We start from the raw sequence: 72,089 nt of genomic DNA on the forward strand, positions 1-72,089 counted from the left end.
ACGCCTCACGACGGGTCGAGCTCGGGTGGGTCTCGCACGCTGAGCCGTCTCGACGAGGTCCGTGCAGTTGTCCGGCTCAGGGCCCGGCTCACCGATCCGGCCGATGAAGACGTCAATTCCGCCAAAGGGGACCCGGTACCCGTACTCAATTGAGCCGGCTTCGGGGCCCCAGCCTTCATCGTCGATGTAGATCTTGCCACGACGACTCTTGGTCATCCGGCCAACCGCGTATCCCTTGAGCCCTTCAAAGCTTCAAGAACTCAAATCCAACGTGCGCTGGCCCCATGGTGGGCGCCAACTGTCGTGGAATTGTCACGGCAGATGTCCTCTTGCAAGGACTTAGTCATGGAGCCATCACAACTAGGAAGCTTAAAGGGGTTAATCGGGACAAAGGACACGAGAGGTTTATACTAGTTCAGCCCCTTACGGTGAAGGAAGGCCTACGTCTAGTTGGGTTGGTATTGCTTGAGGTTTCGATGACCAGGGAGGAGATACGCTATGCCTGGCTCTCGATGTGTTGTTTCTTGCCCTAAGCCACCGGCGAGTCGTCCCCTTATATACACGGGTTGACGCCCTGCGGCTTACAGAGTCCCGACCGGCTTGTAAACAGTGTCCGGCTTGGTGACTAGTTAATTCTACCTTATAATACAAGTCATGCCGTCATGGCGGTTTAACCACTATGGGCCTTAAATCGCCTATGGCCCTTAGACCCTTTATTGAACCACCATCCTCATGCTGGGTCTTGGGCTTCCTTCATGATGAGTACTCTTTGCGTAACCCGGCCCCTCCTGGGCTGGCTTACTCAAATAGTTATATCCCCGACAGTCTATCTTGTTGCAAGGGATAAAATGTGCCATTTTTGAGAAACAGTCCACAACGACAAATACGGAATCCTTCCCATTTCGAGTCCTAGGCAAACCAAGTACAAAGTCCATGCTAATGTCTTCCCATGGTTGATATGGAACGGGTAGGGGCATATAAAGGCCGTGGGATTGAGCTTTGGACTTAGCTTTGCGACATGTAGAGCATCAGTTTGTGAGGCGGTTGGCGTCGCGAAACATCTTTGGCCAAAAGTAGTTCTTCGAGAGCGTGGCGAACGTCTTGTCTCGTCCAACATGTCCCATTAAGCCTCCTCCATGAGATTCCTGCAAAGGTAATGAACGAAGAGAAGGCTCGGGGATGCAAAGTTTGTTAGCTCTCATAAGATACCCATCTTTGATGTAATATCGTTCCCAAAAGCTGTGCGACAAACACTTGGCATAAGGAGTAGCAAAAGTAGGATCATGCTCATACAAGTCTTTGATATGCTCAAAACCAATGACATCCAATTCAAGTTGAGTGACAAGCATGCATATGCGAGAAAGGGCATCCGCTACAATGTTTTCCTTACCCTTAATGTACTTGATGACATAAGGAAAATACTCAATAAATTCACTCCACTTAGCATGATGCTTGTTCAACTTGGTTTGGCCCTTAAGATACTTGAGAGTCTCATGATCGGTATGAATGATAAACTCATGGGGACGAAGGTAATGTTCCCATTCATGCAAGACGCGGACTAAAGCATAGAGCTCTTTGTCATAGATGGGGTAATTGAGTTGCGCGCCAGAGAGTTTCTCACTAAAGTAAGCTATGGGGCGCTTCTCTTGCATCAACACACCTCCTATGCCATTACCACTAGCATCGCAATGAATCTCAAAGGGTTTGTCAAAGTTGGGTAAAGCAAGCACGAGAGCATGAGTAAGCAAGTTCTTGAGCTCATTGAAAGCGGTATCTTGGGATGGTCCCCAAACAAAAGGCACATTCTTCTTGCTCAAAGCATGTAAAGGCGAAGCAATGGTGCTAAAATCCTTGACAAAGCGACGATAGAAGCCTGCAAGGCCAAGAAAGCTACGCACTTGTTGCGAATTGGTTGGTTGTGGCCAAGTCTTAAGAGCATTGATCTTGGACTCATCAACATGAACACCCTTAGAGGAAACAACAAAACCCCAGAAAACGAGCTTATCAACGCCAAAAAGGCATTTCTCCATATTAGCATAGAGTTGCTCTTTTCGAAGAGTTTGCAAAATGGTTCGAACATGGCTGACATGATATTTAAGATATTTGATAAAAACAAGGATATCATCAAAGTAAACCACAACAAATATACCAATGTAAGGGCAAAAGACATGATTCATAAGACGCATAAAAGTACCTGGTGCTTCGGAGAGACCCATAAGCATGACTAACCATTCACAAGCCAAACTTGGTTTTGAAAGCGGTTTTCCATTCATCACCCTCTTGTATGCGGATTTGATAGTAACCACTCTTGAGATCAATTTTAGAAAATATAGTGGCACCACTAAGCTCATCAAGCATATCATCTAGGCGTGGAATGGGATACCTATAGAGAACGGTGATAGCATTGATAGGTCTACAGTCGGAGCACATGCGAAAGCTGCCGTCTCGTTTTGGCACAAGAATGACCGGGACGGCACAAGGGCTCAAAGTTTCACGCACATGTCCATGGTCTATGAGATGCTTTACTTGCCTTTGTATTTCTTTGGTTTCTTCGGGGTTGACGCGGTAGGGAGCTTTATTCGGAAGCAGTGCTCCGGGGATGAGGTCGATGCGGTGCTCAATGCCTCGTAGTGGAGGTAGTCCCGGAGGTAGCTCGTCGGGGAAAACGTCGTGAAATTCCTGCAAAAGAGAAGACAACACTAGAGGAAGAGTGTGAGAAGTGTTAGTTTGTGGGGCATTGTCCTTACACACAATGAAGGACACTAGATGGGTTCTCACACACTACTCTTATCTCACTTTTGGTAGCAAATAGGACTAAGTTCTTCTTTTCGCTCATCGTGGAGGTGTTCGATTTGGGCTTGTGGCGCTCATGCTCTTTTTGGTGGCTCGCTCTCTCACTATGATCTCCATGATGGGTGGCTTGCTTGTCAGCGATCACTTGACTTGGCGACATTGAACGGAGGACGTACTCCTTGCCCTTCATCTTGAAGATGTAGTGGTTCGTTCGGCCGTTGTGGATGACTCCTCTATCAAATTGCCATGGGCGTCAAAGGAGAAGATGGCAAACGGTCATTGGAACAACGTCACACTCCAAGGTGTCTTCGTAGGCGCCAATTTTGAAGGAGACTTGTACTCGGTGCTCGACTTGGATGGTGCCAGAGTCGCTAAGCCATTGCACTTTGTATGGATGTGGGTGCTTCGTCTTGGGAAATTGTAGCTTGGAGCAAAGTTCTTCATTTGCGAGATTATGACAACTCCCTCCATCGATGATGACCTTGACGGATCATCCATTGATGCCGGCCTTGGTGTGGAATATGTGGCATCTTTGGTCTTCTTCTTGGTGATGTTGGAGAGTCAAGACCTTGGAGACAACAAGGGCGGGACTTGAATCTTCATCGCAAAAGACTTGTTTCTCTTCATCGTTCACTTGCCGGTGCATGGCGACTTGCTCGATGGCGTCCATTTCTTCTTCACTCATTGAGTCGTAAGTGCCATTGTTGTTGAGGATCATGGCCCGCTTTTTGGTGCACTCGTAGGACTTGTGGCCTCGGCCTCCCCAAGTGAAACACTTGAAGGAACTCGTCTTGACGGTCTCATAGGTTGGGGTTGATGATGATGAAGCTCTCGGCTTGAAGTTGCTCATAGTAGGATGACTTGGAGTTGACGAAGCTTTCTTGGAACTCGACTTGTCGACGTTGCTTGTAGAAGGCTTGGTAGACGTTGTTGGAGTCGTTGAAGCTTGGGTGTTGTAGAAGCCGAATGACTTGGATGAGAACTTGGCATACTTGAAATCATCTTGCACTTGGCGTTCCACTTTGGTAGCTTGATGCACTAGCTCGATGAGGTTCGAGTATGGTTGGAAGTCGGCGATCTTCTTGATGGGATGGTTGAGTCCATTCAAGAAACGTGCCATAGTTTGCTCATCATCTTCCGTGACATTGGCTCGTATCATTGCAATCTCCATCTCCTTGTAGTACTCTCCAATGCTCTTGGTTCCTTGCTTGAGTAGTTGTAGTTTCTTGAAGAGGTCGCGGTTGTAGTATGTAGGCACAAAGCGTGCTCTCATGACATCCTTCATTTGCGCCCAAGTAGTGATGGGTGGTTCACCTCTTGCCTCTCGGCGCTCTATGGCTTGTTCCCACCAAATGAGGACATAGTCTTGGAATTCAAGGGATGCCATCACGATCTTCTTCTCTTCTTCATAGTTGTGCAAAAGGAAAATCTTGTCAACCTTCAATGCCCATGAAAGGTATTCTTCGGCATCTTTGCTTCCGTTGAACTTGGGCATGGTGAACTTCAGTTTTCCGTAGCGTTGCTCTTCATTGTGTTGGGGTCGGGGATGATGACGCCCGTGTTGTAGATGATTGTCAAGCTCGTGTCGCTCTTGATGAGGAGGATTGTCAACCTCATGTTGCTCTTGTCGTGGAGGATTTCCATTGTCTTCATGCTCTTGATGTTCTTGGCGAGCGTGTGGGGGGTGCTGTCGAGCTCGAGGAGGAACTTGAGGAATGTGACAGTGCACGCGAGCTTGATGTCATCGTTCATGTAGTTCTTCGTGAAGTGCTTCCTCTTGTTCACATGCTTGTCGGCCTCGGTTGGCTACGGCTCGAGTTGAATCTTGGAGGGCTTGTTGCGCCGCAAGTGCTTGAGCTTCACGGAGTTCTTCTTCTTGGCGTTGTGCCTTCGCATCTTGTGCAACTTGGTGTAGGCGTGCTCGCTCTTCCTCTTCATGTTGGCGTTGGCGTTGGCGTTGCCGTTCTCGTGCTAGCGCAAAAGCTTCTTGAGTTTTACGTCATCGGCGCTCTTGAGAGTTGGTGTCACGTAGAGGATTGAGTCTTGCTTGACGATCTTTGCGCGCGACACGGCATAGAGTGTTCGATGTCGGTGTACTTGAGCCGGAGAGGCGGAAGTCGGAGTGTCGGCTTGAGCAAGTCCTTCTTGATGAAGACGAAGTGGAAGAAGAGCAGTTGAGCAACAAAGCGCGAATTTCGTCCATCCTCGCGTCATTCTCTTGCTTGTGATCATCGAGCTTGTGGTCAAAGTAGTCCCTTGTACGTTGCTCGGAAAGTCGCAAGTCGGCGGCAAGGCTGTCGATGCGTTCACTCATAGCTTGTTGCTCTTGATGCAAAGCACGTTGTGCACCAAAGAGGTGGCTCTTGGTGACGTAGGAGTTCATGTCGTCGTCGTGCTCAATGAAGAGGGGGTTGGTAGAAGTACTTGGCCTATCCATCATTCCAAGATAAACAATGTGAGTGGTAGAAAGAGAAGAACGAATACCAAATGTACCTTGACCGAAGTTGAAAGTGGATCGATGATCACTCCAATGTAGGACAAGGAAATAGCACAACTGGTACTAGCTCTTGTCGGTTTCTCACATCTACACAAGTAAAAGCTTTTGGTGGAGCTTGGTTAGGATGGTGGCACAAAATTTGATGCAATTGTAAGTGAGCTTCAATAATGTTGGAAAAGATTCGCAAGATGCAATGTAACAAGTAGACCAAGCATATAAGGTACATGAAACACACACGCAAAAGATAAGTGGGGTTGGGCAACCAAGGATGAGCCAAAATGTGGAATCCACAAAAATGCCCTTGTTGCACAACACTAGAGAGACGCTAGCATGATTGCACAATAGGCGGATACAAGAACTTGTGCACAACCTACTTAGCAAAAATGCAACGACTTCTATCCCAAGTATGCTTTATGCAAGGTGTTTCTATGAGATGATCCAAGATGATCGAGTATGACAATCTTAATGTTGTATGATGTTATGGTTCTTGCTTAAAAGATCTTTTCTTATCTTTCCTTTTTCTTAAAAGCTTGTTTGGCTCTTTGATGTTTGAGCTCTTTTCTCATGCAATGCTTGACGAACCAAGATAGCAGTTGTGTATGCGATGACAACTTTGTGACACAAGAGATGATACCAATATATGCAACAATGATGTATGTATGCTATGGGAAGTATGGTCACTATGGTGCACAAGTCTCGTTGCCGGTAATACTCAATGGCTAGTCTCGATGGGTAAGCAATGCAAAGGAGTAAGGCGATGATGGCTATCAATGTAATGGAAAGAGTGATATGTCCAATACCAAGATGAGGTTACAGTTCTTCGGTTCCTCGTCCGTAAGCAAGAACGGATGACGGTGATCGCATGGGTGACACGAATACCAAGATGTAGTCGAGGTGGTCGTTGTTGATGACAGAAAACGGGCGGTGGAGAGGAAGTGGTGTTGCCAGGGGCCGGACGTCCGGGGTCGTGGCTGGATGTCCGGGGCGCCGGATGTCCGGTCTATCGGGCCGGATGTCCGGGCTCTGGATCCATGGATGGATTCGAAGATCGTCGCGAGGAGAGGTCAACTCCGGGCAAAATTCGGAGAAATTTGTGGATGGAAATTAGGGAAAAGTGGATGGAAAGCTAGATCTACCTGCAACACACGAAATCTGCGGATCAAATCCAACAAAACTTCATCACACCAACAAATCACAAAAAATAATTAGGGCTATTTTTGGTGGGGATTTTCGAAATTGGGGAAGAACACAACAAAATTAGGCTAGAAAACAAAGAGGGGGTTCCAAAATCATGATCAACATGGCTCATGATACCAAGATGATGTAGGGTAGAACCCTAATCGGCCGATCTTTCACGATAGGAGCTAATCCCGAGACGAACACGAAGAACACGAGGAGGGAAACGAGGGAAAACAGAAGGGAAACACAATAGGAACACTCAAACTAACAAGAACAAGTTACACATGTGCTAGATCCTCGATTACAAAGGGGAAGATACACGATCCAAAATCAACAACGGACGATACACGGTAACCAGTCTTCTCTGTGAGGAGGTCTTGATGGTCTTCTCCGTGAGGAGGTCTTGAATCCAAGTGGATCTTCTCCGAAGAGGGGACATGGTCTTGATAACCCACAAGTATAGGGGATCGCAACAGTTTTCGAGGGTAGAGTATTCAACCCAAATTTATTGATTCGACACAAGGGGAGCCAAAGAATATTCTCAAGTATTAGCAAATGAGTTGTCAATTCAACCACACCTGGAAACTTAATATCTGCAGCAAAGTATTTAGTAGCAAAGTAGTATGATAGCAGTGGTAACGATAGCAATAGTAACGGTAGCAAAAGTAATGTTTTTGGTATTTTGTAGTGATTGTAACAGTAGCAACGGAAAAGTAAATAAGCGAAGAACAATATATGGAAAGCTCGTAGGCAATGGATCGGTGACAGAGAATTATGCTAGATGCGGTTCATCATGCAACAGTCATAACCTAGGGTGACACAGAACTAGCTCCAATTCATCAATGTAATGTAGGCATGTATTCCGAATATAGTCATACGTGCTGAGGAGGCCGGATGTCTGGGCTGGAGCGGTGGGCTTTGTTGCTCTCGAGTTCGGAGGGGTCCAGATTTCCGGGCTGGGGGCCGGATATCCGGGGGCTCGGGAAGGGCCGGATGTTCGGGCTGGCGAGGCCGGATGTCCGGGCCTGTAGCTTCTGGCGGCTAAGCGGCTGTGGTGGGAGGAGCTCCAGGGGCCGGACGTCTGGGGCCATGGCCGGATGTCCGGGGCCTGGGAGGTGTACCTGACTCCTTTCGTTGCTTCTCTTCATCCGAACTTGGGGACTTGTATACGTTCATGTGCATCTTCGGGAGGGTCCTCTTGGTACCTAATTATGCACAACAACTCGAACTTAGGTAGTAGCCATGTCTCATGCATAGAAAGTGGATGTTCGGAGAGGAGTGAGTTCACCTTATCTTCGATAGCCTTGGCTCGGGCTCTTGTCATTGGTCCAAGTGGTGTTGTTGGAGGTGTAGGTGCGTCCATGGGGATGATCATGGGATGCTATGCATCAGTGATGATGTTGCTACCGATGCAGGGCTTCGCCTAAGCACCGCTACGATATGACCGAGGTGGAATATGGTTGAGGGGGGCACTGCACACGGCTAGAATAGATTAATAGATCAACTTGTGTGTCTAGAGGTGCCCCTGTCCCCGAATATAAAGAGCAAGGGGGGAGAGGCGGCCGGCCAGGGAGGGCGCGCCAAGGGGGGAGTCCTACTCCCACCGGGAGTAGGACTCCTACTTTCCTAGTAGGAGTTGGAGAAGGGGGAAGGAGGAGGTGGAGAGAAGAAAGGAGAAGGGGCCGCCGCCCCCTTCCCTTGTCCAATTTGGACTGGGGCAAGGGGGGCCGCGCGCCACCTCTTGGCTGCCCTCTCTCTTCTCCACTAAGGCCCAATAGGCCCATTACTTCCCCCCTGGGGGGGGGGGGGTCGGGTAACCCCCGGTACTCCGGTAAAATCCCGATTTCACCCAGAACACGTCCGATATCCAAATATAGGCTTCCAATATATCAATGTTTATGTATCGACCATTTCGAGACTCCTCGTCATGTCCGTGATCATATCCGGGACTCCGAACTACCTTCAGTACATCAAAACACAAAACTCATAATACCGATCGTCATCTAATTTTAAACGTGCGGACCCTACGGGTTCGAGAACTATGTAGACATGACCGAGACATGTCTCCGGTCAATAACCAATAGCGGAACCTGTATGCTCATATTGGCTCCTAAATATTCTACGAAGATCTTTATCGGTCAAACCGCATAACAACATACGTTGTTCCCTTTGTTATCGGTATGTTACTTGCCTGAGATTCGATCGTCGGTATCTCAATACATAGTTCAATCTCGTTACCGGCCAGTCTCTTTACTCGTTCCGTGATACATCATCCCGCAACTAACTCATTAGTTACAATGCTTGCAAGGGTTATAGTGATGTGCATTACTGAGTGGGCCTAGAGATACCTCTCCGACAATCGGAGTGACAAATCCTAATCTCGAAATACGCCAACCCAACAAGTACCTTTGGAGACACCTGTAGATCACCTTTATAATCAACTAGTTACGTTGTGACATTTGGTAGCACACAAAGTGTTCCTCCGATAAACGGGAGTTGCATAATCTCATAGTCATAGGAACATGTATAAGTCATGAAGAAAGCAATAGCAACATACTAAACGATCAAGTGCTAAGCTAACAGGATGGGTCAAGTCAATCACATCATTCTCCTAATGATGTGATCCCGTTAATCAAGTGACAACTCATGTCTATGGTTAGGAAACTTAACCATCTTTGATTAACGAGCTAGTCAAGTAGAGGCATACTAGTGACACTTTGTTTGTCTATGTATTCACACATGTATTATGTTTCCGGTTAATACAATTCTAGCATGAATAATAAACATTTGTCATGAAATAAGGAAATAAATAATAACTTTATTATTGCCTCTAGGGCATATTTCCTTCAGTCTCCCACTGGCACTAGAGTCAATAATCTAGTTCACATCGTCATGTGACCAACACCCAAAGGGTTTACTAGATTCAATAATCTAGTTCACATCGCTATGTGATTAACACCCAAAGAGTACTAAGGTGTGATCATGTTTTCCTTGTGAGAGAAGTTCAGTCTACGGGTCTGCCACATTCAGATCCGTATGTATTTTGCAAATTTCTATGTCAACAATGCTCTGCACGGAGCTACTCTAGCTAATTGCTCCTACTTTCAAAATGTATCCAGATTGAGACTTAGAGTCATCTAGATCAGTGTTAAAATTTGCATCGATGTAACCCTTTACGATGAACCTTTTGTCACCTCCATAATCGAGAAACATATCCTTATTCCACTAAGGATAATCTTGACCGCTTTCCAGTGATATACTCCTAGATCACTATTGTACTCCCTTGCTAAACACAATGTAGGGTATACAATAGATCTGGTACATAGCGTGGCATACTTTATAGAAACTATGGCTGAGGCATAGGGAATGACTTTCATTCTCTTTCTATCTTCTGCCGTGGTCGGGCTTTGAGTCTTACTCAATTTCACACCTTGTAACACAGGTAAGAACTCTTTCTTTGACTGTTCCATTTTGAACTACCTCAAAATCTTGTCAAGGTATGTACTTATTGAAAAAACTTATCAAACATCTTGATCTATCTCTATAGATCTTGATGCTCAATATGTAAGTAGCTTCACCGAGGTCTTTATTTGAAAAACTCCTTTCAAATACTCCTTTATGATTTCTAGAAAATTCTACATTATTTCCGATCGACAATATGTCATTCACATATATTTATCAGAAATGATGTAGTGCTCCCACTCACTTTCTTGTAAATACAGGCTTCACCACAAGTCTGTATAAAATTATATGCTTTGATCAACTCCTCAAAGCGTATATTCCAACTCTGAGATGCTTGCACCAGTCCATAGATGGATCACTGGAGCATGCACATTTTGTTAGTACCTTTAGGATCGACAAAACCTTCTGGTTACATCATATACAACTCTTCTTTAAGAAATCCATTAAGGAATGTAGTTTTGACATCCATTTGCCAGATTTCATAAAATGTGGCAATTTGCTAACATGATTCGGACATACTTCAGGCATCACCGCGAGTGAGAAAATCTCATCGTAGTCAACACCTTGAACTTTGTCAAGACCTTTTTCGACAAGTCTAGCTTTGTAGATAGTAACACTACTATTAGCGTCCGTCTTCCTCTTGAAGATCCATTTATTTTCAATGGCTTGCCGATCATCGGGCAAGTCAACCAAAGTCCACACTTTGTTCTCATACATGGATCCCATCTCAGATTTCATGGCCTCAAGCCATTTCGCGGAATCTGGGCTCATCATCGCTTCCTCATAGTTTGTAGGTTCATCATGGTCAATTAACATGACCTCCAGAACAGGATTACCGTACCACATTGGTGCGGATCTCACTCTGGTTGACCTACGAGGTTCAGTAGTAACTTGATCTAAAGTTACATGATCATCATCATTAGCTTCCTCACTAATTAGTGTAGGAGTCACAGAAACAGATTTATGTGATGAACTACTTTCCAATAAGGGAGCATGTACAGTTACCTCATCAAGTTCTACTTTCCTCCCACTCACTTCTTTCGAGAGAAACTCCTTCTCTAGAAAGGATCCATTCTTAGCAACAAATATCTTGCCTTCGGATCTGTGATAGAAGGTGTACCCAACAGTTACTTTTGGGTATCCTATGAAGACGCACTTCTCCGACTTGGGTATGAGCTTATCAAGATGAAGCTTTTTCACATAAGCATCGCAACCCCAAACTTTAAGAAACGACAGTTTAGGTTTCATGCTAAACCATAGTTCATACGATGTCGTCTCAACGGATTTAGATGGTGCCCCTTTTTAACGTGAGTGTAGCTGTCCCTAATGTATAACCCCAAAACGATAGTGATAGATCGGTACGAGACATCATAGATCACACAATATCTAATAAAGTACGGTTACGATGTTCGGACACACCATTACGCAGTGGTGTTCTAGGTGGCGTGAGTTGCGAAACTATTTCACATTGTTTCAAATGAAGACCAAACTCGTAACTCAAATATTCTCCTCCACGATCAGATCGTAGAAACTTTATTTTTACGATGATTTTCCACTTCACTCTGAAATTCGATAAACTTTTCAAATGTTTCATACTTATGTTTCATTAAGTAGATATATCCATATCTACTCAAATCATCTGTGAAAGTGAGAAAATAACGATATCCGCCGCGAGTCTCAACACTCATCGAATTGCATACATCAGTATGTATTATTTTCAACAAGTCAGTTGCTCGATCCATTGTTCCGGAGAACAGAGTTTTAGTCATCTTGCCCATAAGGCATGGTTCGCAAGCATCAACTGATTCATAATCAAGTGATTCTAAAATCCCATCAGCATGGAGTTTCGTCATGTGCGTTATACCAATATGACCTAAACGGCAGTGCCACAAATAAGTTGCACTATCATTATTAACTTTGCATCTTTTGTCTTCAATATTATGAATATGTGTATCACTAGCTACGATCGAGATCCAACAAACTATTTTCATTGGGTGTATGTGTTGGAAATATGCCCTAGAGGCAATAATAAAAGCATTATTATTATATTTCCTTATTCATGATAATTGTCTTTATTCGTGCTATAATTGTGTTAACCGGAAATCGTAATACATGTGTGAATAACAGACAACAAACATGTCCCTAGTGAGCCTCTAGTTGACTAGCTCGTTGATCGACAGATAGTCATGGTTTCCTGACTATGGACATTGGATGTCATCGATAACGGGATCACATCATTAGGAGAATGATGTGATGGACAAGACCCAATCCTAAACATAGCATAAGATCGCATAGTTCGTTTGCTAGAGTTTTCCAATGTCAAGTATCCCTTCCTTAGACCATGAGATCGTGTAACTCCCGGATACCGTAGGAGTGCTTTGGGTGTGCCAAACGTCACAACATAACTGGGTGACTATAAAGGTATACTACGGGTATCTCTGAAAGTGTCTGTTGGGTTGACATGGATCGAGACTGGGATTTGTCACTCCGCTTGACGGAGAGGTATCACCGGGCCCTCTCGGTAATGCATCATCACAATGAGCTCAAGGTGATCAAAGTGTTTGATCACGGGATCATGCATTACGGTAACGAGAAAAGTGACTTGCCGGTAACGAGATTGAACGAGGTATTGGTATACCGACGATCGAATCTCGGGCAAGTAAAATACCGATTGACAAAGGGAATCGTATACGGGATTAATTGAATCCTTGACATCGTGGTTCATCCGATGTGATCATCGTGGAGCATGTGGGAGCCAACATGGGTATCCAGATCCCGGTGTTGGTTATTGCCCGAGAGCCGTCTCGGTCATGTCTGCATGTCTCCCGAACCCGTAGGGTCTACACACTTAAGGTTCGGTGACGCTAGGGTTGTGAAGATATGTATGTGCAGTAACCCGAATGTTGTTCGGAGTCCCGGATGAGATCCCGGACGTCACGAGGAGTTCCGGAATGGTCCGGAGGTAAAGAATTATATATAGGAAGTGCTATTTTGGCCATCGGGACAAGATTCGGTGTTATCGGTATTGTACCGGGACCACCGGAGGGGTCCCGGGGTCCACCAGGTGGGGCCACCTGCCTTGGGGGGGCACATGGGCCTTAAGGGGTGCGCCTTGGCCCACTTGGGCCAAGGGGAACCAGCCCCAAGGGCCCATGCGCCAAGGAAACTTGGAGGAGGGAGAGTCCAAAGGGGGAAGGCACCTCCGAGGTGCCTTGGGGAGGATGGACTCCTCCCCCCCTCTTGGCCGCACCCCTTCCTTGGAGGAAGGGGCAAGGCTGCGCCCTCCCCCCCTCTAATGCATCTATATAAAGGGGGGCAGGGGTGGGGGGCAGCACACCAATTGCCCTGGCTCCTCCCTCCTCCCTGCAACACCTCCTCCTCCTCCCGTAGTTGCTTAGCGAAGCCCTGCCGGAGTTCTGCTGCATCCACCACCACACCGTCATGCTGGATCTTCCTCAACCTCTCCTTTCCCCTTGATGGATCAAGAAGGAGGAGACGTCTCCCGTCCCGTACGTGTGTTGAACGCGGAGGTGCCGTCCGTTCGGTACTAGATCATCGGTGAATTGGATCACGGCAAGTACGACTACCTCATCCACGTTCACTCGAACGCTTCCGTTGCGATCTACAAAGTGGTATGTAGATGCTATCTAATCTGAATACTCGTTGCTAGATGAACTCATAGATGGATCTTGGTGAAACCGTAGGAAATTTTTTAATTTTCTGCAACGTTCCCCAACAGTGGCATCATGAGCTAGGTCTATGCGTAGTTCTTCTTGTGCGAGTAGAACACAATTTGTTGTGGGCGTAGATGTTGTCAATTCTTCTTGCCGTTACTAGTCAATCTTGATTCAGCGGTATTGTGGGATGAAGCGGCCCGGACCAACCTTACACGTACGCTTACGTGAGACCGGTTCCACCGACTAACATGCACTAGTTGCATAAGGTGGCTAGCGGGTGTCTGTCTCTCCTACTTTAGTTGGATCGGATTCGATGAACAGGGTCCTTATGAAGGGTAAATAGAGATTGACAAATCACGTTGTGGTTTGAACGTAGGTAAGAAAACGTTCTTGCTAGAACCCTAATTCAGCCACGTAAAACTTGCAACAACAATTAGAGGACGTCTAACTTGTTTTTGCAGCAAGTGCTTGGTGATATGATATGGCCAAAGTTGTGATGAATGATGAATGATCTATATGTGATGTATGAGATGTTCATGCTATTGTAATAGGAATCACGACTTGCATGTCGATGAGTATGACAACCGGCAGGAGCCATAGGAGTTGTCTTTATTTTTTGTATGACCTGCGTGTCATTGAGAATCGCCATGTAAGTTACTTTACTTTATTGCTAAACGCGTTAGCCATAGTAGTAGAAGTAATAGTTGGCGAGCAACTTCATGGAGACACGATGATGAAGATCATGATGATGAAGATCATGGTGTCAAGCCGGTGACAAGATGATCATGGAGCCCCAAGATGGAGATCAAAGGAGCAATGCGATATTGGCCATATCATGTCACGTTTATTATTTGATTGCATGTGATGTTTATCATGTTTTGCATCTTGTTTACTTAGAACGACGGTAGTAAATAAGATGATCCCTCATAATAATTTCAAGAAAGTGTTCACCCTAACTGTGCACCGTTGCTAAGGTTCGTCGTTCCGAAGCACCACGTGATGATCGGGTGTGATAGGTCCTTACGTTCGCATACAACGGGTGTAAGACAGATTTACACACGCAAAACACTTAGGTTGACTTGACGAGCCTAGCATGTACAGACATGGCCTCGGAACACAGAAGACCGAAAGGTCGAGCATGAGTCGTATAGAAGATACGATCAACATGAAGATGTTCACCGATGTTGACTAGTCCGTCTCACGTGATGATCGGACACGGCCTAGTTGACTCGGATCATGTAATACTTAGATGACTAGTAGAGGGATGTCTATCTAAGTGGGAGTTCATTAAATTTGATAAAATGAACTTTATTATCATGAACTTAGTCTAAATATTTACAATATGTCTTGTAGATCAAATGGCCAACGTAGTCCTCAATTTCAACGCGTTCCTAGAGAAAACCAAGCTGAAAGACGATGGTAGCAACTATACGGACTGGGTCCGGAACCTGAGGATTATCCTCATAGCTGCCAAGAAAGATTATGTCCTAAGAGCACCGCTGGGTGACGCACCTATTCTCCCTGCAGAACAAGACGTTATGAACGCTTGGCAGTCACGCTGCGATGATTACTCCCTCGTTCAGTGCGGCATGCTTTACAGCTTAGAGCCGGGACTCCAAAAGCGTTTTGAGAGACATGGAGCATATGAGATGTTTGAAGAGCTGAAAATGGTTTTCCAAGCTCATGCCCGGGTCGAGAGATATGAAGTCTCCGATAAATTCTTTAGCTGTAAGATGGAGGAAAATGGCTCTGTCAGTGAGCACATACTCAAAATGTCTGGGTTGCACAACCGCTTGACTCAACTGGAAGTTAATCTCCCGGATGAAGCGGTCATTGACAGAATCCTCCAGTCGCTTCCACCTAGCTACAAGAGCTTTGTGATGAACTACAATATGCAGGGGATGGTAAAGACCATTCCTGAAGTATATGCTATGCTGAAATCAGCAGAGGTAGAAATCAAGAAGGAGCATCAAGTGTTGATGGTGAATAAAACCACTAAGTTCAAGAAGGGCAAGGGTAAAAAGAACTTCAAGAAGGACGGCAAGGAAGTTGCCGCGCCCGGTAAGCAAGTTGCCGGGAAGAAGCCAAAGAATGGACCCAAGCCCGAGACTGAGTGTTTTTATTGCAAGGGAAGTGGTCACTGGAAGCGGAACTGCTCCAAATACTTAGCGGACAAGAAGGCCGGCAAAACCAAAGGTATATGTGATATACATGTAATTGATGTGTACCTTACCAGTACTCGTAGTAGCTCTTGGGTATTTGATACCGGTGCAGTTGCTCATATTTGTAACTCAAAGCAGGAGCTACGGAATAAACGGAGACTGGCGAGGGACGAGGTGACGATGCGCGTCGGGAATGGTTCCAAGGTCGATGTGATCGCCGTCGGCACGCTGCCTCTGCATTTACCTACGGGATTAGTTTTAAACCTCAATAATTGTTATTTAGTGCCAAGTTTGAGCATGAACATTGTATCTGGATCTCGTTTAATTCAAGATGGCTACTCATTTAAATCCGAGAATAATGGTTGTTCTATTTATATGAGAGATATGTTTTATGGTCATGCTCCGATGGTTAATGGTTTATTCTTAATGAATCTCGTACGTGATGATACACATATTCATAGTGTGAATACCAAAAGAGTTAGAGTTGATAACAATAGTCTCACATATTTGTGGCACTGCCGCCTTGGTCACATAGGTGTCAAACGCATGAAGAAGCTCCATGCAGATGGACTTTTAGAGTCTCTTGATTATGAATCATTTGACACGTGCGAACCATGCCTCATGGGTAAAATGACCAAGACTCCGTTCTCAGGAACAATGGAGCGAGCAACCAACTTATTGGAAATCATACATACCGATGTGTGCGGTCCAATGAGTGTTGAGGCTCGCGGTGGCTATCGTTATGTTCTCACCCTCACTGATGACTTGAGTAAATATGGGTATGTCTACTTAATGAAACACAAGTCTGAGACCTTTGAAAAGTTCAAGGAATTTCAGAGTGAGGTTGAAAATCAACGTGATAGAAAGATCAAGTTTCTACGATCAGATCGTGGAGGAGAATACTTGAGTCACGAATTTGGCACACACTTAAGAAAATGTGGAATAGTTTCACAACTCACGCCGCCTGGAACACCTCAGCGTAATGGTGTGTCTGAACGTCGTAATCGCACTCTATTAGATATGGTGCGATCTATGATGTCTCTTACCGATTTACCGCTATCTTTTTGGGGCTATGCTTTAGAGACTGCCGCATTCACTTTAAATAGGGCTCCGTCGAAATCCGTTGAGACGACACCGTATGAATTATGGTTTGGGAAGAAACCTAAGCTGTCGTTTCTAAAAGTTTGGGGATGCGATGCTTATGTCAAGAAACTTCAACCTGAGAAGCTCGAACCCAAGTCGGAAAAATGCGTCTTCATAGGATACCCGGAAAAAAACTGTTGGGTATACCTTCTACCTCAGATCCGAAGGCAAGATCTTTGTTGCCAAGAATGGATCCTTTCTGGAGAAAGAGTTTCTCTCGAAAGAAGTAAGTGGGAGGAAAGTAGAACTTGATGAAGTGTTGCCTCTTGAACCGGAAAATGTTGAAACTCAAGAAATCGTTCCTGAGGTGCCTGCACCGACTAGAGAGGAAATTAATGATGATGATCAAGATGCTTCTGATCAAGCTCCTACTGATACTCGAAGGTCCACAAGGACACGTTCCGCACCAGAGTGGTACGACAACCCTGTCTTGGAAATCATGTTGTTAGACAACGGTGAACCTTCGAACTATGAGGAAGCAATGGCGGGCCCAGATTTCGACAAATGGCTGGAAGCCATGAAATCCGAGATAGGATCCATGTATGAAAACGAAGTATGGACTTTGACTGACTTGCCCGTTGAACGGCGAGCCATAGAAAATAAATGGATCTTTAAGAAGAAGACAGACGCGGATGGTAATGTGACCATCTATAAAGCTCGGCTTGTCGCTAAGGGTTATCGACAAGTTCAAGGGGTTGACTACGATGAGACTTTCTCACCGGTAGCGAAGCTGAAGTCCGTCAGAATCATGTTAGCAATTGCCGCATACTATGATTATGAGATATGGCAAATGGACGTCAAAACGGCATTCCTTAATGGTTTCCTTAAGGAAGAATTGTATATGATGCAGCCGGAAGGTTTTGTCGATCCTAAGAATGCTGACAAGGTGTGCAAGCTCCAACGCTCGATTTATGGGCTGGTGCAAGCATCTCGGAGTTGGAACATTCGCTTTGATGAGATGATCAAAGCGTTTGGGTTTACACAGACTTATGGAGAAGCCTGTGTTTACAAGAAAGTGAGTGGGAGCTCTGTAGCATTTCTCATATTATATGTAGACGACATACTTTTGATGGGAAATGATATAGAACTCTTGGACAGCATTAAGGCCTATTTGAATAAAAGTTTTTCAATGAAGGACCTTGGAGAAGCTGCTTATATATTAGGCATCAAGATCTATAGAGATAGATCGAGACGCCTCATAGGTCTTTCACAAAGCACATACCTTGATAAGATATTGAAGAAGTTCAATATGGATCAATCTAAGAAGGGGTTCTTACCTGTGTTACAAGGTGTGAAATTGAGCTCAGCTCAATGTCCGACCACGGCAGAAGATATAGAAGAGATGAGTGTCATCCCCTATGCCTCAGCCATAGGTTCTATTATGTATGCCATGCTGTGTACCAGACCTGATGTAAACCTTGCCGTAAGTTTGGTAGGTAGGTACCAAAGTAATCCCGGCAAGGAACACTGGACAGCGGTCAAGAATATCCTGAAGTACCTGAAAAGGACTAAGGAAATGTTTCTCGTTTATGGAGGTGACGAAGAGCTCGTCGTAAAAGGTTACGTCGACGCTAGCCTCGACACAGATCTGGATGACTCTAAGTCACAAACCGGATACGTGTATATTTTGAATGGTGGGGCAGTAAGCTGGTGCAGTTGCAAGCAAAGCGTCGTGGCGGGATCTACATGTGAAGCGGAGTACATGGCAGCCTCGGAGGCAGCACATGAAGCAATTTGGGTGAAGGAGTTCATCACCGACCTCGGAGTCATACCCAATGCGTCGGGGCCAATCAAGCTCTTCTGTGACAACACTGGAGCTATTGCACTTGCAAAGGAGCCCAGGTTTCACAAGAAGACCAGACACATCAAGCGTCGCTTCAACTCCATTCGTGAAAATGTTCAAGATGGAGACATAGAAATTTGTAAAGTGCACACGGATCTGAATGTCGCAGATCCGTTGACTAAACCTCTCCCTAAGGCAAAACATGATCAGCACCAGAACTCTATGGGTGTTCGATTCATCACAATGTAACTAGATTATTGACTCTAGTGCAAGTGGGAGACTGTTGGAAATATGCCCTAGAGGCAATAATAAAAGCATTATTATTATATTTCCTTATTCATGATAATTGTCTTTATTCGTGCTATAATTTTGTTAACCGGAAATCGTAATACATGTGTGAATAACAGACAACAAACATGTCCCTAGTGAGCCTCTAGTTGACTAGCTCGTTGATCGACAGATAGTCATGGTTTCCTGACTATGGACATTGGATGTCATCGATAACGGGATCACATCATTAGGAGAATGATGTGATGGACAAGACCCAATCCTAAACATAGCATAAGATCGCATAGTTCGTTTGCTAGAGTTTTCCAATGTCAAGTATCCCTTCCTTAGACCATGAGATCGTGTAACTCCCGGATACCGTAGGAGTTCTTTGGGTGTGCCAAACGTCACAACGTAACTGGGTGACTATAAAGGTATACTACGGGTATCTCTGAAAGTGTCTGTTGGGTTGACATGGATCGAGACTTGGATTTGTCACTCCGCTTGACGGAGAGGTATCACCGGGCCCTCTCGGTAATGCATCATCACAATGAGCTCAAGGTGATCAAAGTGTTTGATCACGGGATCATGCATTACGGTAACGAGAAAAGTGACTTGCCGGTAACGAGATTGAACGAGGTATTGGTATACCGACGATCGAATCTCGGGCAAGTAAAATACCGATTGACAAAGGGAATCGTATACGGGATTAATTGAATCCTTGACATCGTGGTTCATCCGATGTGATCATCGTGGAGCATGTGGGAGCCAACATGGGTATCCAGATCCCGCTGTTGGTTATTGCCCGAGAGCCGTCTCGGTCATGTCTGCATGTCTCCCGAACCCGTAGGGTCTACACACTTAAGGTTCGGTGACGCTAGGGTTGTGAAGATATGTATGTGCAGTAACCCGAATGTTGTTCGGAGTCCCGGATGAGATCCCGGACGTCACGAGGAGTTCCGGAATGGTCCGGAGGTAAAGAATTATATATAGGAAGTGCTATTTTGGCCATCGGGACAAGATTCGGTGTTATCGGTATTGTACCGGGACCACCGGAGGGGTCCCGGGGTCCACCAGGTGGGGCCACCTGCCTTGGGGGGCCACATGGGCCTTAGGGGGTGCGCCTTGGCCCACTTGGGCCAAGGGGAACCAGCCCCAAGGGCCCATGCACCAAGGAAACTTGGAGGAGGGAGAGTCCAAAGGGGGAAGGCACCTCCGAGGTGCTTTGGGGAGGATGGACTCCTCCCCCCTCTTGGCCGCACCCCTTCCTTGGAGGAAGGGGCAAGGCTGCGCCCTCCCCCCCTCTAATGCATCTATATAAAGGGGGGCAGGGGTGGGGGGCAGCACACCAATTGCCCTGGCTCCTCCCTCCTCCCTGCAACACCTCCTCCTCCTCCCGTAGTTGCTTAGCGAAGCCCTGCCGGAGTTCTGCTGCATCCACCACCACACCGTCGTGCTGGATCTTCCTCAACCTCTCCTTTCCCCTTGCTGGATCAAGAAGGAGGAGACGTCTCCCGTCCCGTACGTGTGTTGAACGCGGAGGTGCCGTCCGTTCGGTACTAGATCATCGGTGAATTGGATCACGGCAAGTACGACTACCTCATCCACGTTCACTCGAACGCTTCCGTTGTGATCTACAAAGTGGTATGTAGATGCTATCTAATCTGAATACTCGTTGCTAGATGAACTCATAGATGGATCTTGGTGAAACCGTAGGAAAAATTTTAATTTTCTGCAACGTTCCCCAACAGTATGACCATCGAAGGTTTTATTCATGTAAACAGAACAACAATTATTCTTTGACTTTAAATGAATAACCGTATTGCAATAAACATGATCAAATCATATTCATGCTCAACGCAAACGCCAAATAACATTTATTTAAGTTTAACACTAATCCCGAAAGTATAGGGACTGTGAGACGATGATCATATCAATCTTGGAACCACTTCCAACACACATCGTCACTTCACCCTTAACTAGTCTCTGTTCATTCTGCAACTCCCGTTTCGAGTTACTACTCTTAGCAACTGAACCAGTATCAAATATCGAGGGTCTGCTATAAACACTAGTAAAGTACACATCAATAACATGTATATCAAATATAGCATTGTTCACTTTGCCATCCTTCTTATCCGCCAAATACTTGGGGCAGTTCCGCTTCCAGTGACCAGTTCCTTTGCAGTAGAAGCACTTATTCCCAGGCTTAGGTCCAGACTTGGGCTTCTTCACTTGAGCAGCAACTTGCTTGACGTTCTTCTTGAAGTTCCCTTTCTTTCCCTTTGCCCTTTTCTTGAAACTAGTGGTCTTGTTAATCATCAACACTTGATGCTCTTTCTTGATTTCTACCTTCATCGATTTCATCATCATGAAAAGCTCGAGAATCATTTTCGTCATCCCTTGCATACTATAGTTCATCACAAAGTTCTACTAACTTGGTGATGGTGACTAGAGAATTCTGTCAATCACTATTTTATTTGGAACATTAACTCCCACTTGATTCAAGCGATTGTAGTACCCAGACAATCTGAGCACATGCTCACTGGTTGAGCTATTCTCCTCCATCTTTTAGCTATAGAACTTGTTGGAGACTTCATATCTCTCAACTCGGGTATTTGCTTGAAATATTAACTTCAACTCCTGGAACATCTCATATGATCCATCATGTTCAAAACGTATTTGAAGTCCCGATTCTAAGCTGTTAAGCGTGGTGCACTAAACTATCAAGTAGTCATCATATTGAGCTAGCCAAACGTTCATAACGTCTGCATCTGCTCCTGCAATAGGTCTGTCACCTAGCGGTGCATCAAGGACATAATTCTTCTGTGCAGCAATGAGGATAATTCTCAGATCACGGATCCAATCCGCATCATTGTTACTAACATCTTTCAACTTAGTTTTCTCGAGGAACATATCAAAAATAAAACAGGGGAGCTAAACGCGAGCTATTGATCTACAACATAGATATGCTAATACTACTAGGACCATGTTGATGATAAATTAAACTTCAATTAATCATATTACTTAAGAACTCCCACTTAGATAGACATCCCTCTAATCATCTAAGTGATCACGTGATCCAAATCAACTAAACCATGTCCGATCATCATGTGAGATGGAGTAGTTTTCAATGGTGAACATCACTATGTTGATCATATCTACTATATGATTCACGCTCGACCTTTCGGTCTCCAATGTTCCGAGGCCATATCTGCATATCCTAGGCTCATCAAGTTTAACCTGAGTATTCTGCGTGTGCAAAACTGTCTTGCACCCGTTGTATTTAAACGTAGAGCTTATCACACCCGATCATCACGTGGTGTCTCAGCACGAAGAACTTTCGCAACGGTGCATACTCAGGGAGAACACTTATACCTTGAAATTTAGTGAGAGATCATCTTATAGTGCTACCGTCGATCTAAGAAAAATAAGATGTATGAAAGATAAACATCACATGCAATCATAATATGTGACATGATATGGCCATCATCATCTTGTGCTTTTGATCTCTATCTCCAAAGTACTGTCATGATCTCCATTGTTATTGGCATGACACTATGATCTCCATCATCTTGATCTTTTATGAACGTGTCATCACATGGTCGTCTCACCATCTATTGCTTTTGCAACTATTGATATCGCATAGTGATAAAGTAAAGCCAGTACATAGCACTTGCATCTTATGCAAATAAAGAGACAACCATAAGGCTCCTGCCAGTAGCCGATAACTTTAACAAAACATGATCATCTCATACAACAATTTATATTTCATCACGTCTTGACCATATCACATCACAACGTGCCCTGCAAAAACAAGTTAGATGTCCTCTACTTTGTTGTTGCAAGTTTTACGTGGCTGCTACGGGCTGAGCAAGAACCGTTCTTACCTACACATCAAAACCACAACGATAGTTCGTCAATTTAGTGATGTTTTAACCTTCACAAGGACCGGGCGTAGCCACACTCGGTTCAACTAAAGTTGGAGAAACTGACACCCGCCAGCCACCTGTGTGCGAAGCACGTCGGTAGGAACAGTCTCGCGTAAGCGTATGCGTAATGTCGGTCCGGGCCGCTTCATCCAACAATACCGCCGAACCAAAGTATGACATGCTGGTAAGTAGTATGACTTGTATCGCCCACAACTCACTTGTGTTCTACTCGTGCATATAACATATACGCATAAAACCTGGCTCGGATACCACTGTTGGGGAACGTAGTAATTTCAAAATTTTCCTACGCACACGTAGGATCATGGTGATGCATAGCAACGAGAGGGGAGAGTATTGTCCACGTACCCTCGTAGACCGAGAGCGGAAGCTTTAGCACAATGCGGTTGATGTAGTCGTACGTCTTCACGATCCGACCGATCCAAGTACCGAACGTACGACACCTCCGAGTTCAGCACACATTCAGCTCGATGACGTCCCGCGAACTCCGATCCAGCAGAGCTTCACGGGAGAGTTCCGTCAGCACGACGGTGTGGTGACGGTGATGATATTGCTACCGACGCAGGGCTTCGCCTAAGCACCGCTACGATATGACCGAGGTGGAATATGTGTAGCGACCAGACCTCAAACAGTCTGATCTCTATGCTTTAGTGTCATCCCTGGATCAGTAATGCTGACACGCATAGTACTTGAAGGATTTATAACTAAGTAGCAATCACACACTTATTACATCGAATGTCTCAAAAGAGAACTTATTACAAAAAGTATGGCTTAAGGCCATTGAGGGAGTGAGGGAGTCCTGGATTAGGGGGTGATCGGATAGCCGAACTATATCTTCAGCCGGACTCCAGGACTATGAAGATACAAGATTGAAGACTTCGTCCCGTGTCCGGAAGGTTCTTTCCTTGGCGTGGAAGGCAAGCTAGGCGTGCGGATATTCAAGATCTCCTACCAATGTAACCGACTCTGTGTAACCCTAACCCTATCCGGTGCCTATATAAACCGGAGGGTTGTAGTCCGTAGGACGAACACATTATAACCATCATCATACCCATAGGCTAGCTTCTAGGGTTTAGCCTCCTTGATCTCGTGGTAGATCTACTCTTGTACTACCCATATCATCAATATTAATCTAGCAGGAGTAGGGTTTTACCTCCATCGAGAGGGCCCGAACCTGGGTAAAATAAAGTGTCCCTTGTCTCCTGTTACCATCCGACCTTGACGCACAGATCAGGACCCCCTACCCGAGATCCTCCGGTTTTGACACCGACATTGGTGCTTTCATTGAGAGTTCCTCTGTGTCGTCGCCTTTAGGCCCGATGGCTCCTTTGATCATCAACAACGATGAGGTCCAGGGTGAGACTTTTCTCCCCGGACAGATCTTTGTCTTCGGCGGCTTCGCTCTGCGGGCCAACTCGCTTGGTCATCTGGAGCAGATCGAGAGCTACGCCCCTGGCCATCAAGTCAGGTTTGGAAGCGTAAACTACACGGCAGATATCCGCGGAGACTTGATCTTCGACGGATTCGAGCCACAGCCAAGCGCGCCGCACTATCTCGAGGGGCATGATATAGCTCTGCCTCCGAACAGTGTCCTGGAGGCCGCATACGCTCCGGACCCGATCCTCGATTCGGAGCCCGCTGCGTTCTTTGAAGATGAACGGTTGGACGTCACCTCGGGGGCTGCGATCTTAAAGGCCATTGAGCCAAACGCGAGCCCCGCGCTCCGCATGGCCTGTGACTCCAAGGAGCCGGACTCTTCTCCGAAATTCGGGTCGTCCGTGCTCCCGCCGATCGAATCAGATTGGGCGCCTGTAATGGAGTTCACCGCCGCGGACATCTTTCAGTATTCACCTTTTGGTGATATTCTGAATTCTCTCAAGTCTCTCTCTTTGTCAGGAGATCCCGGGCCGAACTATGGCCTGCGAGGTTGGGATTCGGACGACGAAGAAATTCAAAGCCCACCCACCGCCCACTTAATAGCCACTGTCGATGATATATCCGGCATGCTCGACTTCGGCTCCGAAGACTTCGACGGTATGGACGACGAAGGAGGAGACGAGCAAGAACCAGCACCTGTAGGGCGCTGGACCGCCACCTCGTCATACGACATATACATGGTGGATGCTCCAAAAGATGGAGATGGCGATGGAACAGCGGAGGATGGCACTTCGAAAAAGCCTCCAAAACGCCGATGTCAGCGGCGCCGCTCCAAATCCCACCACAGCAGAAATGGTGATTCCGGCACGGGAGATAATACTACCCCGGACAGCGCCGAAGAACACCAAAACCAGCAGGATTCGGCACAGGAAGATGGAGAAGACCGCCCTCATGAGAGAGCGGCAGAGCGAGAGGATGAGGACGATAACTACATGCCTCCCTCCGAAGACGAGGCAAGCCTCGGCGACGATGAATTCATCGTACCATCAGACCCCGCCGAACAAGAGCACTTTCAACGCAGGCTTTTAGCCACGGCGAACAGCCTAAAGAAAAAGCAGCAACAGCTTAGAGCTGATCAAGATTTGCTAGCTGACAGATGGACTGAAGTCCTTACGGCCGAAGAGCACGAGCTCGGACGCCCCTCCAAAAACTATCCTAAGCGCAGGCCGCTACCCCAATCAGAGGAGGAAGCCCAAGACATGGCAGATCGGCCACCTCGCGGCCGCGACAGAGAAGCCTGTCGAACATCCTAACAAGCCATGCCCCGCAGCCGCTTTACCAAGGCACGGGAACACGAACCAGACATGCGAGACGTCCTGGAGGACAAAGCAAGGCAAACAAGATCGATCTATGGATCGCGCGGACGCCCGACGACACGTGATAGTTTTCACTCCGGACACAATAAATCCGGCCGGGCCGAACACAACAGGCACAGCTCCTCCGAACTGCGTCGAGACATAGCCCAGTACAGGGGCGCCGCACACCCACTATGCTTCACAGACGAAGTAATGGATCATAGAATCCCAGAGGGTTTTAAACCCGTCAACATCGAGTCGTACGATGGTACGACAGATCCGGCGGTATGGATTGAGGACTATCTCCTCCACATCCACGTGGCACGTGGCGATGATTTGCACGCCATCAAATATTTACCCCTTAAGCTTAAGGGACCAGCCCGGCACTGGCTTAACAGCCTCCCCGCAGATTCGATCGGCTCTTGGGAGGACCTGGAGGCCGCATTCCTCGACAACTTCCAGGAGACCTACGTACGGCCACCGGACGCCGACGACCTAAGCCACATAATCCATCAGCCAGAAGAATCGGCCAGGCAATTCCGGACACGGTTCCTAACAAAGAAAAATCAGATAGTCGATTGTCCGGATGCAGAGGCCTTAGCAGCCTTCAAGCATAACATCCGTGACGAGTGGCTTGCCCGGCACCTGGGACAGGAAAAGCCGAAATCCATGGCAGCCCTCACGACACTCATGACCCGCTTTTGCGCGGGCGAAGATAACTGGCTAGCTCGCAGCAACAACGTATCGAAGAAGCAAGGTAATTCAAATACCAAGGACAAAAGTGACAGGTCGTGACGGAATAAACAGAAACGCCGCGTCAGCAGCGATAGCAATGAAGATACGGCAGTAAACGCCGGATTCAGAGGCCATAAATCCGGTCAGCGGAAAAAGCCATTCAAAAAGAATACCCAGGGCCCGTCCAGTTTGGACCGAATACTCGACCGCTCGTGCCAGATTCACGGCACCCCCGAAAGGCCATCCAATCACACCAACAGGGATTGTTGGGTGTTCAAGCAGGCAGGCAAGTTAAGAGCCGAAAACAAAAACAAGGGGCTAGACAGCGATGATGAAGAGGAGCCCAGGCCGCCGAACAACAATGGACAGAAGGGGTTTCCCCCACAAGTGCGGATGGTGAACATGATATACGCGACTCATATTCCCAAGCGGGAGAGGAAGCGTGCGCTACGGGACGTATACGCGATGGAGCCAGTCGCCCCAAAGTTCAACCCATGGTCCTCTTGCCCGAGATCACCTTCGATCGAAGGGACCACCCCACTAGCATCCGTCATGGCGGTTTCGCCGCATTGGTTCTTGACCCAATCGTTGACGGATTTCACCTTACAAGAGTCCTCATGGACGGCGGCAGTAGCCTGAACCTGCTCTACCAGGATACAGTGCGGAAAATGGGCATAGATCCATCAAGGATCAAGCCCACAAGGACGACCTTTAAAGGCGTCATCCCAGGTGTAGAGGCCAATTGCATAGGCTCCATAACACTTGATGTGGTCTTCGGATCTCTGGACAACTTCCGAAGCGAAGAGTTAATCTTCGACATAGTTCCGTTCCGCAGTGGCTATCATGCTCTGCTTGGACGAACCGCATTCGCTAAATTCAATGCGGTGCCGCACTACGCATATCTCAAGCTCAAGATGCCAGGCCCTCGAGGTGTAATCACGGTCAGCGGAAACACCGAACGCTCCATCCGTACGGAGGAACACACGGCGGCCCTCGCAGCAGAGGTACAAAGCAGCCTGTTAAGGCAGCTCTCGAGTCCGGCCGCTACAAAGCAGGACAAAGCAAAACGCGCCCGGAGTAACCCGCAGCAAGACCGACTGGCGCGTTCAGAGCACGCGTAGCAATACGGCCCCAACCCCAGCCATCGCTACATAGCGGAGCTAGTACCTCGAGTACACAATTACGCCCTTACAATTCCATGGGCCTAGGGGAAGGGGCAGATAAAACGGCATGCCAACAATATGGCGTCAAACGTACTAGGGGCTGCCAGGTTCATCTTTTCTTTCAGGACTCCATACTCTGGATACAGTGTTCGGCCTCGCTGCCGCATAGACGATACAGGACCCAGGAAAGCAGACAAAACAACGCCGCATCATGGAACTCTTAGGTGGTCTCTATTTCGAGCGATATATCTGTTTCTAAATTCCGCGCCCTACGCCTGGTCAGGACATGTTAAATAGTCTAATTTTTTTCGCACTACTTGTATCGTTCGGCTTGAATAAACAGCCTCCTCATAAATAATGCATAGCTTTTCGTCTATTTTTTGCATTATCTTCTTTTAATATACATATGTTTACTCAAATAACATGATCGCACCCGTACACCATGGTACGGCAAACCATGCCAGGGGCTTTATTACCCTTCTATCTGGTGTGAGAAGTTTGTCCACTTTCTCAAGTGCGGCACCCCGAACTTATAGCATTATATGCATCGGCTCCGAGTCATGATTTTGGTCATATGTTGGGTTTGCCCGGCTCCTATGTTTTGGTGCCTTACGTTCCGCTCTATCGGCTAAGGTAGCACTAGGAGAACCACTGCGATTGTGCCCCAGATCAGGTGGGTGAGCACCTCAGTGGAGAAAGCTAAAACAGACTGTCATGATAAGGCGCGAGACCGGTCGCTGTTCGAGAGGTTTTTCGAGTCCCTAAAGGCTTATGCCGCTTCGAGCGGAGAGCTGGTTAAGTCCGGCTGAAGGCGTGGATAGTGCCCCGAATTCGGCCTTCCGAACTAGGGGCTTCGCCGAAATTTAAAATTATAACGTTCTATGGCTAAGTGAGAGTGTTCAAGCATTATAGTCCAATTGCCTGGTTCGCTGTGCTGAGCGCCTCCCTCGAAGGACCCAACTATGGGAACAAGAGCCCTTAGGTTTATCCCGAACACCCCAGCACTAGTTGCACGGGGGCAGAAGCCGACGACTCGCCATCTCTCAGTTATTGATAAACGGCCGCACAGAAAATAATATTTTAAATTCAGAAAGCATTGCTTAAGCGCATATGAACAAGTTTTCAGCGCACAGGATACAAACGAGCGAGTTCATTGAAATATTACATCTTTGGCACACTCATCCACGACAAGGCGAGCTCCAGCGAGAACTTCCTTGTAGTAGTTCTCGGGCTTGCGATGCTCCTTCCCCTGCGGCGGCCTGTCCTTCACCAGCTTCTCTCCGTCCAGCTTTCCCCAGTGTACCCTTACACGGGAAAGGGCCCTCCGGGCACCTTCTATGCAGACGGAGCGCTTGATGACCTCAAGCCGTGGACAGGCCTCCACCAGCCGCCGCACCAGCCCGAAGTAGCTCCCAGGCAGGGCCTCTCCAGGCCACAGCCGAACTAGTAAGCCCTTCATGGCCTGTTCAGCCGCCTTGTGGAGCTCGGCCAGCTGCTTCAGCTGATCGCTTAAGGGCACAGGGTGTCCGGCCTCAGAATACTGAGACCAGAACACACTCTCTGTCGAGCTGTCCTCTTCAGCTCGGTAGAATGCGGCGGCGGCGGATGCGCTGCGGGGAAGATCGAAGAACGCCCCTGGAGAACTCCGGATTCGGGTAAGTAATAGGTATTTCACCTTTATATTCATACTTTGCATTAAGAATGCCTTACCCGCTTCTATCTTTTTCACATCCTCCAACTCTTGGAGGGCCTTTTGGGCTTCGGCCTTGGCACTCTTGGTGGTCTCAACAGCCGATGCGAGCTCGGATGCTTGCGTTTTTGCCTCAAGCTCCAAACCCTCATGTTTCTTCATGAGAGCTTGCAGCTCTTGCTGCACCTCGCCGACTTGGACCCCAAGCTTTTCTCGCTCGGCGCGCTCCTCGGCCGCTTTCTTCTCGGCCTAAGCCAGCGCCTTCTTCAGGGTTGCCACCTCCGTTGTGGCCCCTACAATAAGCAGTACAATCCTGTTATTTCTTTTTGCAATGAAGCCTCTCTATAGGCACCTTTTTTTTCTTCTAAGGGGTATTTCTTACCTTCCTTTTCCACGAGCTGCCTTTTGGCAAGGCCGAGCTCTTGCTCGGACCGCTCGAGGTCCTTTTTCAGGACTTCCACCTACGCAGTCAGTGCGGCGGTGGACAGTAGGGAAGCCTGCATACGCATATTAGACTTTTTATTAGACTCCTGCGAAAATTGTTGGATCCTCCATTCGGCTTTTCTTTCCGAACATCGAACAGAGCATCAGGGGCTACTGTCTATGCGGTAATAAATTTAGCATATTTTTTGCTTACCTGGAAGCCTGTTAGAAGGCTAGCGCAAGCTTCATTCAGACCGCTCTTGGCGGACTGAACCCTTTGGACCACCGCACTCATAACAGTACGGTGCTCCTCGTCGATGGTGGCGCCTTCAAGCGCCTCCAACAGACTATCCGGCGCCTCTGGTTGGACAGAGGTCGCCGACTCAGACGGCTTACTCCTATTGGAAGGAGTTCGCCCACCGCGAGCCAGGACGGTTGAGTCCGGCGCGGTGTCCGGCACAAAGCCGGACTGGGAGCCCTGGGGGGTTTCATCCCCTTTAGTCCTGGGGTCCTGAGGATTGCCTTGCGGCTCCTCCAGGACCACCTCCTCCTGCCCTGTTCGGCGGGACGCCGCTTCGGCGTCGTCCGCCCCGCTGGGGGAGATTGCGGGAGGGACAGAGTTCATGTCCGACGAATCCAGGGATCCGCTTGATGAATCATTGAGTGCGGCTCGGGGCGGGCTGCGCAAATAGCATTCGACATTAGGGTAAGCTGCGCACTTGAAGATACTATGAGTCATTCTGGTATGTGAATACTTACGATGTCGCCGGACGCTTGGTTCTGTCCGACCACTCCTTTCCGCCCTCTTCGGCGTTGGGGGAGTAGTCTGCCGGAGGGGTCTTCCTTTTCCTCACCCCTCAGCCTCCCCTGTTGGGGCGGCCTTCTTCTTTTTCGCTCCCCTAGCTGGAGGGGGAGAGCTTCCTTGTTACTCTCCTCCTCGTTTTCATGAGAGGAGGGCGTCGCAGACTCGCCAGATGACGAGCTCGACACCACCACATTGCGGGCACTCTTTCGAGTCCCGGTGGTCTTCTTCTTCTTGACCTTCTTCTCCGGCACCAAATAGGGCGCCGGAGCCAGCAGCTTCTCTAAGAGAGCTAGGGCTGGGTCTTCGGGCAGAGGAGCCGGACAGTTGATTGGTCCGGCTATCTTCAGCCACGCCTGTCAAAGGCAAAGGGAGTTTTTAGATCCCACATAGAGTTAATCTATGTAGAAAAGCTTAACGAACCTGTGAAAGGTATAAATAGCCTACATCGTCAGCGTTGCGCTGCGAGCTGTATCCGCGGTCCTCGGAAGTGGATGTGGGGCACTCGGCGCCTTTGGTTAGCACCTTCCAGACGTCTTCATGCGTCGTGTCGAAGAGCCTATTGAGGGTTTGGTGCTGTGTCGGGTCGAATTCCCACAAAGTGAACTCCCGTTCTTGGCACAGGAGGATCCGGCGAACGAACATGACCTAGATGATGTTGACATGCCGGATGGGCTTGTTCATCAGGGACCGGATGCAAGTTTGCAGTCCGGTCACTTCTTCTTCGTTGCCCCACGATAGGCCCGTCTCTTTCCAGGACATGAGCCGCGTGGGGGGTCCGGATCGGAACTCAGGGGCCGTGACCCATTTCGAGTCGCGTGGCTCGGTGATGTAAAACCAGCCTGCCTGCCACCCCTTTAAGGACTCCACAAAGGAGCCATCGAACCAGAGTGTGTTGGCCATTTTGCCGGCCATAGCACCTCCGCACTCCGCCTGGGTGCCGTACACCACCTTGGGCTTGACGTTGAAGGTCTGGAGCCAGAGGCCGAAGTGGGGGCGAATGCGGAGAAAGGCCTCACACACGATGACAAACGCCGAGATATTGAGGATAAAGTTCGGGGTCAGATCATGGAAGTCCAGGCCGTAGTAGAACATGAGCCCCCGGACAAAAGGGTGAAGTGGAAAACACAGTCCGCGGAGGAAATGGGGGAGAAAAACTACCCTCTCATGGGGCCTTGGGGTGGGAAGAAGCTGCCCCGCCTTGAGAAGCTGGTGCGGGATGTCCTTGGACAGATATCCGGCCTTCCTAAGCTTTTTGATTTGACCCTCCGTAACGGAGGAAGCCATCCACTTGCCACCCGCTCCGGACATCACTGGAGCAGGTTGGGGAAGAAAGAGCGAACTTGGGCGTTGGAGCTTGAGTGCGCAGGAGATGGATGGGCAAAGGAGGAAGAAGGCGTAGGTGAAAGAGGTGGATCTTTATCCCCTTATATAGGCTGATGCCGTTAGGCGACCCCACCTACCTAATAAAACTCGCTTGCCGCTCACACGCCGTGGTAAATGGCGCGGTTGGGTTACCCACGTCCGCATTAATGAGAATCCCGTTAAAAGGGGCACACGATCTCTGCTTCGACAAGACATGCCAAGGAAACCGCCTCATTGAACGTGCTGCGGTGGAACAACAAAAAATAATCCATACAGAAGGCTTGGTCGCAGTGTTATGACGCACTGCGGAATACGTCAGCAGATTTGATTTGTGTTTGTATTATTCTCTATATGGCAATACGTGGAAACTTGTTTTGCAGAGCCGGAAACTATTTTTTGGTGTTTATTATCTTCTTGAAGAATTTGGAGGAGGAACCCGCCTTGCAATGCCGAAGACAATTTGCGCGCCGGACTCGTCGTCATTGAAGCCTGGTTCAGGGCTACTAAGGGAGTCCTGGATTAGGGGGTGTTCGGATAGCCGAACTATATCTTCAGCCGGACTCCAGGTCTATGAAGATACAAGATTGAAGACTTCGTCCCGTGTCCGGAAGGTTCTTTCCTTGGCGTGGAAGGCAAGCTAGGCGTGCGGATATTCAAGATCTCCTACCAATGTAACCGACTCTGTGTAACCCTAACCCTATCCGGTGCCTATATAAACCGGAGGGTTGTAGTCCGTAGGACGAACACATTATAACCATCATCATACCCATAGGCTAGCTTCTAGGGTTTAGCCTCCTTGATCTCGTGGTATGTCTACTTTTGTACTACCCATATCATCAATATTAATCTAGCAGGAGTAGGGTTTTACCTCCATCGAGAGGGCCCGAACCTGGGTAAAATAAAGTGTCCCTTTTCTCCTGTTAACATCCGACCTTGACGCACAGATCGGGACCCCCTACCCGAGGTCCGCCGGTTTTGACACCGACATTGGTGCTTTCATTGAGAGTTCCACTGTGTGATCGACAAAAGGATCGATGGCTCGCCTGCAGATCAACTGCGATTTCGGCATCTTCGTCACCAGCTCGACTGGTCACCTTGGTTCGACCAAGAATTGCGCCCCGTGTTCGGATCATCATGTTTGGACGAGGGCCTTCATCAAAAATCAACTCCGACCTCTATTAAGATCACGGAGGAATCATCCATGGAGCTCGGGGGCTCAATGTCAACATTGCCCTCAAGCGACCGTGCTGTTTTTCTAGACAGCGAACTCGTATCTGTTGCCACCACCTCCTTGAGTATCGCTTTGGCGATCGCTTTGGTGGAATTGTGCGGAATTGAGTCTACAACAACCCTGGAAAATTTCGTCGAGTTCCGATGGAGGAATCTCTGGCAATCCACGATATACCGGAGCCCTGTCGAATCTGGACGGGAATCTGGACGAGTTTAGGGCGTGGTGTACAGCTTCTAGCTCGGACGTCCTTTGGAAGATCCAACTGTTGGTCGGCTGCGGAATTCCTATATCTACCACCCCTCCAAATTTCAGCTCGATCCGACCGTCCGAACTCCGGGAACCTTCCGATTAGTGCATCACTTTTTGGATCTGTTTTCTGCGCGAGAACAAATCCGACCCGAATTCATCTTTTTTATGAACGGGATTTCGGACATCCTTTTTGAAGGAAGTTTTGTGTGGGATATTGTGTATTGTTCCCGAACACATCCCACTAACTTTAAGATCTTTTGAACATGATCTTCAGCATCATGCTCGTGTCAAACCAGTCCGGCAATATTGCTCCACGGCTGTCGACCTGCGCTAGACACGTCGTCACTCTGTTGAGCCAAGCTCAACTTCTTCGGATCATCATCTCGTCAAGTCAAACAAGAGTCCGGAATCGCGAAGGACGAATCATCACCAACATCGCCGCCCCACGATTACACGGAGCAGGCATACCGGCATCACCGCACGGTCACTTCATCAAACCGGCATCGACCACGTCACGACCTGCATCGGCAGGGCCGCACTATTGCTTCTTCAAGCCGATGTCCATCACGCCGGACTACTTCGACTCATCGACTGGCCTCGAGGCTTCGACATCTCGGCTGGACCAGAGGATTTATCATCTCTTCATCAACCTACTCCGGACACTTGGGCTTCACTAGCCGACCAGCTTCGTCATGATTAGCTGGACCGAGGGCTTTGCCTCGGCAAGCCAACCTTTGCCAGCATCATCTTCCTTCGGATTGCTACAACAAATAAACCATGTGCTATAAATCCTAATATTTTTTGCTTGCTTGGGTTTATTTGTCCCAAGGAATTATTACTCCGGTTTGTCCATCATCTGTACACAGGTCTATCAAATGATGGCCGCATTAACGACGGCCGCATGGTGGTACGGTCAGTTTCCGTACATAGTCCGGCGCACGCCGCATCCGGAACTCAAACCGACCTATTAATTCAGGCCTTGCCATGCCTTTACCGCATCATGCCGCCACCCTGCATCGGCATTGACTTCGGCGCCAGGCCATATTTCTTTTATTACTCACTTTGCATAAATTATTCATTTTGCAACGATTTTTTTAATTATCATTATTACTATTTTCTCCCGTTTGCACTATTTTTTGTGCACAGGAAAATAATCCAGCCGGACTATATCCTTTGACGTCACCTCGGCTGGACGGGGGGCTTCACTACCCCATGTCGGGGACTTCGGCATCACTCTGTTGTCCTGCATTGCCCGTGCTATGTCACTACTTCGGAGTGCCGAGCTCTTTGCTCCGCCACCTCGGGACCGGCTTGGGGGATGGTACCTTGTCCCGCATCAAGCTCGGACCGCGTCGTTAGTACCGAACACATTAACCAGCTAAGTTGCCCTCATGCTCAAAGTTTTAAATTTTTAACTTGTGTTCGGCTCGACCAAGCATTATACTTTTTTGAAAAAAAGTTGCTTGTAATTTTTTTTTTCTTGTCCAAACTTTGTTCACACATACTTGACGCGCTACCCGCGCTCATTATACCTGGGGGCTTCTTTAACAGAAGCTTATTAATACGGGCTTTATGCCCAACACATGTGTCACACTTCTGCATGTACCTTTTATTCACCATTATATGCATCGATATGACTTAAGTTTTGGCCAAGCTGGGTTGCCTGGCTCCTGTGCTTACCCCTACGTTCCCGATTGTTCGGCTAGGCGGTAAAGGGAGCACCTCTGCGATTGCTACTACCGGATAAGCCGGATGTGTACCTCAGACTGGGTGAAGCCGAAAGCTAGTGTTCTTAAGGGAATATTCGGTCGGTGAACTAAAGACGAACCTTTTTTACTTATACATGCCCCCAGATGTTTTCCTGCATTTGCAGTCCGGACGTGCACTTCAGGGCACGCCACCCCAGCGAAAGGAACCCTTAACGGAACTATTCTCTCTGGAAGATGTTTCTTACTAACCATGTAATATAACATAACTAGTTGGGCACTTGTCTGATAAAGCACTAATGACCCCTACGCCTGGTCTCCATGCATACCTCGGTTCTTATATAACCATTATGGTATTCAGACACACTCCGGACCGTCAGGTCCCGAGGTTGAAGCGAAAAGGTCGGCAACGACAAACGATCTACAATCCGGCTAGAAGGCATTCTACATGTCACCTTACATTATATAGTCAACTTTTACCCAAGTCACTTGGGGGCTCTTATGTTTATTTGAGTCGTTTCATACTAAGTGTTTTTCTTCTTAGTCGTTGCAAAGTTATTATTATTTATCACTCCTTTTTTCGACACGAGTGTGCGGTCACTAGCCGGGGAGCCTAATTTCTCTCTCAAAAGCCGCTAGAGTTTAGTTTGCTAAACCGGTCTGATGAGAAGTACTCCGCCCTCGGGATAGGAGGTTGAAGCCGTAGGCTGACCCGCTCGAAGTCTTGAGATAGGATGTATCATGTTAAAGCACGACAGAAGCACTTCTTTTTTCTAAGACCAATTTTCGGGTTGGCACCGAACACTTGATATTGTTCGGACGTCATGTTTTTACTGACGTTTCTTGGTTTTCCAAGCTTTTTGGCACTTTTAAACTATTTGTGCTTTTCCAGCATTAGTCTCGCAGTGCAACGCCGGACACCTTTATGGATTCGGCAAAAACATTCTCGGATATTGCTATATATGCATCAGTTTCGAATTGTGTCTTCGGTCAATAGTTGGGTTGCCCGGCTCCTGCGCTTGCCTCCTACATTCCGCTTTGTTCGGCTAGGTGTGCAAAGGGAGAACCACTGCGATTGTGCTTCCAGCTCGACTGGTCAAGCACCTCAGTGGAGAAAGCCGAAAACTGACTGTCACAATAAGCGTAAACTGGTCAGCGATCCGATGACTATGGGCCGTTCATAAATTGGCCGAAGTGTTTACGGCTTGACCTCGACTGTCGCCGAACACTACCGGGGGCTATTAACTGGCCTCCCAAACTAAATCCTTGATATTTTGCTCTTACATGGGAGCTGAGGCTTTATGATCATGCTTAGCATGACAACCCAAAGAAAGGAACCGATAGCGGGACTATTTTCTTTGGAAGACATTTCTTCTGTTAAATAGTAATATAACATATCTCTCTGCGTACCTTTGTTTATAAAACGGTATGGCCATATTGCCTTGTTTGTCGTAAATCTTTGCCCTCATAAAGGCTTTATAAAGTAGGACAAACACCCCTCGGCTATCGGCCGAGGAGGTGGAAGCTGATGGTCGGTCAACAAAGTTTTGTACAATGCGGATTCGAGCATTAGTGACGTAAAGTACTTGGATACATAGAGTCATTACACATAATTTGTGATTTTACTATGGATATTGATCCTTAATTCGGCCACCCGTGCCCGCATTAAGGCTCGGGGGCTACTGGGCTTCGGGCTTATTATTTAAACATATTAAAGGGGCACATCGATCCCCTGATCTGGTGTTGCCACCTGACCAGTGTCTCGGGGGCTACTGCATTGCTTGTCCAATGCAGAAAATTTTATGTGCAAAATAGTTTCCGAGGAGATTTTGATCCTCAGGTTGGTCGGCCGCACCCAACCTGAGTCTCGACGACTGAGCACGCCGCTTTTTTGTGTCCCGAAGTATTCTGCCAAGCTAGGACTTGATCCTCAAACCAATTTTGCAAATCAACCTGAGTCTCAGCAGCTTTGGGGATCAGCGGTCTTATGTCATCCTTCATGGGAATCTCGGGTTTTAGACCGATACCCTCATTAAGGGCTACTGGCTACATATCTCGGCAGAGAATAAATTGCACCAATCAAAAAATATTGACAAAAATCGGCCCACATTCGGGGTGGTGCGCCACCTCGGAAGCAGTCCGGCATAAAGCTCGGGTGCTAGTGGCTGGCTCCATAGAGGGCATTTCCGACATTAAGCTCGGCTAAACTCCTTCAAACTTCTTTGAACCAAGGTGATTTACGACACCTCGGATATAGTCCGGCGTTGGCGCTCGAATATACAGTCCGGCGTTGGAGCTCGGATACATTCCGGCGTTAGAGCTGGGAAGCGGTCGAGCGCTGGAGCTCGGGTGCGAAGAAGATGGGTAGGCAAAGGAGGAAGAAGGCGTATGTAAAAAGGTGGATCCTTATCCCCTTATATGGGCGGATGCGGCTATGCGTCCCCACCGGCCTAGTAAAACTCGCTTGCCTCCCAAGAGCCGTGATAAATGGCGCGGTTGGGTTACCCACGTCCGCTTTAATGAGAATCCCGTTAAAAGGGGCACACGATCTCTGCTTCGACAAGACGTGCCAAGGAAACCGCCTCGTTGAACGTGCTGCGGTGGAATAACAAAAAATAATCCATACAGAAGGCTTGGTCACAGTGTTATGACGCACTGCGGAATACGTCAGCAGAATTGATTTGTGTTTGTATTATTCTCTATATGGCAATACGTGGAAACTTGTTTTGCAGAGCCGGACACTATTTTTTGGTGTTTATTATCTTCTTGAAGAATTTGGAGGAGGAACCCGCCTTGCAATGTCGAAGACAATTTGCGCGCCGGACTCGTCGTCATTGAAGCCTGGTTCGGGGCTACTGAGGGAGTCCTGGATTAGGGGGAGTTCGGATAGCCGAACTATATCTTCAGCCGGACTCCAGGACTATGAAGATACAAGATTGAAGACTTCGTCCCGTGTCCGGAAGGTTCTTTCCTTGGCGTGGAAGGCAAGCTAGGCGTGCGGATATTCAAGATCTCATACCAATGTAACCGACTCTGTGTGACCCTAACCCTATCCGGTGCCTATATAAACCGGAGGGTTGTAGTCCGTAGGACGAACACATCATAACCATCATCATACCCATAGGCTAGCTTCTAGGGTTTAGCCTCCTTGATCTCGTGGTAGATCTACTCTTGTACTACCCATATCATCAATATTAATCTAGCAGGAGTAGGGTTTACCTCCATCGAGAGGGCCTGAACCTGGGTAAAATAAAGTGTCCCTTGTCTCCTGTTACCATCCGACCTTGACGCACAGATCGGGACCCCCTACCCAAGATCCGCCGGTTTTGACACCGACAGCCATCTAATAACAATAACAGCAGAAGGCTTGGAAGATAAGTGAGTCCATCAACTCCAACGACATCACTGAGTATAGAAGCACGACCTAAGGCTCCTTATTCGTCGTCTGAAAAGTCTGCAACATGAACGTTGCAGCCCGAAAACGGGTCAGCACATGGAATATGCTGACAATGTAACACATAGAGAGTAGTGAACAGAATAGGCTATACTACATGCATATATGGCTGGTGGAAAGCTCTATGGTTACAGTTTTGCGTAAAGTCAGTTTTTCCCTACTGCAAAGGAATAAATTTTATTTAACTATCATGGTGGTTGTTAAACATTGAGAGCGTAGACACCCTCTCAATCCCAATTAAACATCATCATTAAAACCCAACAAAATTAATTAAAGTCACATGATGAGATTCACATGATAATCCAAGTACTAGATACTCAAGTTCTCCATAACCGGGGACACGGCTACCCATGATTAGTTTATACACTCTGCAGAGGTTTTCACACTTTTCCCCACAAGACTCGATCTCCTCCGTTGGGATTCTCGCACTACATGGTGTTTGAGAAACGGATGACCGAGACATAGTTTTTCAGAACCGCTAGCACCTTACGATCGGGTAGACCGTTACACATACTTTCCCCTACATCTGCTAGTCTACCACTGTAAGAGTTCGCACGACTTAATCAACTATGCTAGAGCCCATAGTAGCTTGTGGCTGCACACAGAAGTTTCTAGTATGAATAATCTCATGATCCTTTTGAGCCTGGGTGGCGGTCCATAAAGAAAAACAGGCAATCGCTGGAATACCCAGGTGCCTCAATCCACCCAGATGTGTATTAGAGTTGCCACCTTAAGTTAACCATTAATTAAACAATCTCACATCTGTCATGAATACACTCAAACCCAAACCACGTCTACAAGCATAGCATAGCAATATAAGCATAACGTAGAAGTAACTCCCAGGGTTTGATAATAAACAGGTGAATAGGTACTACCTCATCTACTTCCCAAACACACAATTTAATTTAGATCCTAACCATGCAATTGTTTGAGGCTTTATCTAATGCAATAAAACTGGGTAGTAAGAGGTATGATCAAAGTGTTACTTGCCTTGCTGATGATCCGTGAAACCTTGAGATTCGAAGTAGCAAGCTGCGCACTCCGGGTACTCTATCGCAAACAAACAAGCACACAATAAGCACTCATCTAATGCATAGGTAAAACTCAAATAAGAGATCTAACCAGAAAGTTCAACTTAAGAACTCCGGTTTGCAAAAAAAAAACAATTCGAACGAAACAACGAAAGTCACGCGGCGAAAGAAAACAGGCTTCGTTTACTAACCTGGACCTAAGTCAAATTTTACAGAAGCAAAAACTTGTTTGAGTTCGTTAAACGGAAAGAGGGTTTCGATATGAAACTCTAGGTGCTTGAATTGCCTGATTTCGATAAACAAGCGAAAAGTTATACTAAAACGAAAAACAGAACAAAAATCGCGATAAAAAATAATCGCGGAAAAAAAATCCGAGGAAAAGAAAAACGGACGAACAGGCTAACGAACGAATGTTCGCTACTGTGGCTAAAAGACGAAAACCGTTCGTTAAACAAACGAACGAACGGGCATTCGCAAAAAAAACTAAACCGAAAAAAACCGACCTATACAATAAAAACAGATCTAGGGTTTTTAAAAAAAAAACGAACAAAAAACCGGCGGTTTTCTCGAGGAAACCGGTGAGAGCGGCCGTGGTCAACCTCGGCAGCGGGACGGCGGCGGCGGGGCGGCTCCGGCGTCGGGCGGGGCTCTGGTGGGCGGCGGGGTCGGCGGCGGAGCGGCTCCGGGCGGCAGCGGGACGACGGGCGGCGGCGTCGGGCGACGGCGGGACGACGGGCGGCGGCGTCGGCGGCGGCGGCGGCGTCGGCGCTAGGGTTTGGGGCGGCGGGGAGGCTCGGGCTGGGCTACGGGGTCGGCCTCCCGGGCTTGTAAGGGCCGGCAGGGCCAGAGTCCTAGTCGGACTCGACCCGGTTAGGTCGGTTCGTTTGTTTTTTCATAATAATTTCGCGCATAAAAACAAATAAAAGAAATACTAAACGAACTCAAAAATCCCGAGATAAATTTTCCTGACTTCTAAAATCAAGCCGGAGAAGATGAACATTTATTTGGGGCCTAAATGCAATTTTGAAAAAACGCATATTTTTTCCTAATTCAAATAAAATAGCGAGAAAACTCCGAAATAAAATCTTATTTGATTTTTTTATTAAATCCTCAATATTTCTTTATTTTGGGAAAGTCATTTTATTCCCTCTCTCTCATTTTTATAATTGAAATAATTGAAGATAAAATAAATAAAATCAAATGATCCTATTTTCAAAATTTGAGAAAACCCAAATATGAAAATAACGAAATCCCCAACTCTCTCCATGGGTCCTTGAGTTGCGTAGGATTTCTAGGATCTAGCCAAAATGCAATAAAATATGATATGCAATGATGATCTAATGTATAACATTCCAAATTGAAAATTTAGGATGTTACAATATGGTGGAGGGGGGGCACCGCACACGGCTGGAATAGATCAATAGATCAACTTGTGTGTCTAGAGGTGCCCCCTGCCCCCGTATATAAAGGAGCAAGGGGGGAGAGGCGGCCGGCCAGGGAGGGCGCGCCAAGGGGGGAGTCCTACTCCCACCGGGACTAGGACTCCTCCTTTCCTAGTAGGAGTAGGAGAAGGAGGGAAGGAGGAGGAGGGGAGAAGTAAGGAGAGGGGGCCGCCGCCCCCTTCCCTTGTCCAATTCGAACTGGGGCAAGGGGGCCGCACGCCACCTCTTGGCTGCCCTCTCTCTTCTCCACTAAGGCCCAATAGGCCCATTACTTCCCCCCCGGGGGGGTCCCTGTAACCCCCGGTACTCAGGTAAAATTCCGATTTCACCCGGAATACTTCTGATATCCAAATATAGGCTTCTAATATATCAATCTTTATGTCTCGACCATTTTGAGACTCCTCGTCATGTCTGTGATCATATCCGGGACTCCGAACTACCTTCGGTACATCAAAACACAAAACTCATAATACCGATCGTCATCTAATTTTAAGCGTCCGGACCCTACGGGTTCGAGAACTATGTAGACATGACCGAGACATGTCTCCGGTCAATAACCAATAGCGGAACCTGTATGCTCATATTGGCTCCTAAATATTCTACGAAGATCTTTATCGGTCAAACCGCATAACAACATACGTTGTTCCCTTTGTCATCGGTATGTTACTTGCCTGAGATTCGGTTGTCGGTATCTCAATACCTAGTTCGATCTCGTTACCGGCAAGTCTCTTTACTCGTTCTGTAATACATCATCCTGCAACTAACTCATTAGTTACAATGCTCGCAAGGCTTATAGTGATGTGCATTACTAAGTGGGCCCAGAAATACCTCTTCGTCAATCGGAGTGACAAATCCTAATCTCGAAATACGCTAACCCAACAAGTACCTTTGGAGACACCTGTAGAGCACCTTTATAATCAACTAGTTACGTTGTGACGTTTGGTAGCACACAAAGTGTTCCTTCGGTAAACGGGAGTTGCATAATCTCATAGTCATTGGAACATTTATAAGTCATGAAGAAAGTATAGCAACATACTAAACGATCAAGTGCTAAGCTAACGCAATGGGTCAACTCAATCACATCATTCTCCTAATGATGTGATCCTGTTAATCAAATGACAACTCATGTCTATGGTTAGGTAACTTAACCATCTTTGATTAACGAGCTAGTCAAGTAGAGGCATACTAGTGACACTATGTTTGTCTATGTATTCACACATGTATTATGTTTCCAGTTAATACAATTCTAGCATGAATAATAAACATTTATCATGAAATAAGGAAATAAACAATAACTTTATTATTGCCTCTAGCCTCTAGGGCATATTTCCTTTAGTATGGGCGCGGATGAGCACGGGCACCGGCAGCGCCCGGACTGCCCTCGACATGTTCGACGAAATGACCGAACAAGACCCGGTGCGTTTTCTTTGCTCCCATCTGATCATATTTTAGCATAGAGCACTAGTTCATTTCGCACATGATGAATGCTTGCAAACCACAATCATGTAGGAGGCGATCTTGTCCAACATGATCAACGACAATGAAGATCCGACCGAAATGGAGACCGCATTGAAGTTGGGACAACATCCGATCCCAATTTGGGCAAGAAGAAGAGGAAGACGAAGACACCGAAGGCAAGAGGTCCGGCATTCTCAAGATTTGAGAATATTTTGTTGGTCAAAACTTGGTTGGCCACAATAGTGGATCCAATATGAGGCACCGATCAAAAGGGGAACACCTATTTGATGAAGATTTGGAAGGAGTATCGCGAGCAAAAGGAGTATGTGCAGCCGCATCCTATCATGTCCACCCGCAATGTGGCATCCCTCCAACATCGTTGGGGGACCATTCAAGGGAAAGTGAATAAGTACGTCGGCTACTACTCGCAAGTGACCAAACGCCCTCAAAGTGGGATGGGAGTCGCAACTATCGTAAGCTCGATTGCCTCATATTATAGTCCATTTACATATGCTTTTTGAGTTTGCATTCTCGTGCTCATACATATGTTGTTTGCTAGACGGCGGTGGTGGCCACTTTATATCACGAGGTGGAGAAGAAGCCATTTGCCTTTAGCCGTTGTTGGGTCTATTGAATGGCAACCCGAAGTGGAATCAACTTGTTGTCGAGCTCAAGTCCGGTAAGAAGAGGAATGATGGCTCATGCTCGAACCAATCAATTGGGTTGGACGATGAAGACGACGGTGTTGTCGTGACGAATGGAAAAGCCACCATCCCGAAGGATAACCGGCAAGTCAAGGGAAATAAGTGGGAGAAGGTCCGTGCCGCCCATGATGCCGCGGCTAACAAAATGTCGTCCTCATGGATGGGCATTTTTTGGTGAGGGAAAACAAGAAAGAGGAGAGGTACAAGCTCATGTTGGATGCGCAAAAGAAAATGATGGAATGAGACCGGAAGAGGGCGGAGAATAAGCTCGAAATTGAAAGGGAGAGATCTAGTTGGAGAAGCAACGAGCGGCGATAAAATGGGAACTCGAGAAGGCCAATACATTTAGCGACCTAGAGCTTCAGAAGGAGAGGTTGTAACTCGCACGAGACATGGAAGATGCGAGGATTATGTTGGCGGACGAGACCCTCTTGGTTGAGCATGCGAAGAAGTGGCTTGCGGACAAGAAGATGGAGATCAACGACCGTAGAAAGTACGAGGCAACGAGGGCGGCTGCGGCCCTGATGCAGGCAAAGCAGGCAGCTCGGATGCAGGCAGAGCAGGCTGCCCAGATGCGGGCAGAGCAGGACGAGCAGGACACATTTCACCTGGAGCACGACGCATTCCACTCGAAGCAGGCGCCCAGCCAGTGATTCGAGGCCATCCGTCACGCAGGACATTGATTTCATTTTGCCTTCTCCGGTTTGTTGAACTATGATTTGCTTTGCTTTGCTTCGAACTTTGGTATTCGGACAATTTGTATCGTATGATTGACATGCATGGATTTGAGAATCCGGATTTGAGGTATGTGGATACGCAATGCAAGAAGGGTCGACGTGGGCTGTCTACTAGCATGCCCGGACAGATCCGCGGGCGTATAGGAGGCCATATTTGCTATGTCCGGCTGTAGATACTCTAATGTGAAATGAAACAACCTGCCAATGGATGCCGGCCGCAAGGATTTCTTGTCCTCCAAAGTCCGAAGAACAGCAGAAAATTACAGTCCCCTGATTTCGACATCAAATAGATGGTGCACTAAGTCACTAGCAAAAGCTCCCGTGTGTTGCAACGGGAGAAAAAAAATCATAATCTCCAATGGCTATCATCAAATTTTGCCGCATCACCGAGATACACTGTCACTCTCAATTTCATGAAATCATGAATATTTTCTAAAACTCGTGAACATATTTGAAATCATGACTATTTTTCAAATTCATGAGCAATTTTACAAATTTTCGAACATTTAATAAATTCATGAACATTTTATACTATTTACAAACATTTTCTTAAAATTGTGAACTTTTTTAAAATATTTTTCTTGAATAGGCGAACATTTCTAGAATGGATGAACATTATTTTGAAAATTGGTGGAACAATTTTTAAAATTTACGAACATTTTTTGAAATGCATGACTATTTTTGAATGAGCAAACATTTTATGAATGAATAAAGTATTTGGTAAGTCACAAACAGTTTTTGAATTTTTAGGATAATTTTTCATTCATAAACATTTTTTTGAATTGGGAAAATTTTGTTCAATTTCTTTAACATTTTTAATACATGATTTTCTAAAAAATTTATGGACTTTTTTCATTTCCCAAATATTTGTTTGCAAAATTTCAGACATTTTTTGGATAAGAAAAATATTTTTTATAAAATTGCGAACATTTTTTGAATCCACAAACTTTTTATGATTTATTAAAAAATTACTGCAAAATTCTCAATTTTTATTTTTAGAACTTTTTTGAAGTCTCAAATTATATGAAGTAGAAAAATGAAACCAAAAATAAAAATAAATATAAAAAATAAAATACAAAACTTAAAAATAGGCCACCTAGACATGGGCCGGCCCAAATAAGTGTGTCGCGTCTTCTCCCAGCACGGAGAGCGCAGTATAGGAGGTCCCCACTGCATGGGCCACCCAGGCGAGGGATTCCCCTGTGTAAAATGTTTCTTTAATCATTTATAGGTGACGTTGGTGGGTAATATTTTACAACTTTGGAGGCAATTTCGATGACGTATGGCAAGAAGCAATAGCCGCTTTATTATTAGTATAGGCTCGATACTATAGGTCCACGCACAACGGTTGGCGACGATGATGATTGATGTGGTAATGTGGCACACTAACCTCTGCTGCTAGTGTACGTGCACCAAATTGAGCCAAACGTTTTCTCCCTAGTGCAAAACCTAGGGTTTAGGTTTCCTCCGACGGCTACGTCGCGGAGAGTGCTTTCTCCCGTGTCTTCCTTGTTTGTTCGACTTCCTTCGATTCGTGACCGCTCGGGGTGATCAAAGGGGCACCTCTACGCAATTCCTCGGCCTTGATGTGTCATGTAATCTAGGGATTTGGTCTGTGAAGGTGTGGGTTGTCCATGGCAGAGGAAGGTGAATCAAGTCATCCGTTTTCCCAGAATGAAGGAGTTGAGGATCTTCTAGGGCGTCTGGATTTACATGAGGATGAGGAAGAGGACAGTTTTGTTTGTGGAGAAGAGGCCGCGAGACCAGATATCCAGGCGAAGTGGCTCGCGATACTGAAGGTGCATACGGTGAAAGGGTTCAGTCCATCGGCGCCGCACTCAGATATGAGATCGGTTTGGAATCAGGCTAGGGAAATGAGATGGAGGAAGATCGAAGATAATCCCTTTACAATATAGTTTGGGGTGCTTAGGTGATTGGAACACAGCTCTGAACTTGGGACCATGGTTATTCCGCAATCAAGCTTTGCTCATAGAGGATTACTAGCGGGCAGTGCGCGGCGGCACGCCACGCTTCATAGATTGGTTCCAAAGTTGATTTGCTTTTGTTTTTGATAATCTGTTGACCATTCTGCGTGTTTGTCTTTGCAATGGTGCGAAAACGGTCGCACACTACTTATTTATTTATAAAATTTATATATAATGTAGACATGGATACAGAGATAGGAATGGGTGTGATACATTTACTGCTCAAATATTGTGGACCTCGGATCCATCTAACCTATGTGAGGTTCCTTTTGTTTGGTTTTGTTTCGTTGGACCCTTTTTGCTTTCCATTTTTGTCCGAAAATCCTAGACACACGGAAAGTTACGGGCATCTCACGGATCAACAAGGCTAACTAATCTTCTCTCCCCCCTATTTTCAGTGGGGGTGGGGCCCGCCTCTTTCCTAATCTCCAATTAAAACCCTCCACCTAATCACAGTCCGTTGAATCCGTAAAAACTATCCCGTGTGTGTAGCATCGCGACATATGGTAAGAACATCCATGAAAAAAGAAAAGAAATATGAATATAACAAAGATTTATCTTTTCCGTTATTTTATTCACAATGGAAAACAAAAAAAATCTAAATATCTGGCTGTTTAATTATATAAATATTATGACAAATCCTATAAGCTCAACTTTCCAGAATTAATTCTAAGGTAGCGCCTTTAAACTCAAAAATCAACGGACAATTTTTCCTGATTTTGGTGGTGCTGTTGTTGGCAGAAGAATAATGGTATTCAAATAAAGCAGAGATGGTATATGTACCATTGAGCAACAAACATGAATAATCTAAAAACCTATAATCATTCTACAACTTGATCCTTACATAAGTACCACTGAATTTCATGTTGTACATCATATGTACTGAGGAAATATACGGAAATTTGGCTCTAGGGAGCACATGCTCCTGCATGCCAAAAATGTAAGTTGCAATTTTTTCAGAGGAAAAAACTTAAGCATTTTCCTCGGTTGCGTATGCCGGCGACACAACGACGGTGGCCTTTGTGGGATCCAAGCGGCGGCGATCTCCCATGGTCTACTTCTCCTCGGTGTTGGCGGTGGCCGCGGACGTCCTGGCTGCCTCCGTCGGCAGGGCGCGGTTCCGCCAACGTTGGCGGTGGATGGCGCGTCCAACAACGATGCCCTGGACGTCGTGCCCCCATGCGTGCCGGCGTGGAGCAACTGGTTACTCCTCTGCAAGCCGGCTTGGAGCGGCGAGTTGCTGCACCAAGGGCGACCTTTGAGCGGCGACAGCCTCACCCATGGTACTGGCGGCCTAGGGTGAAAGGAAGGTGGAGCAGCGAGTTGCCTGGCTCGTATCCGAAAGGCTCGCAGATCCACCCAGCCATCGAGATTGCCTCTTCCTACTCAACAGACGCCATCGAGATTGTGGAGAAAATGGTGCAAGGAGGAGATGAAGAGCGAAGGTGTGGAGCGGTTCTTGCACAACATCTGGTCTTGTTTAAATAGCAGGCGGACGTGAGGAGCCAAGCGGCGAGAGTGAGGGGTTTTTCCGTGGGTCGGGGCAGTCAGGAACGGGCATGGCAGCGGTTCGGACTCCCATAAAGCCCCCTAGTTTGTTTTCGGTTTGCGGAGGAAAACACGTCCGGACCGCCCGACGGATCGATACAACCCAGATTGGAGGACACAATATGTTTAGACCGCGCGGTCCGGACGTATGTGGGGGGTTTGAGAGTTGGCATTGTAGATGTCCTAATAGATAACCGCAAATGATAACTGGCACACATGTGGCACGAAATAGCACCACCCTGGTGTTTTTTACCCTAAAGTTGTCATAAAAAAATTAAATTAAAACTTGCCATCCAAACAGAAGATTGTCATGCTTCACAACTAAAATTGCCATCCTCGGATAACTAAACTCGCCATAGAAAACCAGCAGGATGGAATTGCTTCGTGCCACATGTATGACACTTATCAGAGTTCTAGATAATAGAGTGGTGCCACGTCTACGAAAAGGTTTTTATCCCCCGTTCCACGCAATTGATTGAAACGAAAACAGAGATCACAACGCCGAGGCAAAGCCAAGGTAGCTAGCCAGTAAGCCAGCAAGGCAACATCCAGATCAAATAAAGGGTTTTTCTAATCTTATTACAGGCCCAGTGACGAAAACTGACAAAGAGAAACTGCACCACGAAGCATGCACGTAGGGAGGGAGAGGGACGCACACCCCTAGTGGAATTTGCAGGTTGAGACACCGTTCCTGAAAGCTGCGGGCAGGGTGTCCGGTGTGATGTGAGGGCACCCCTTGACGCGCAGATGAATGGGACCTGTGCAGCGCCCGAGGCCCGACAAGGACGACAGCAGCGGGCAGTCGGCGATGCTCACGTCCCTGAGCAGGGGGAACGCAACTTTGGGCATGTCATTGTCATTCCACGCCACCAGTTCCTTCATGTCGTCCAGCACGATCTTCTTAAGCTTCGGGAACGCGCCGCCGCCGCAGAAGCCGCCGTCGATCCTCGCAACAACACAAAGCTCCTTGATTTCGAGAAGCTCAAGGCACGGGAGCTGGCCCAGGGCCGGAAGGGCCTTGAGCTTCCTGCAGTTCTTGAGGTACAGGCGCGTCAGCTTCTCCAGTCCGCTGAGCCAGGTAGGCGAGGTCTCCCCGGGGTACCTCGCGATACGAAGTTCATGGAGGTAGCGGTGGGGCTGGAGACCTTGGAGGACGGCCACCGCGGGCGCGGGGTCAGCAGCAGCGGAGCTTCGGGCGACAGGTTCTCCGTGGCGCGCATCCGGGGCCCCCCATTGAAGCTTCAGGACCTTGACGGAGCACTTGTTGTCAAGCCGAGCCTGCTTGGCTTCCTCTTTGCTCGCGACGGCCTCCAGGCCCTTTATGCTCAGCGTCTTCCCAAGGGACTTCATCCCGGCCAGCTCCCACAGGCCGTGCCCTTCCTTCTCCGATCCCCTCATCACCTGGAACTCGATCGACTCCCGAAGTTTAACCAGCCTTCCTATGCCACTTATGTTGGTGATGCACTCTCTCTTCTTCCCTTTGTCCTCCTGGCCCACACTCAGTGTCTGAAGAAACACTAGCTTGGTGACTTGATCACCGAGATCACTGCTGACGGTGCTGGGAAGGCCTAGGTACCTCAGATGTTTCAGCTTGCCAATACTCGCTGGAAGTCCAGTTATGGCTGTCTCTGTCAGATCCAGTACTCTCACACCCTTGAACTGTTGGAGTATATCTTTGTCAATGGCAGCGATACCATCATCATCACCGTCATCCTTTAGGACTATCAAGGTCCGCAGATTGCCGAGTCCTATGGAGTACTCACTCAGCTGATCAAGGCAGCCGCTGGTAACTGACAAGTGGCGAACCCTTGGAGGGATGCTAGTCCTGTCTGCGGTGCTCGCTCGAGAGATGCTTATGCAATTCTTGGAGGAGGCATCACGTATCATCCGATGGATGTGCTCGTGAATCACGTAACGATTATGTTTGTCTCCTCCGCCCTTGCTCTGTTCTAACTCAAACAAGGAGCGGTCCACCAGCTCCTGGAAATAGCCTCTGGCAACGTCTTCCATGCCCTTCTCCTCGACGAAACCAAGAGCCATCCACATCTTGCTCAGCTTCTCAGGTTCAAACCTCCAACCGTCTGGGAATATGCTGCAGAGCGCGAAGCAACGCTGGAGGTGCGGTGGCAGATGGTCATAGCTGGCGAGATGGCTTGCTACTACGCCGGCGATGTGGCATTCGATGTTTTCCAAGATGCCGCCGCGTCCCTCGGGCCCGCAGCCTGCCCTTCGTGCCTTCAACTTCTCGCCGATCTCTATGGCCGCCGAAGGGGACCCCTTGAGCTTGAGCACCCCCTGGATGCCGATGGTACCATCGGCGCTGATATTTGCGGTGTCGTTGAGCAGAAGCATCATCTCTTCAGGTTTGATCCCGTTCAGGAAGATGGTTTCTTGTGCGCCCAGTTTCGTCGAACAAATCCTGGATCGCGTCGTCATTACGATGCGACTCCCGACGCCCACGAAATCAGTGAAGCAGCGCAGCGCATTCCTTCTCTCGCTCTCGTTGATGTCCTTTTCGTCCCTCCATACATCATCCAGCACAAGCAGGCACCTCTGGGATGCCAGTTGTGCCCTGAGCTTGTCCTGAAGGCTAGAAATGTTCATCTCCTGGACTGATTTTTCGCCGACGGCCGACTTCCAAATCTCTGCCAGAAGATCGAACTGAGCATTCTTGCCGTAGGCAGGCACCCATATGGGCCGATCAAACTTGCCTCGGACATGGCGGTACGCCTGGCGAGCAAGCTCGGTCTTCCCCATCCCGCCGTGGCCTATGAGGGAGATAACCTTCTTGTCCTTGCAGTTGCCGTCCCCGAGCATGGAGACTAGCTGCTCATACTCCACGGCGTACCCGAAGAAGAGCTTCTTTTCCCTTACTGGCTCCGGGCCCAAGGGTGCTCTGCAGAGTGGAGAAAGTACAGCACTCCGAGTGGTAGGATTCTCGCAGAGCTCTCGCATCCTCTCACGAAGCTCCCCTAGGTTCTTGAGCACTTCCTTGAGCTGATTCAGTGATGGGCCACTGGTGTTGGTGGTGAAAATCCACCAAGAATATGCGGATTTCCTGCCACTGCTGCTAGCACTGCCACCACCACCGCCGGAGCGCTTCTTAAGGTTTTTAGCTGCCTCGGCCTCGAGGATATGCGACTCGAACAAGTCCAGGATCTCCTCCGCGTCATGGATGGCATCCTTGAGACTCCACAGACGGTTGACCCAGGTCCTGTCGTTGACGGAGCCCCCCATAATAGCTGGATCATCCAGGAAGTCCTTGATGTCCCCCAGATCTTCCGCCAGTTTCAGCAGCTTCTTCCTCATGCCCCTTGGCAGCTTGTACTTGCTGGAAGCGCAGGACCGTGCGACCTCCATGAGCTTGGTTATGTGCGGCGAGACGAACCATCCCACCACCGCAAGTGCAACAGCCACTTCCGGCCCCATGGCGACGATCGACGAACGCCGGCCCGCAGCCCAGCAGTTGGCACCTCACCTCTGCCAATTATTGCGTAACTGTAAAATTAATTAATGATGGGGATTTGGGAAACGACAACATCTACGAGCCGAGCCATGGAGCTGCTGCCTGTAGCGCTAAGAAGATGATGAACGAACGATACAAGTTACTAGTAGTGGTACCTGAGGTTCAGAAGAGCATGATGCAGATCCGAAACGATGCTAGCCACTCCTCCTAGCACGTATCAATGGATGAGGATCTGACGAAGCCAGCCATACCCCCCCGGCAAGGCGGCAACCGATCACCACAACCCAGCAAGCTCAAATACTGCATGCTATACGTTCAATGAAAGATGATGATCTCTTGGGGCTCATGCAATCGAGATCTCATCCCATTCTACTTAATGGAGAGAGAGGGCAGGAAGAGAGGACAGACATTGTGAGAACGGATGGAATGCATGCACAAGGACTAATCAAAGTCGTCGAGTCAACCGTTGGACAGCTCGTTTTAAGGTTTATATTTGTAGAAAAGAAATGAGCAGTGGCTGTAGGAGACGCGCCTGCGGTTGGTGGGCCCAGAAGAGACAAAACTCAATGAGCAGGCTGGTACCAGTGCCTGTCGGCGACTAGCCAAGTCAATATTATCAGGAAGAGTCGATGACTAATATAAAAGCGTTTAGTAATGATCAAAACACTTTTATATTAATTTACAAAGGGGTACATTACTACGTAATTTGGTAAGAGCAACTCCAACGGGCGACTAAAAGGGATGTGCGTTTTGTCCGCTTTTTATTTATTTGGGTCGGCCAAACGGACGTGTACGTCCGCATTTTCAAACGGATCAGCTTGACCATCCAATGGAAGGCTGACGCAAATATGTCGGCATGAAAAAAAAACTCGCACAAAATAAACATAATTAAATATAAGTAGCCGGTCAAAGTCCACTTAAACCTAATTAAATATTAATTAAAACATAAAAAAATCTGCGCTCGCCTGCTGCCGCCCCGCACACTGACCTAGACGTCGTCGGCCTTGTCCTTGCCCTTGGCGTCGACCTCGCCATCGCCGGCGAGGTTGATGAAGACAGGAGCAGGGCCAACCCACCCGAACGCCGCCTGGTACACTGCGAGGGCAGCCTCCTCCGACGTCTACTCGGGCGGCGGCATTGCGGCCTGCCGCGCGCGCTCCTCCTCCCCGAGACGGAGCGCCTCCGCATCGCGTTGGAGCATCGCCTCGTAGCGCATTTGCCGCTCGCCGTCGGCCTGCTCCTGGCGGAGCCAGTGCGCCTTCCAACCCTCAAGGTGGGCCGCCTCCCGCGCCGGCGTCGCGAGAAATGGACAGGAAGCGCGCTCACCCACTCGCGGTACTGACCCGTCCACGTGTAGGCCTCCTCCGGCCAAGTGTGTGGAGGCGGGGAGCGCTTTCCGCGTCGGATCCGGCTTGGGCTCGACGGGTGGCGGCGGTGGCGGCACGAAGAGCGGCAGGGAAGGGCTTGCTCCAGCCCATCCCAGTGCACTTCCTCCTCGAGGCGGCTAGCCTTCAGCGCGTGCTGCAGGGCCTCCTCAAGGGCGGCTTGGTACTCCGCCTCCGCCTCCATGTCCTCCGGCTCTACCCGCGGGGCGGCGGTGGGAACGACGGCGGGATGACGTCGACGCCTTCACGCTGTTGCTCCTCGTGTTCGAGGGAAAACCAAGCCTCCTAGCTAGGAGAGTCGGTGGCGTACTCAGGCATCCGCCGCTGCTTCGGCGTGAGCTGCGCGCGGCGCCTGCGCATCTACTCGTCATGCGCCCACTGGCTCCGCGGAACCGCCGGCACCGAGATCCGCTGCGGATCCAGGTGCCAATGGTGCGGCAATGTGACGTCGGGGTAGGGCAGCGACTGCCTGTACTCCCAGTGCCACCGCGCTTGGTGCACCAGGATGTGCAGGCGCCGGCGACCTAGGCGGAAACGCGCCGGCGCCGGAGGAAGAAGGGGAGGAGTACGGGATGACGAGGCGCCGGGGATGCCCTTGCCCTTGCTGCTGCTACTGCCGCCGAAGAGGCCCATGGCACGCTAGGGTTTGCTGTCGCCGGCGAGGAAGCAAAGGGAGTGGTGGGGGGCCAGATGTGCACGGAAGTGGATGAGGCTGGCCCTGCTGCACGCGTGCTTAAAAAAAGACGCTTCCACTGGCTGACTAGTGAACCCGCTGTCGGTGGTCGTCATAAATAAGACAACGGCGGCGGTTGGGTGGCCTACAGGTGGGGACGCGGCGGACGCCGAGGAGACGCGCGTGCGGTGCGTCCGCTTCGCGTCCGCGCCGACGCATTTCAAGCGTAATTTTGGATCGGAAATGGGTCGACGTGGACGCCAGGAAGACGAGATTTGCGTTTGGGTCGACGCGTTGGGCCCCCACTTTTGTCCGCGCTGATTCAAACGGACACCAGCGGACGAAATGGGTCTCCCTATTAAAGTTGCTCTAAGTACTCCTAGTACGAGAGAGCTGTGCTATTTAATCCGGGGTGACAGAAGGAAGCTGCTCGGGGTTTGCCGGTGGAGACAACTATGGCCCGCAACGTTCTATAATCACTTGGCACAGCAATGGTGGTGCTATTATTCCACCATTCTACAGGCTAGTTGGATGTAGCACTGTCGCTAAACTTCGTGCGAGCTGCTTGCAACCCATCAAGTTCTCCCAGACTGAATCCATGGAGGAAACCGCTCACACAGGACAACTTGCTCTCAATCTTGACGCTGCTTTTTTCGAAGACGATCACACGGCCACACGGGAGCGTGCGGAGCTGTTGTCCGGGACAGCAAAGGTAGGTGCGGCCATTGCCAACTTGGAACATGTTGCGGTCTCCGCTCCGCTGAAGCCGCTGCTAGCTCTTGTAGAGAAGGTTTTAAGCTAGCCCAAAGTCTTGAGTGCAACCAGTGGCGGAGCTAGATGCAGATTACGCCTAGGGCTGTGCTATCTTGAGTGATAAACTTCTATGATTTTCTATGCTTTGCATGAAGAAATTACGAAGGAAGTTTTTTCTAGGCCTGGGGCTATAGCCCTAGCTGCCCCAGGCCTGTCTCCGCCACTGAGTGCAACTCTCTCTTGGTGCAAACGGACAATTTGATCATAGTTGAAGCTTTGAATCAAAACATCGGCGTTCGATGGTAGCGGCTGGAATACTTGACGACTGTCGTGCTTTCGTGCATGATTTCGGGAAGGTTTTGATTGAGTATTTGTAATCACTGGTAGAAAAAGAGGCTTCCATACGCCGCCATTAGTCCCCAAAAGAACCGAACCGCGACCAAAGGGGTCTTTAGTCGCGGTTCGGGAGAAGACCCGCGACCAACTACCTGGGCCCAGCGCGCTCGGTCGACAGCTGGCCGACGGGAGGGGCTTTAGTCCCGGTTGGCCAGGCCGACCGGGACTAAAGGTCCCCGAAGGCCTTTAGTCCCGGTTGGCCAGTCCAACCGGGACTAAAGGCCCATCCAGCTGGCGGACGGGAGGGCTTTAGTCCCGGTTGGCCTGGCCAACCGCGACTAAAGGCCCATCCCTATATATACTCAGCTCACTTCACTTCACTCAGCTCATCACTTCACAATTTTCAGAAGGTGGTGGTGGGGTGGTGGTGGGTTTGCTTTTGGTTTCTCCTATGCACACAAGGTGTTTGATGAAATGCCCGAGAGCCTGAAACAAGCCACACTTGAGCTTTCTCATTTATTTTTCCTCCGCGATCGCGGTTAGCAACTCGAACCTTTCATGTGTCATTGATAAAATATGCATGTGTGTAGTTCATTGTTTAATTAGTATTATTTCTAGCTACTTAGTTTAACAAATGCATGATGGTTAATTATATACTTTATATAATAATAATGCAGATGAGCACAAAGGAGAGTAATTTGACCTACGAGCGTTGCTTTTTATAACCATCAATGATTGGCCTGCTCTCAGTAACCTTTCGGGACAGACAAATAAGGGATACAATGCATGCACCCACTGCTTACATGAGACTGAAAGTGTACGTTTGGTTAATTGTAAGAAGAACATGTACCTGGGTCATCGTCGATTTCTTTCCCGAAATCATAACGTAAGAAAGAAAGGCAAGCATTTCAACGGGAAGGCAGATCACCGGCCGAAGCCTGCGGAACGTACTGGTGCTGAGATATTTGATATGGTTAAGGATTTGAAAGTCATCTTTGGAAAGGGTCCTGGCGGACAATCAGTTCCGCGGGGAGTTGACGGGCACGCACCCATGTGGAAGAAGAAATCTATATTTTGGGAGCTAGAATATTGGAAAGTCCTAGAGGTCCGCTCTGCAATCGACGTGATGCATGTTACGAAGAATGTTTGCGTGAACCTGCTTCTTGGGCGTGTATGGGAAGACAAATGATACAAAGGAAGCACGGCAGGACCAGCAACTTTTGAAAGACCCAGATGACCGGCATCCGGAATGGTTTCAAGGTCGTGCCAGCTACGCTCTTACCAACGAAGAGAAGGTCATTTTTTTTGAATGCCTGAGCAGTATGAAGGTCCCGTCTGGCTTCTCGTCGAATATAAAGGGAATAATAAACATGCCGGAGAAAAAGTTCCAAAACCTGAAGTCTCACGACTGCCACGTGATTATGACGCAATTGCTTCCGATTGCTTTGAGGGGGCTCCTACCGGAAAATGTTCGAGTAGCCATTGTGAAGCTATGTGCATTCCTCAATGCAATCTCTAGAAAGGTAATCAATCCATAAGATCTACCACGGTTACAGAACGATGTGGTCCAATGCCTTGTCAGTTTCGAGTTGGTGTTCCCACCATCCTTCTTCGATATTAGGACGCACCTCCTGGTCCACCTAGTCGAAGAGATTTCCATTCTCGGTCCTATATTTCTACACAATATGTTCCCCTTTGAGAGGTTCATGGGAGTATTAAAGAAATATGTTCGTAACCGTGCTAGGCCAGAAGGAAGCATCGTCAAGGGCTATGGAAATGAGGAGGTAATTGAGTTCTGTATTGACTATGTTCCTGACCTTAAGCCGATTGGTATTCCTCAATCGCGGCACGAGGGGAGACTAAGTGGAAAAGGCAAGATCGGAAGGGATACCACGATATGTATGGACGGTCATTCTATGACTGAAGCACACCACACAGTCCTGCAAAATTCCAGCTTGGTGGCTCCGTACTTCGAGCAATACAAGAATATTTTACGCTCGGACAACCCGGGGAAGCCTGAATCCTGGATTAGAAAGGCCCACATGGAGACTTTCGGCAGTTGGTTGCGAAAACATTTCATGAATAACAATGATGTTGGAGATCAGCTGTACATGTTGGCCAAGAAACCATCTTTGACTATAACGACTTTCCACGGGTACGAGATAAATGGGAATACATTTTACACCATCGCCCAAGATAAAAAGAGCACCAACCAAAACAGTGGTGTCCGCTTTGATGCAGTAACCGAGAATGGGCAAAAGGTCACATATTATGGTTACATAGAGGAGATATGGGAACTTGACTATGGACCCTCCTTTAAGGTCCCTTTGTTCCGGTGCAAATGGTTCAAGCTAACAGGAGGTGGGGTAAAGGTGGACGAGCAATACGGAATGACAATGGTGGATTTCAACAATCTTGGTTACCTTGACGAACCATTCGTCCTTGCCAAAGATGTCGCTCAGGTTTTTTATTTGAAGGACATGAGTAGCAAACCGAGGAAACGGAAAGATAAGAAAAAACAATCAGTACATCATGCGATGATCCAAAGCGCCACATTGTTCTTTCAGGGAAAAGAAACATCGTGGGAGTGGAGGACAAGACAGACATGTCAGAAGATTATAATATGTTTGGTGAAATTCCGCCCTTCAAAGTGAACACTAACCCAAGCATTAAGTTAAATGATGAGGATGCTCCATGGATACGGCACAATCGTAAGCAAGCAGGGACGTACAAGGGAAGAATTGATGTGTAATAATTTATTGTACCAAACTTTGTATTTGGTCGATGAACTGAATGATGTATCAAACCTTTTGTCAAACCTTCAAGGGATTTTAAAATGAATTAGTTTTATTTTACTGATTTTTTTGATATATAATTGTATTTTTAAGATTTTAAAATGTCAGAAGATTTTAAAAAAGGAAAAAGGGAGAAAGGAAGAGAAAAAGAAGAAAAACAAGAAAAAAGAAGAAACAAACACAAGAAAAAAACAGAAGAAAAAAGAAAGAAAAAACAGAAGAAAAACAAGAATTTAAAATGAATTAGTTTTATTTTCTGATTTTTTTGATATATAATTGTATTTTTAAGATTTTAAAACGAATTAGAAACAAAATAATATAAACTTTAATAAAATAAAATAATTATCATAAAGTAAAATAAATAAGTAATTATCATAAAGTAAAAATAAATAAGTAATTATAAACAAAATAAATAAAATAAATAAGTTTTTTGTTGTAAGTAGAAACAAAACAAAATAAATAAAGCAAAAATGAAAACAAAAAACAGGCAAAAAATAAAAAATATGCCACCTACTGGGCCACCACGGCCTGAATACGACTAGAAACCCATTAATGGGCCAGGATTCAGGCCCGCAGAAGGCCCAGTAGGACCACTGGCTCATAGTAACAGAATAGGCCCGTAAGCCTGCATTTGAGAGGAGCTCGAAGTGGTGAGCGCAGCCGCGCTTATAAACCACTGTCGGAGCCTCTCGGCTAGCGAGATGGGACTAAACTTCCCACCGCACCGCGCTAGTTCAGCACAGACCCTTTAGTCGCGGTTGGGGAGGCGGACCGCGACTAAAGGTGCCCTTTAGTCGCGGCCCGCCTCCCCAACCGGGACTAAAGGTGTCCTTTAGTCGCGGTCTGCCTCCCCAACCGCGACTAAAGGGTGTTCCTGCGCGGGAAAGGAAGGGGCGCCAAAACCCTTTAGTCGCGGTTGGGGAGGCGGTCCGCGACTAAAGGGTACCTTTAGTCGCGGTGCGCCTCCCCAACCGCGACTAAAGGTCCGTCTATATATACTTCACTCAGCAGTTTTGCCACTCCATCTCCTCTCTCTCGACGCACCGCGAAGCGCTGCCGCCCCGACGCCGATCGACGCCGCCCTGCCCCGACGCCGACGCCGGCACCGAAGCCCTGCGCGCCGCCGCCCCCGTCCCCAGTGATCGCCGCCGCCCCCGTCCCCAGTGAGCGCCGCTTCCTTGCCCGCGCCTGCGCGCCGCCCTTGCCCGCGCCTGCGCGCCGCCGCCCTTGCCCGCGCGCGCGCCGCGCCCTTGCCCGCCGCCCGCCGCCCTGCCGCCCGCCGCCCGACGCCGTCTGCCTGCTGGCCGGCGCCGGCCGGCCCTGCTTATTTTGCCCGCGCCGCCGAAAAAGCAAAGGAATTAAAGAAGAAGAAGAAAAAGAAAAAGGAAAAAGGAAAACACAAGAAAACCAAATTAAACAGAAGAAAAAAACAAAAGAAAACAAAAAAATAGAAGAAAAACAAAGGAAGAAGAAAGAAAAAAGAAGAAGAAAAAAAACAAGAAAGAAAAAGAAAGAAGAAAAAGAAAGGAAGAAGAAAAACAAAAGGAAGAAGAAAAAAAGAAAGAAGAAAAAGGAAGAAGAAAATAAGAAAGAAGAAAGAAAGAAGAAAGAAAATTGAAGAAGAAAAAACAAGAAAGGAAAAGGAAAAAAAAATGAAAACCAAATAAAAACCAAATGAAAACCAAAAGAAAGAAGAAAGAAAAAGGAAGAAGAAAAAAAGAAGAAGAAAGGAAGAAGAAAGGAAGAAGAAGAAAGAAAGAAAAAAGAAAAAGGAAAGAAGAAGAAAGAAAGAATAGAAAGGAATAAGAAGAAAAGGAAGAAGAAGAAAGAAAGAAAAAAGAAAAAGGAAGAAGAAAGGAAGAAGAAGAAAGAAAGAAGAAGAAAGGAAGAAGAAGAAAGAAAGAAAAAAGAAAAAGGAAGAAGAAGAAAGAAAGAAGAAAGGAAAGAAGAAGAAAGGAAAGAAGAAAGAAAGAAGAAGAAAGGAAGAAGAAGAAAGAAAGAAGAAGAAAGGAAAAAGGAAGAAGAAGAAAGGAAGAAGAAGAAAGAGGAAGAAGAAAGGAAGAAGAAGAAAAAAAGAATTTTTACTTAAAAAATCTTATTTTTTAATTCCTCCTCCTCTATGTCCCCTTAATCTTATTTTTTAATTCCTTTACACTTAAAGAATTTTTACTACATGCAGGAGTGACATATGGCGGACGACAGAACCGAGCCGCTTAGGGATCCGGAGGCTGAACGTTATTTAATGGGCATCATCAACAACGAGATTCCTTATGTGCAGCTGAGTTGTCAATTCAACCACACTTGAAAGACTTAATATCTGTAGCACAATATTTAGTAGCAAGGTAGTATGGAAGTAACGGTAACAGTGGCAAAAGTAACAGTAGCAGTTTTGTAGGAATCGTAACAGTGGCAACGGAAAAGTGAAGTAGCAAAGATCAATATGAAACGAGCTCGTAGACAATGGATCAATGATGGATAATTATGTCGGATGACATTCATCATGTAATGGCTATAACATAGGGTGACACAGATTTAGCTCCAATTCATCAATATAATGTAGGCATGTATTCCGAATATAGTCATACGTGCTTATGGAAAAGAACTTGCATGACATCTTTTGTTCTACCTAGTCCTGGCCATCTCAGGCCTGGCCCTGTCGGCCCACCCTGGCCCGGCCCTGTCGGCCCACCTAGGCCCAACCCTAAAATCCAGGGCCTAGGCCCCATGGGCTTGCCCGTGGGCCGGGCTTGGGCCTGACTTTTGAGCCCACCAGCAGGGCCTGGACGGGCTTGGGCTTGGCATATTGGCATTTTAAGGAAGAGGCCCGGCCCACGACCCTAAGCCCTAAGGGCTTTTCAGGGCTTTTTACCAGATAGGCCGGGCTTGGGCTTGAAATTAGGCCCGGTGGTAGGGCCCGGGCCTCAGTTTTCTGCCGTGGGCTTTTTTAGGCCCGGCCCAACCATGGCCAGATATAGTCCTACCCTGCCGTGGCAGCGGGGTCCTATTGGAAACTAAGGGATATTATGACCTCTTTTTAATAGAGTACCTGACCAAATCATTAGCACTTAGTGAATACATGAACTCCTCAAACTACGGTCATCACCGGGAAGTGTCCCGACTACTATCACTCTGGGGTTGCTGGATCATAACACGTAGTAGGTGACTATAACTTGTAAGATAGGATCAAGAACACAAATATATTCATGAAAACATAATAGGTTCAGATATGAAATCATGACACTTGGTCCCTAGTGACAAGCATTAGGCATAGCAAAGTCATAGCAACATCAATCTTAGAACATAGTGGACACTAGGGATCAAACCCTAACAAAACTAACTCGATTACATGGTAAATCTCATCCAACCCATCACGGTCCAGCAAGCCTACGATGGAATTACTCACACACGGCGGTGAGCATCATGAAATTGGTGATGGAGGATGGTTGATGATGACGATGGCGACGATTTCGCTCTCCTGAGCCCAAAACGGACTCCAGATCTGCCCTCGCGAGGAAGAACATGAGGTGACGGCTGCTCCATATCATAAAACGTGATGAATCCTTCTCTCTGATTTTTTATCCCCGAACATGAATATATGGAGTTGGAGTTGAGGTTGGTGGTGGCCTAGGGGCCCACAAGGACAGAGGGCGCGCCCCGGGGGGTGGGCGCGGCCCCCACCCTTGTGGCCAGGTTGTGGGTGAGGGAGTCCTGGATTAAGGGGTCCTCGGACGTCCGGCCTGTTGGACATGGGCCGGACTGATGGGCCGTGAAGATACAAGACAGAAGACTCTCTCCCGTGTCCGGATGGGACTCTCCTTGGCGTGGATGGCAAGCTTGGCGTTCGGATATGAAGATTCCTTTCTCTCTAACCGACTTTGTACAACCCTAGTCCTCTCCGATGTCTATATAAACCGGAGGGTTTAGTCCGTAGAGGCAACCATAATCATACAGGCTAGACTTCTGGGGTTTTAGCCATTACGATCTCGTGGTAGATCAACTCTTGTAATACTCATATTCATCAAGATCAATCAAGCAGGAAGTAGGGTATTACCTCCATAGAGAGGGCCCGACCCTGGGTAAACATCATGTCCCCTGTTTCCTGTTACCATCAACCTTACACGCACAGTTCGGCACCCCCTACCCGAGAGCCGCCGGTTTTGACACCGACATTGGTGCTTTCATTGAGAGTTCCACTGTGTCGTTGCCTAGAGGGCTCGATGGCCCCGTCAATCATCTACAACGGTGCTGCCCTGAGGGAGGTCTTTCTCCCCGGCCAGATCTTCGTATTCGGTGGCTTCGCACTGCGGGCCAACTCGCCTGGCCATCTAGAGCAGATCGACAACTACACCCCTAGCCATCAGGTCAGGTTTGGAAGCTTGAACTACGTAGCTGATATCCACAGAGACTTGATCTTCGACGGATTCGAGCCTGATACGTCTCCAACATATCTATAATTTTTGATTGCTCCATGCTATATTACACTACAAAAAAATACACTTCCGTGATGATACGTGTTTGTCACAGTAGGTCGCGTTTTCTGTCATGCATGTACATCCATGACAAATTTATGACAGAATCAAGATAGTCATACATGTGCTGTCGTAGAAGTGTTCCATGACATTGCCAAAATTATCATCACGGAAGTGTCCACTTCCATGACGATAAATCACGCGTCACAAAAGTGCTTTCGTCAAGGGTGACTGACACGTGGCATCCACCGTAACGGAACGCCATTAAGCTATCGGGTCGGATTTTGGATCCGATAACCCATTAACAGCCACGACCAATGCCATTTTTCACGTGTAAAATTCTCATTGGCTGACGGATCCACGCGTCAGCTCCGCGTTGGCACAGGTGTCACTCATCCAACGGTCGAGATGGGCCTATGATATGTTGACACGTGGACCGGCCCAAAAGTGGCCCACAAAGTTTAAATGGGCCGACCCAACCGAAGGCCCATAAGATTTAGCGGACCATAATGGGCCGACCCAGCTAAAGGCCCACAATATTTAGCGGACCATAATGGGCAGGCCCAGCTAAAGGCCCACACGATTTTGCAGACCATAATGGGCCGGCCCAGCTAAAGTCCCACATGATTTTACGGACCACAATGGGCCGGCCTAGCTAAAGGCCCACAAGATTCTGCCGACCATAATAGGCCGGCCCAGCTAAAGGCCCAACATTCTCTGTCAAATCGGCCCGTCAATGGCCTGTCCTAAACTTGTCATCAACGCGGCCCATGGTCACTTCTGGCCCTTTAACTGTCCGCTAAGTAATTGGGCCGAATTACGGCCCGGTGTATTTCCGGCCTGTTAAAGGCCCGACTTCATTTGCGCCCATTTACAGGCCATCAAAACTTTCGGCCCATAAACGACCGTGAATGATTTGGGTCATATTCGGCCATGTCTGACATTCGGCCTGTTAGAGGCCCACTATAGCTTTGGGCCACTTTCGGCATGTTGTCATTTTCGGCCTGTTAACGCCGGACGTAAACCATGGGCCATATGTGGCCCAACGTCATATCGGGCCCATTAACGGCCCATATAAAAATGACGATAATCTAGCCCGACCGAAGTTCCGGCCTGTTAAAGGCTCGTGTATTAGGTCGGCGCATTTACGGCCCGTCCGAATTTCGGCCTGTTAAAGTCCAGTGGGTTATTTGGCACAATCAGGGCCCAATCTCACTTTCGGTCTATTAAAGGCCCATGTATTTTATGGGCTCGAGATATTTACACCTATAAACGGCCTATTTTTATTGAGGTTCCAAATTATGTTTAGGCCTGTTAAAGGCCCACTATGGGCACAGGCCTACCAGAAAAATATGAAAGCTTATGCTGATTTAGGCCCAGATATTTTTAGTGGGCTACATGCCAATTTCGGGCCGTAATCGTTTTTAGCCTAATTAGAATGGGCCCGATGAATGTTGGCATGTTGGGCTCCTACGAAGCTTTCGGCCGAATACATTACTAAGATAAACCTACAACACAAAAATAGCGTCGTAATTACTGGAGCCTGAGGCAACATCATAAATGTTGTATCACAACAAAATAAATTCCAACCATACAACAAAAGGCCTATTGGCATAAAGTTTACAGTCCTTCCAGATAAAAGCACCATCAGATGTATAGAAGCACAGATCATTTGACCTGAGTGCTAATGTTTCAGGCTATAGAATCTGATGGAGCAGCACGATCTCCACCTTTTTTCCGCCATTGCTCTTGAACAACGAAGCAAATGTCTGATAGTCTGGTTTCAAAACCATTCATATCTTGACGACATTTCTCAACCACTATTCTTGTTTCCGAAACAATGTCCATTAGGGATTGGACTTGTGTCTGGAGCACAGATATATCACTCTGTCTAGCAGGAAGATTTTGTTTAGTAGGCGATTTGGACGAGGTTACCTTGACAACCAACCCAGAATTACGCAGGAAGGTGCTTTTTGCACTGTTAGTGGAGAGATACTGACGCACTGCAGCAAGAGGTGACATTGTGCCTGTAGTAGCCTTGTCACCTTCAGGTGGTTGTGGCTGTTCAATCATTTGTTCCATAGCTTCCTGAAAGTTTGAACTTGTAGACTAGTGTACCAGATAAGTTACTAATGAGACAAAAACAAACAAAGTAGGTTAAACGTTTATACATAACTTATTTTGGTGAACTACTGTAATACATTAGCATGTATTGTAGTGCCAACTACATAACAAAATCACTTTCGGAACATATGTCCATGTAGCAAGCCTACTGTATTGTCTATTTCCTCACATTCGTTGACATCTAAGGATAAAGAGACATGGTTTAAAGTAGGATGAACATAGTATGACATCATTCATATCATGGGCAAACAGATATAAAACAAACAGGCTATTTTATCATTGTGTGCGCACGTGAACATGACAACTAGATTACATATCAAGACCAAAAGAATATCCTTCATCTCTTTTAAACCATGTAAGGTGAAATGATACGTTAAGACAACTGTGAATAAAAGTGAACAGAGTAACTGACATTGGCTGCAAACCAAGTAGTTAAATGAACACATCACAGTACCAATCAGTTCAAGGCAGGAGGAGTAAGGACTTACAACAGCGGCTTGAACTGGTGTGCTCATGCCCTTCATCTTGCTGGTGTGGCAATCCTTGAAGATTTGCACTGCATTCGGTTCAGGTTCTTTTTGGTCCGCACGGGATTTCCTCTGTATTTGGAACAAGTCAATATAGATACGATAATATGGCACAAAAAAGAAGGAAGTAGCAGCTATTTGCAAGAGCCTCGCAGTGTGCAATATAGCTACGAGATCCTGTTGTCTGTTGGAATTTCACTTTAGAATGGTTGGTTTTGTTCTTCAAACAGTTAGCCTAGAAGAAGATACACTTGTAAGGCACATACATAAATACAAGTTCAATATGTGGTCTGATCAAATACATACAGCCTACCTGATACTTTGGATCAGACCAGTGTTTAACGAAGGCTATCCAGTCTTCATCTGTAATATATTCCACTGGAGATGTTTAGGCGATTTCATTGTTAGCCTTGCCTTCAAAGTGAGATTTTCTAAGGTGGTACCGATACTGTCGCAGAGCAGACTGAAAAACATGAGTGCATGCTTGTCTAGTTGCATCATCTTTCGGATCCAACTTGAACCTCATCTGTTGAAAAAAGAATGTGAGTCTTATTAGGAGGAAGCTAGAAAGTATGGGACAGAGCAAGACACTATTACTAATTGCGATGAATAACATTACTTATAGATAAATGGTCAAGGAAGGTGTTAAACTAGGTATTGTCTTTCTCATTCCTGTACTGGATCCACGTTGGGAGGATACGTGCATGACACCTAACGGCAACGGCTGCCTCTGATACTAACTTGGCCGACTCTGTAGCATCACGTGGCCTTTTTAAACCTGCCTCAAAATGGATCTCCATTCTTCCTCCTTTAGATTTTGTTAATCTGTCAAGCATTATCCCTGATGTCTGTTTCCACTTGCGCCGTGGTGCTAGTTCAACAACGAATATGGAAAGTGTTAGTGTACATCAAACTGTGAGAGTACATATAAAGGAGCATGCAACTGCAACTTGACTCGGTCAGGTACCGTCTTGGTGTTGATGCTCATGAGGTTCATCTGATCTTGCCAAGTCCTGTTGTGTCAGCAGTGCTTTGGAAGTAGTGTTAGGTGTGAAGGCAGCTTGGGAACTGGCCAGTTCCGGAGCAAACGAACGAGTAACTGGTTGAGATGCTGGTACAATTGAAGCGGATGCTGCAGCTGGTGGAGCAGGTGATACTGTGTTTGTAGATTTAGCCGGTGGACTTGGACCTTCTACTGCACTATAAGTACCAGCAGAATCTCGACGGCAGAACCTTTTCCGTTTCACCCGACGAGTAACAACACTCCCTACTATATTATTTTCCTTGCTCTTTTTTGACTTTGCCATGTCAAGCTATACCCACAACACAAAAGAATAAAATCACTCTTCAGAACTCATTGATGCATGATACAGACAAGCAATACTTTGATGTAAGACAACCGTATGAGGATGGAATATGTAAAAAAAAACAGGACGGCATGACATATTCACAACTATGATGTGAAAACTAAGCAGAAGGATTTTCAAGAAAATAGAAGTAATGCAAGATAGACACCATATGAAAGATGCAACCAATATTACTCTACCAAGTTAAAAGTGTCTTGTCATAAGTGGCAATTCGAAAAATTAGAAGCAGTACAACGTAGAAATCAATGCAAGATGCAACCACTATCAAACTGCCATGTTAAAAGCGTCCAATCATGAGTGACTGATGCGGGATACACGACAACAGTACTTTGATGTAAGAACATGGTATGATAGATAGATGTAGTGTATTCTAGACATAGAAAGCCATGTCATATGCACATGTATAACGTATAAACTCAGCAGGTGCAATTTAATCAAAATAGAGGAAATACAGGCTAGAAAACATATGCAACATGAAACCAATTATCACATTGTCAACTTAGAGCAAGCACATGCGATGGTGGAGTAGGGGAGATGAACTCATCATGTAGACTTGGGACTTCAACTTCATTAGCAGTAGCAGTGGCAAATCTAGAGAGTCTCTGTTTGCGTCGGTGCGGAGGACCACCAACATCCCCTAACTTACTCTTTTCCTTCCTATTTTCTGATATTGCCTTATGAAGTCAAAACTACAAGAAGATGAATAAAATTAGCTCTGCATAACTGGTTGATGCATGATACAGACGAACACTACTTTGATGTAAGGCAAGCGCATGATAGGAGGATGGAATATATACAAAAAAGACAACGTTTCATATTCACACGTACGATAGGAGGATGGAATATGTATGAAAAAACAGTAAGTGGAAGGCATTTCAACAAAATTAGAAGAAATGAAAGCTAGGCACCATATGAACATGCAACCAATATCACTCTATTAGGTAAAAAGTGTCTCGTCGTAAGTGCCATTTCAAGAAATTAGAAGCAGTACAAGCTAGAAGACATTGCAAGATGCAACCTACATCACAGTCCCAAGCTAAATGTGTCTTATGGGTAAGTGATCGTTGCAAGTATAAGTTGCAAGCTACGCAGATGCAATTCAACATAATCAGAAGCAATACAAACTAGACATCATACGGAAAACGCAACCACGTATAGCAGTTCCAAGTAAGAGCAAGCACCTGTGATGGTGGAGTAGGGGAGATGTGCTCATCATGTATACGTATGTTCTAGAAACAGGAACACATGTCATATTCACATGCATTATGTCTAAAGTAAGGAGATGCAATTCAAGTTAGAAGCAATACAAGCTAGACATCATACGCAACATGCAACCACATATAATAGTGTCAAGTTAGAGCAAGCACCTGTGATGGTGGAGTAGGGGAGATGTGCTCATCATCTACACAGCTACGTTGACTGTCCAGCCTTGTGTTGTCTTGCGAATCTTGTTGGGAGGATGGCGGAGTAGAATCTGTAGAGACCCCTTGTTTGAGTTGCTCCGAAGGACCACCATCATCCACTGCCGGACTAATTTCCTTCAGCTGTAATGATTTTGCATTGTGAAGTCAAACCGATAAGAAAAAGGAATAAAATTCGCTCTTCAAAACTCATTCATGCATGATACTGACGAACACTACTCGGATGAAAGGCAAACACATGATGCGAGGATGGAATATGTATGAAAAACAGGATGGTGTGACATATTCACACCTATGATGTGGTAACTAAGCAGAAGGCATTTCAACAAATTAGAAGCACTGCAAGCTAGACACCATATGAAAGATGCAACCAATATCACTCTGCCAAGTTCAAACTGTATGGCATTTCAACAAATTAGAAGCAGTACATGCTAGAAATCATATGCAAGACACAACCAATATCACAGTGGCGACTTAAAGGTGACTTATCATAAGATATAGTATGTACCAAAAACAGGAAAGCGTGTCATATTCACATGTATCATGTGTAAGCTAAGCAGATGCAGTTTACACTAATTAGGAGCAATACGAGCTAGACACCATATGCAACATGCAACTAGATATCACACTGCCAAGTTAGAGCAAGCACCTTGGATGGTGGAGCAGGGGAGCGGAGACTTGGACCTTGTAACGCACTATCAGTACAAGGAGAATCGGAACAGATGCTCCGTTTACGTTGCTGCAAAGGACTACCATCATCGCCTTCCTTACTGTTTTCCTTCCTCTTTCTTGATTTTGCCTTGTCAAGTCAAACCCATAAGAAAAAGGAATAAAATTTGCTCTTCAGAACTCATTGATGCATGATACTGACGAACACTACTTTCATGTAAGGCAGCCACATGATAGGAGGATGGAATATGTATGAAAAACAGGACGGCGTGACATATTGACATGTATGATGTATAAAGTGTAAACTAAGCACAAGGTGCTTGAACTTGTTAGAATCGATGCAAGCTAGAAACCATATGAAAGATGAAACCAATATCACTCTACCAAATTAAAAGGGTGCCCTAACAAATGTATTTGACCAAATTAGAAGCAATACATGGCAACAGGCTAGAAATAATATGCAATATGCAACGAATAAAGGTGACTCATCGTAAGTGATTGATGCAGGATACAGAAGAGATGTAGTTTCATGTAAGAACAAGGTTAACACATAGATGTAGTGTGTACCAAAAATAGGAAGGCATGTCATATTCACAGGTATAGTGTGTAAACTAAGCAGATGCAATTTACCCTAATTAGAAGCATTACAAGCTAGACACCGTATGCAACATGCAACCACATATCACACTGCGAAGTTAGAGCAAGCACCTGTGATGGTGGTGTAGGGGAAGTGTGGTCTTCAGGTACAGAGCTATGTTCAATATCTTCATTTAGGCTTGCTGTTTCTTGAGAATCATGTGGAGAGGATGAAATTGCATTCTTTATAAGAGTACTGCGTCTCATATTAACCAACGCGCGTGACTGTCTCATCGATAGTCGCAGGATACACAAGAACAGTAGTTTGATGTAAGAACATGGTGTGATAGGCAGATGTGGTATGTACCAAAAACAGGAAGGCGTGTCATATTCACATGTATAATGTGTAAGCTAAGGAGATGCAATTTAACAAATTAGGAGCATTGATGAGGGATACACAAGAAAAGTAGTTTGATGTAAGAACATGGTTAATAGAAAGACGTAGTATGTACCAAAAACAGGAAGGCATGTCATATTCACAGGTATAATGTGTTAACTAAGCATATGCAATTTACCCTAATTAGAAGCATTACAAGGTAGACACCATATGCAACATGCAACCACATATCACACTGCCAAGTAAGAGCAAGCACCTACGATGGTGGTGTGGGGGAATTGTGGTGATCAACTAGAGAGCTACGTTGACTATCTTCATTTAGCCTTGCTGTTTCTTGAGAATCATGTGGGGAGGATGACACTGCAATCTTTAAACGAGTATGGCGTCTCACAGTAACCGACCCGGGTGACTGTCTCATCATAAGTGATTGACGAGGGATACAAAAGAGCATTAGTTTGATGTACGAACATGGTTAATAGACATATGTAGTATGTATCAAAAACAGGAAGGCATGTCATTATCAAAGGTATAATGTGTAAAGTAAGCAGATGCAATTTAACCAAATTGGAAGCAATACAAGCTAGACACCATATGCAACATGCAACCACATTTGACAGCGCGAAGTTAAAGCAAGCACCTGGGATGGTTGTGTGTGGCAATTGAGATCATCAACTGCAGAGCTACATTTACTGTCTCCAACTGCTGACACTGCACCCCTTAGAGCGCTGGAACACTTAGTGCTTATCTTCGAATTACACTGGAGCGACTTCTGTCTTTTCTTTTCTGCATTCATCAACACTGCGTCAGAGTCTGAAATACCCATGCATAAGAAAACAATAGTGTGAGTATGGGTGAAGTGTGTGCACAATTAGTAAAGTGTAAAGGTAGCAGATAGCAGGTCGGTGAGAAATAAATGACGGGAGACATATGATAGCTCTACAACATGCATGGCACACTAAATTACTATAGGATTCTATGAAGATAATAGTCGACTGAAAGCAAATAGGTCAGTCCATTTTTTCTGCATCGTCCCATGTACAAAGAACGGGCAGATCGCCTTCATCTACCTCCAGCCAGTCAATGTTGACGATCTTCCTGAAAACGCCAGTGACCACCGGCCCAATATTCCTCCCCTGCCCGCGCCCTCTCCTCGACCTCACCGCACCGCCGTGCTTGGCACCGCCCCCCGACCATCCATTCAAGCCCCGCCGACCTCCAGATCGGGCGCAAGCAGCTCCTGCGCCCCACACTCCTATGATAGACACCGATGCGCCGCTTCCCCGAGGAACAGGGGGACTAGGTGCTCCGCGCGCCTAAGCGGGTGCTGCTTCTTTTAATTGCGGTTCCCCTCCCTCTCCGCGCGCCTAGGGGGGGCACCAGCCCACCAGGGGCTGGTTCCCCTCCCTCTTCAGCCCATGGGGCCCTCCGGGATAGGTGGCCCCACCCGGTGGACCTCCGGGACCCTTCCGGTGGTCCCGGTACAATACCGGTGACCCCCGAAACTTTCCCAATGGCCGAAACTGGACTTCATATATATAAATCTTTACCTCCGGACCATTCCGGAACTCCTCGTGACGTTCTTGATCTCATCCGGGAGTCCGAACAACTTTTGAGTTACTGCATACTAATATCTCTACAACCCTAGCGTCATCGAACCTTAAGTGTGTAGACCCTACGGGTTTGGGAGACATGAAGACATGACCGAGACGACTCTCCGGTCAATAACCAACAACGGGATCTGGATACCCATGTTGGCTCCCACATGCTCCTCCATGATCTCATCGGATGAACCATGATGTCGAGGATTCAATCAATCCCGTATACAATTCCCTTTGTCAATTGGTACGTACTTGCCCGAGACTCAATCGTCGGTATCCCAATACCTCGTTCAATCTCGTTACCGGCAAGTCACTTTACTCGTACCATAATGCATGATCCCGTGATCAACCACTTGGTCACATTGAGCTCATTATGATGATGCATTACCGAGTGGGCCCAGAGATACCTCTCCGTCATACGGAGTGACAAATCCCAGTCTCGATTCGTGCCAACCCAATAGATACTTTTGGAGATACCCGTAGTGCACCTTTATAGTCACCCAGTTACGTTGTGACATTTGGCACACCCAAAGCACTCCTACGGTATCCGGGAGTTGCACAATCTCATGGTCTAAGGAAATGATACTTGACACTTGGAAAAGCTCTAGCAAACGAACTACACGATCTTTGTGCTATGCTTAGGATTGGGTCTTGTCCATCAAATCATTCTCCTAATGGTGTGACCCCCTTATCAATGACATCCAATGTCAATAGTCAGGAAACCATGACTATCTGTTGATCAACGAGCTAGTCAACTAGAGGCTCACTAGGGACATATCGTGGTCTATTCATTCACACATGTATTACGATTTCCGGATAACAATTATAGCATGAATAATAGACAATTATCATGAACAAAGAAATATAATAATAACCATTTTATTATTGCCTCTAAGGCATATTTCCAACATCAGGTGTGACACCGCCTGTCACCTGTCGCTGCAGCACCGGTAGTTTGATGTAAGAACATGGTGTGATAGGCAGATGTGGTATGTACCAAAAACAGGAAGGCGTGTCATATTCACATGTATTATGTGTAAGCTAAGGAGATGCAATTTAACAAATTAGGAGCATTGATGAGGGATACACAAGAAAAGTAGTTTGATGTAAGAACATGGTTAATAGAAAGACGTAGTATGTACCAAAAACAGGAAGGCATGTCATATTCACAGGTATAATGTGTTAACTAAGCAGATGCAATTTACCGTAATTAGAAGCATTACAAGGTAGACACCATATGCAACATGCAACCACATATCACACTGCCAAGTAAGAGCAAGCACCTACGATGGTGGTGTGGGGGAATTGTGGTGATCAACTAGAGAGCTACGTTGACTATCTTCATTTAGCCTTGCTGTTTCTTGAGAATCATGTGGGGAGGATGACACTGCACTCTTTAAACGAGTATGGCGTCTCACAGTAACCGACCCGGGTGACTGTCTCATCATAAGTGATTGACGAGGGATACAAAAGAGCATTAGTTTGATGTACGAACATGGTTAATAGACATATGTAGTATGTGTTTGATTCAACTAGGAGTTAATCTTCCGGATGATTGCGTCATTGACAGAATTCTCCAATCACTGCCACCAAGCTACAAGAGCTTTGTGATGAACTATAACATGCAAGGGATGGATAAGACCATTCCCGAGCTCTTCGCAGTGCTAAAAGCTGCTGAGGTAGAAATCAAGAAGGAGCATCAAGTGTTGATGGTCAACAAGACCACTAGTTTCAAGAAAAAGGGCAAAGGGAAGAAGAAGGGGAACTTCAAGAAGAACAACAAGCAAGTTGCTGCTGAGGAGAAGAAACCCAAATCTGGACCTAAGCCTGAAACTGAGTGCTTATACTGCAAGCAGACTGGTCACTGGAAGCGGAACTGCCCCAAGTATTTGGTGGATAAGAAGGATGGCAAGGTGAACAAAGGTATATGTGATATACATGTTATTGATGTGTACCTTACTAATGCTCGCAGTAGCACCTGGGTATTTGATACTGGTTCTGTTGCTAATATTTGCAACTCGAAACAGGGACTACGGATTAAGCGAAGATTGGCAAAGGACGAGGTGACGATGCTCGTAGGAAATGGTTCCAAAGTCGATGTGATCACAGTCGGCACGCTACCTCTACATCTACCTTCGGGATTAGTTTTAGACCTAAATAATTTTTAT

The 72,089-nt window shown here is 47.1% G+C and overlaps 1 protein-coding gene across 2 annotated transcripts; it reads right to left on the reverse strand.

Annotated features, from left to right (window-relative positions):
* Nucleotides 1-47,803: 47,803 nt before the first annotated feature.
* Nucleotides 47,804-51,275, reverse strand: LOC123187013 (putative disease resistance protein RGA3). 2 transcript variants are annotated; one of them, XM_044598758.1, is made up of 2 exons: nucleotides 50,987-51,275; nucleotides 47,804-50,845 (listed from the first exon to the last, which is right to left on the reverse strand). In XM_044598758.1, exon 2 carries the CDS (start codon nucleotides 50,792-50,794, stop codon nucleotides 48,026-48,028), a length of 2,769 nt encoding a protein of 922 aa, XP_044454693.1. In that variant the 5' UTR covers nucleotides 50,795-50,845; nucleotides 50,987-51,275; the 3' UTR covers nucleotides 47,804-48,025. The 2 variants fall into 2 exon arrangements, with proteins under 2 accessions (XP_044454693.1, XP_044454692.1); XM_044598757.1 differs by having other exon boundaries at nucleotides 47,804-50,863.
* Between the last annotated feature and the right edge of the window lie 20,814 nt (nucleotides 51,276-72,089).

Source organism: Triticum aestivum, chromosome 2A (assembly GCF_018294505.1).
Source record: "Triticum aestivum cultivar Chinese Spring chromosome 2A, IWGSC CS RefSeq v2.1, whole genome shotgun sequence".
Classification (NCBI taxonomy): Eukaryota; Viridiplantae; Streptophyta; class Magnoliopsida; order Poales; family Poaceae; genus Triticum; species Triticum aestivum.

What these genes read in the sequence shown, in the direction of transcription:
- LOC123187013 (XM_044598758.1), bottom strand. Translation starts at nt 50,794, where the DNA reads ATGGGGCCGGAAGTGGCTGTTGCACTTGCGGTGGTGGGATGGTTCGTC.